Raw genomic sequence first — 72,089 nt, 5'->3', positions numbered from 1 at the left:
TTCCCTAATGGATACTTCGGTATCTGACGGGTGTTTACCTCCTGAAACAAGCCATACTTTCACGAGCTATGGCAACGTTACATGTATCTGTCCACAGTCGCCCGGCGCCGTGTCATGACATCGAGTTAGAATTGACAGCAAAATGCAAACAGTCACACAGGGCGTGAGTGATAGCTTGCTAGCAGGGCTTAGACAAGTGATATATCATATTATCTACTACGGTTGACTCCCAACATAACCTTGTACTCATTCACCCTAACGTACAGAATTATAAGTATTGTACATGATGATGACTCTTCCTTAGATTGTTAGGTGTTTAGCCCGCGATAGATATGTGTACATACGCGATTCTAAAAACAACTTCTAAAAATGCTCTGTGCCTGTGTGTGTGAGTATATATATATATACATGTGTGTGTTGTTACGACCCAAACTATCTGTATTATAAAGAGATGGCTTGTTCCAAATACACGACAGTTTAGCCGCACAAAAAAGTAACCAAAACCAGCAGATTTTATTTTACAACAATTGATTAGCTTTAACAAGAACAGATAACAAGACTTTTAAAAATGCTAAAGTACTTAAGTTTAACAAGAAAGTATAGCAGTATCTATACAAATACTAAAGTGCTTACATGTACTACGGTGTCAAGTCCAAACGGACGCATATACTCCACAATGCTTAAAAATTGCACAGAGGTAATATTCATATATCCACAGTATAACTGAGTGTATGACGAAATATACACAAAATTCCACAGACAGGGTCCATGTACTAATAAGCACTGTGTACACAAAAGCACAGATTAAATATACAAGTTCAGACTGAACAACTGCTCGGTGGAGATATGATATAACAAAGCCAGAGGCTATAAAGACACCAAAATGCAGCACAAAAGGCCTACTAAAGTAACACACAGCGGAAGCATCCAAAACTCTCAATAATTCTCCTTTCTCCCCTTTTGACCTGCTTTCATAGGTCCTATATAAACTGGTGGAATTTTCTAAAATAAGAAAATTCTTGAACACTTGTTGTAAACAAACAGGCCCCGAACTGAGGGTATTCTGGAACATTCTAAGGCAGACGCAGACAGCAGGCCCTGAACTCAGCATATGTAAAGAGTGGCAAGCTAAATTTAGAAGCTGACGGCAGTTTTGCACATAACACACCCACCCTTCAAGAAAAAAAGTTTTCTTAACTTTTTTTTTCTACTTACAATATATGTTAAACAATATATGTTAAACATTGTAAAACCACATGCAATTAAACATTTTATACACAACTTATACACGAGACAAGCAATCTGCAATAACATTATCTTTTCCCTTAGCGTGTTTGATTTTCAATATTGTATTCTTGCAACTCCACCATAACAATCTCTGATTCTTTCCCTTAACTTTCTGTAGATATAAGCGTCAAGTCCAACATTCATATACCATTCGTAGTCCGTAAAAGGCGTTCCAAGTCGATAATCGCAAGATCCATTTCCAAAACAACGTTTAACACGACCTCCCAAAGACAAAGGTATGTAAGAAATTATACAAATACGAAATAAAGTCGGTAACACACAAGAGAGAAGCGGTCATCAGTTTTCAATGATGCCGGGCAGAAAATGAATATTCCAGGCATGAATTCCATATCAAAGTTCAACAAGTGGATTGTGATCAGTATATACAATCACAGGTTGTCTCGAAGTTGTTTAATAAACTTCAAAATACTGCAGAGCTAAAATAACACACAAACATTCTTTTTCAACTGTTGAATAACTTCTCTGAAACTTGTTAAGTTTACGGGAAAAGAAACAAACTGGATGATCAACACCAAGATTGTCTTCCTGAAGCAAAACAGCACCTACAGCAACATCGTGAAATATGACATCAGTTCTTGATGTTACATCCGGAAACAAATGTGAAAACGCATAAACAAGTTCAGACAGTTGCTGTTGCTGAATGGGTTCCAGATGTTGCAGTTTAGAATCAAGTTGTTTTAAGACATCCGAATTCTGAAGCTTTGAGCTTAGAGTCAACCAACTGTTCGCCAATATCATATGTATTACAGCAACTCTGGTCAGTGTCAGCAGCAACAACATTAACAGAATGTACAGCAGTGTTGTTAGTGTCATTTCTGCTTACATAGGGTTTCAACATGTTAATTTGACATAACTGACTTGATTTGCGTCGATCAGGTGTCTTAACAACATAGTTAAGCTCACTCAGCTTTTTGTCAACAACGTATGGACCAAAATATCTGACATCAAAGCATTTACCAGGTACAGGTAACAATACTAAAACTTTCTGACCAGGTTGATATGACCGAACAACAGATTTCTCATCATATCTATTCATCATTTCATATTCTTCTAAGTTCATTCAAGATTGGCTTTAGCCAATTCACAAGCTCTGACAAGCTTAGCACGAAATCAGATACATAATCCTAAAGATTTTACATTACTTGTGCCATCACTGAGAAACTGTTCCTTATAAATTAACAATGGTCTCTAACAGTATGTCCAAATACTAAATCAAATGGACTGAAACCCAATGATTCTTGTACTGACTCTCGAACAGCAAACATAAGAAATGGAATACCTTCATCCCAGTCTTTCACTGTGTCATAACAATAAGTCTTAATCATGTTCTTTAATGTTTGGTGAAATCTTTCAATTGCACCTTGACTTTCTGGGTGGTAGACAGAAGACTTGTATTGTTTAATGCCTAACTGGTACATAACTTGCTGAAAAATACCAGACGTAAAGTTTGAACCTTGATCAGACTGTATGGATTTGGGTAAACCAAACAGAGTAAAAAACTTTGTTAAAGCTTTGACAACAGACTTGGTGTTTATATTCCTTAAAGGAACAGCCTCGGGAAATCTGGTTGCTGTACACATAATAGACGGCCTTAGGTACAACAATCTGATGTTTAACATCAGAGATGGCTTGTTCCAAATACACGACAGTTTAGCCGCACAAAAAGTAACCAAAACCAGCAGATTTTATTTTACAACAATTTATTAGCTTTAACAAGAATAGATAACAAGACTTTTAAAAATACTAAAGTACTTACATGTACTACGGTGTCAAGTCCAAACGGACGCATATACTCCACAATGCTTAAAAATTGCAAAGAGGTAATATTCATAAATCCACAGTATAACTGAGTGTATGACAAAATATACACAAAATTCCACAGACAGGGTCCGTGTACTAATAAGCATTGTGTACACAAGAGCACAAATTAAATATACAAATTCAGACTGAACAACTGCTCGGTGGAGATATGATATAACAAAGCCAGAGGCTATAAAGACGCCAAAATTCAGCACAAAAGGCCTTCTAAAGTAACACACAGCGAAAGCATCCAAAACTCTCAATAATTCTCCTTTCTCCCCTTTTGACCTGCTTTCATAGGTCCTATATAAACTGGTGGAATTTTCTAAAATAAGAAAATTCTTGAACACTTGTTGTAAACAAACAGGCCCCGAACTGAGGGTATTCTGGAACATTCTAAGGCAGAGGCAGACAGCAGGCCCTGAACTCAGCATATGTAAACAGTGACAAGCTAAATGTAGAAGCTGACGGCAGTTGTGCACATAACAATGTATAGATCGGTATCGCAAAAAAGTAACATTTTAGTTAGTTTCTCCTCTGTATATCATTGCACTTTGTAAACTCTGCCAAGCTAAGAGGACTCAACAAAGAAAGCGGTTTTTTTATCATTATTATGCTTTAGATACGGGAGGGCGGGTACAAGTTGGTAATGGATGAGGTTGTTGTTGTCATTGCCATAGTTAGGCCACCATGCTGTGTAGCACTACACCTGCCAACGCTTTAGAATTGGGTCACTGTATCGCTGGCAAACATCATCATCTTGCGCAGAGATCAGAATAGCATAATTACATGTGTTAAGCAGAAATAGTGAAGGAGTTGATGTAAACGAAGACTGAAATAACTAAATACTTCAGAGCACAGAGCATTTCAGTGTAATAAAATATATCAAAGGCAGAACATGACTAAGTAAGCAGCACAAACCTGTATTAGAGATTCGTGACGTTATTCGAGGTAAGAGCTGCAAAATGATAATATAGCGAGTGAACAACCTCATATAAAATGCCTAGCTGCTAACGCAGCCGTTGTGGGCTGTAGCATATACAAATCAGGACATGCTTTGAAGCAGTCAGCAACGTGAAGGAAATCAGGGTACTGACAGTTTCGCCACACATGTTAATGTGTTACCCAATAAAACAAGATTTGCTTTATTGCAAACCCACACAGCGGTACCGTATTCAGGTAATGCGAGTATGTTTTAGGTATTTAATAAGCTAACCTGGTCATTTTGTTACCTATACTGCGAAAACCAGATATACATGCGTCTAGAAAACCTGAGTGCCCAAAAAGAAAACCAACAATTTATTTTTAATATTTTGGTAAAACTGCACAGGAAATGGCATGTGAATGGCACTCCGAAGCCTGTAGAATGGAAACAGAAGAATATTAATAAGTACGTCAAGATCAAATGTACAATCTAATGTTGACCCAAGACCATATTTATTGTCTTCTCATAGGGGTAGCACTAAAAAGTATCGATTAAAGTTACTATATCACCAGTCCAAAATCTTTGACAAAGTGTAGTGTAAAGATAAAAATATGTTTCACAGATCGAGCAAAACACAGAGATAATGTATTTTATGTACATCGGAAGTTTAGCAAAAGTCTGCGCATTTTTTGTGTCCTTTTTGATTTACCCTGTTGTTCATTCTTCATTCCGAAGGTCTTCCAGCAACCTGCGGATGGTTGTAGGTTTCCCCCGGGCTCTGCTCGGTTTCCTCCCACCATAATGCTGACCCGCGTCATATAGGTGAAATATTCTTGTGCACGGCGTAAAACACCAATCAAATAAATAAATTCTTATCCAGATTATTATTTAGTTGTTTATAACAACACCCTCATCGATTGGCATACTTAATGGTATGTAAACCCCTTGAGTTGCCCCTATGGAGCCTCGCCTGCTTTACAGAATAAGCTGTCGAGATGGTGTGGACACCCCATGGGGTTCCCAAGGTCATCTGACCTTGTTTCCTGCCTTTGGATCGGTTGATTGTACATTATGCCCACCGGTAGCTTTTCTCTACACGTGTGACATCCAAGACATTGCGTTAAGTGATATATTCGCGGGAGTCACACACACCTGGAGAGGACAATCTCACCGCACTCAATGTCAGTTCTATTCTCTGATACTGTTCTCTTTGCATTCTAATAAATCTTTCTTTCCATTATCTCCATTATGCCAAGTACACCGTGAAACAGTTTCAACTGACATTAGAGCCAAGTACAGGCCCGACTTACAGAGACATCACCTTAAAATCATACTGGACGAGTTATGGGTGTATCAAACACACACACACATATACGTTTATTTCCATATGTGCACCGTGTCGATTGTTTGTCCTCAAACTCACATTCTGTAACGTTGAACCACTAAGATTGTTGATGCGAAGGTTTGACGATTACTGATCCAACGGGAACCATTGTATGAAGACATGATGGGTCTAAAAGAAGAAGATGGCATAGCAGAAGTAAGGTTAGGTTCCTTTATCTTAAAACACGCGCTCAACAACGCAGTCATCCATCACCATGTCTATTCGACACATTTCCATAGGTGGGGAATTTTTTACCGAAACGTCATAATTTTCTCACCGTCTCTATCATCGACAAATTCTTTAGCGGGTAAAGCCGATGTTTTCAAAGCCTACCTCGGGCTTTCCAATTACAAAGCCGATACCGAGAATTTAATTTATCCTTTTACGCATAAATTTGCAGGGCATAGACAAGTGATTCATCACAGTAATTAAAATGGGTTAGTGTGATTGTACTTTTACAGATATCCGACAATGCTTTCTTTAGCTATTTGTTTATTTATTTGAATGGTTTTTTTTTATGCCGCCCTTAAGAATATTTCACTTACACGATAGCGGCCAGTACTATAGCCGGAAGAAACGCACAAAGCCACGGGAAACCCACAACCTTCGCAGGTTGCTGACAGAAACACTCGAGTAATGTAGCCTACCATCATTTTCCTCTCAGCAAGGTTGCTACCACGATATAAAGGAATAGAATATGCAAATTAATGAGTTTATGTATTCCATGCTAATACATTCAGTGGTGTGAGCTCTTGAAGTTGAATCAAATCATTTGTTTCGTTTCCATGCTTTTAGTTAGATTTAATCACCCTGGTGTGAGCTCTGCGAGGAAGAAGATCAGTTGTTCCTTCGTGTTGAACGCACAGCCAATTAGCTTGCCGGAGACAATTCAAAGAACACAACGATGTTGCTGGATACACAACCTGGATATCAAGAACCTTACTAGAGAAGTGGTAAAGGTGTAAAAAACAGTTTTATCACCAACAAATAGAGATAATAAATAACACTGCCATTCACAACAACATCTCCAACACCATGTTATACAGGCTGATATACGTGGATTATGTGGTGTGGTCAAATTCCATTACTGGCCCATGACTACGTCAGAATTAGAGGCTTTGTCTGCGGTAAATAAGACACCTAGCCACCTAATTTACAGTTGAAGGCCTAGACGTCAGTGATGGTCAGTGCTGCTAACAAAAGGTCACGACGAATACGTTTAACGAGATTGTAAACCTAGGTAAATATACATGTACCGAAAGTCTTCATTAAATTATTGTCACGTCTTTAATGACAGATGGGGATTTGCATGGGATTATTGCATTTTTGTATGAACTCCACATACGCACACTGGGGGAACCTGTTCCTTCCAAAGTAATTTCAGCCATCGTTATACGATGCCGTGGCGTGACAGTGGTATGACCTGCATGGTTAAAAAGCAACATAAATGTCCTTAGGAGTCTGTACGTTTCATCTATGATGACAATGTACATGGGATATATTTTCGACTCATTTTTACCACAGGACATTGCACATTAGTTTTACCAGTTGATTACCAGCAACGTGAGGAAATCAGGGTACTGACTGTTTCGCCACCTGCTATGTACATTTAGTTGTGCATACTTCAAAGTATACAGCCTGAAGGTAAGTATGTGTATACGTATCTCACACATAGCATCCATTTATTGGTTGATTGGTACATTAAGGCATGACAATTGATCGCAGAAATTTTACGAGTTATATCCTTTATTTATTTATTTCTTTATTTATTTTATTTCATTGTTTAACATCATACTGAAGAATGTTTCACACCTAAGATAGAGGACTGTTTTGTCCATTGGTGGAGAAACCACTTTGTTCATAGAAAAACCACCGACTTTTATAAGTCACATATGAACTTTCAGGACCACGTGTGACATACGGACTTGCATGTTTTATTGGTGGAAGACAAGGGATTTTGATTGAACCTCACTGCGCAAGACAGTAAGCGAATTAATGCTGTCTTTACCGCTGACTGCCGTCAAGACTACATGAAAGTGAGAACCCGGGAGAATCTGCAAGTGCACTGTCCAAAGCAATATCGATTGATCAATTATTTGTGCAAGTCATACTCGAGCAAATGGAAGAGATACCTAAATGAGAAATGTCAATTCTTTACCCTAGTCTACAGAAATCGCATCTCGGCCTATACTTAACACACAACACAGTTATATTCGTCTCCTATTCCACACAGCGGGGGAATATAAAGGTGTGCCCGACACAATTGTTCTTGTACGCATGGGAGAACTCTCCGGACACCTCATTCAAGACTGCATCGATCTTGTTTCAAAACTGTAATGAAATCATCAAACAAAACGGCGAAAAATAATGGTGTTCTATGGATGTTGTACGATTCTTGGCGTCAAATTCATTTGAACGTCTCCCAGCGGCCCACCCAGTAGTGGTTTTATGTAACTTTATGTTCACTTTGTCTTGTCCTGCTGGGGTCGAAAGTGATCGCTTTTCGAATATGACCATTCAAGACAAGAAAGATATTTGTTAAAAGCTTTCTCTTTGTATTACGTTTACTCTGTAATGTTTTTCATTAAGGTTTCACTGAAATGGGATAAAACAGACTCATGAATGGTTCTGTGTGTTCCATGCTTTATATAATTTGGTCCTGGTTTGGTTTTGAGCTCTGCGAGGAAGAAGACTGGTAGTTCATCGTTTTTGACTGCGCAAATCATTCCTGTTCCAGAGACATTTTTATCAATCCAAAGGCTTAACGATCTCGTCGGCTACACAGCCGGGTATCAAGAACCTAACAAGAGAACCGGTAAATGGCTTGGCAAATTGCCGTTTTTCTCAGCAGTTTTTGTCTCCCACGAACAGAAATCATAAATAACAACGCCGTTGAACAACTTTTTTTTATCTCCAACACACTGTTAATAGGCCTACAGGTTTGATATACCTAGATTATCTGGTGTGACCAAATTGCATTACTGGCCAAGGACTCCGTCATAATGAGAGGCTTTTTCGGCGGGAAACAACATTCCCAGTCGCCTAATTTGACAAGCGAAGGTCTAGAAGTGATCGTGCACTTGTCAGTGCTGCCAACGAAATGTCAGGAAGAATAAACCTAACGAGCCTGTAAAGTTAGTTAAGTATACATGTACCAAAAATCTTCATTAATGACGGGCCCTTCTTTAATAACAGATTTGGATTTGCATGAGATTACTGCATTTTTTTACACTCGGGGGAACCTGTTCCTCCCAAAGTAAGTTCCGCCATCGTGCTATGATGTCGTGGCGTGACAGTGGTATGACCTGCATTCTTAAAAAGAGACATAAGCCGATAGATCATTATTTGGTGCAATTTCCATAGGAGTCTGTACGTTTCATCCATGATGACAATGTACATGTAATATTTCTTCGACTCATTTTCACCACAGACATTGCATATTAATTTTACCAGTTGATAACTCATCTGCTATGTACATTTAGTTGTGCATACTTCAAAGTACACAGCCTGAAAGTCGTAAGTATGTGTATACGTATCTCACACACAGCATCCATTTATTGGTTGATGGATCTATTTAGACATGAAAACTGACCACAGAAATCTTACGAGTTATATCCTTTATTTTTTTTATTAATTTATTTTATTTCATTGTTTAACATCATACTGAAGAATCACACCTAAGATAGGGAACTGTTTTGTCCATTGGTGGAGGAAACCACTTTGTCCATAGAAAAACCACCGACTTTTCACAAGTCACATATGAACTTTCAGGATCACGTGTGACGTACAGACTTGCATGTTTTACTGCTGGAAGACAAGTGGTTTTGTATAATTTCTTACATACCTTTGTCTTTGGGAGTTAGTGTTAAACGTTGTTTTGGAAATGGATCTTGCGATTATCGACTTGGAACGCCCTTTACGGACTACGAATGGTATAGGAATGTCGGACTTGACGCTTATATTTGAATGAGGCCCACACTGCGCCAAACAACAAAATGAATTAACACTGTCTATACCGCGAATTTGCAAGTGCCCTGTCCAGAGCGATATCGACTGATCAATTACCTCTGCAAGTCATCCTCGAGCAAATGGAAGAGATACGTAAGTGGGAAATGTCAATTCTTTACCCATTCCACAAAAACCGCATCTCGGCCTGTTACTTAACACCAAACCCCGTTATATTCCACCTCAGCAGCAGGGGATTATAAAGGTGTTAAACGCGTGGCACAACTCTCCGGACACATCAGTCAAGAATGCATCTATCTTGTTCCAAAACTGTGGTCAAATCATCTTATAAAACCGCGAAAAATAATGGTGTTCTATGGATGGTAAACGATTCTTGGCGTCAAATTCATTTGAAATCCTCCCAGCGGTCCACACAGTAGTGGTTTTATGTAACATAACGTTCACTTTGTCCTATCCTGCTGGGGTCGAAAGTAATGGCTTTTCGAATTGATCTTTCAAGGCAACAAAGATATTTGTTAAAAACTTTCTCTTTGTATTACGTTTACTCTGTAATGTTTTCATTAAGGTGTCACAGAAATGGGACAAAATACACTCATGAATGATTCTATTTATTCCATGCGTATATATTCAGTCTGGCTTGTATCCTCTTAAGTTAAAAAAATTAAATTTAGAAAAACAACAATCAAATTATTTTTTCCTTTTCCTTGGGTTTAGTTAGATTCATAGTCTCGTTTTGAGCTCTGTGAGGAAGAAGACTGGTAGTTCATCGCTTTGACTGCGCAGCTCATTCCTGTGCCTGAGACATTTTTATCAATCCAAGGGATTTAACGATCTTGCCCGCTACACGGCCCAGATATCAGGAACCTAACAAAAGATCGGTAAATGGGTCAGCAAATTGCCGTTTTCTCAACAGTTTTTTGTCTGCAACGAACAAAGATGACAAATAACTTTGACAGATAACAAATTCACCGTACACTTGTCAATATACAGCCTGAAAGTCGTAAGTACGTGTATACGTATCTCACACAAAGCATTCATTTATTGGTTGATCGGCCGATTAAGGCATGAACATTGATCGCAGAAATCTGGCGAGTTTTACTTATTTATTTATTTATTTATTTATTTATTCATTCATTCATTTATTTAATAATGTTATTTTTTATTGTGTAACATCATACTGAAGAATTTTTCACTCCTAAGATGGAGGACTGTTTCGTCCATTGGTGGAGAAAACCGTTTTGTCGATATAAAACCACCGACTTTTGGTAAGCCACATATGAACTTTTAGGACTACGTGTGATGTACAGACGTCCATGTTTTACTGCCGGAATACAAGTGATTTTGAATAAGCCTCACTATGCGCCAAACGGCAAATGAATTAACGATGTCTTTACCGCTGACTGCTGTTACGACTTCACACGAAAAGTGAGAACCCGGGAGAATCTGCAAGTGTCCTGTCCAAAGCAATAATAAACAATAAAATAAAATAACATATGAACTTTTTAAGACTATGCGTGACGTACAGGCTTGAATGTTTTACTGCTTTAAAACAAGGGATTTTGAATGAACCTCACTCAGCAAACAGCAAAATTAATTAACGCTGTCTATACTGCTGACTGTCATTAAGACCTCACACGACCAGTGAGAACGCGGGAGAACCTGCAAGTGCCCTCCCCAAAGCGATATCGACTGATCAATTACTTCAGCAAATCAACCTTGAGCGAATTGAAGAGATACGTAAGTGAGAAATGTCAATTCTTTACCCTAGTCTACAAAAATCGCATCTCGGCCTATTACTTAACACACAACACAGTTATATTCATCTCCTATTCCATACAACAGCGGGGGAATATAAAGGTGTGCCCGACACAATTGTTCTTGTACGCATGGGAGAACTCTCCAGACACCTCATTCAAGACTGCATCGATCTTGTTTCAAAACTGTGATCAAATCATCATATAAAACTGAGAAAAAAGTATTTTTTATACATGTTATATGATTCTTGGCGTCAGATTAATTTGAACGTCTCTCAACGGCACATACAGTAGTGGTTTTATATAACAGAACGTTCACTTTGTCCTGTCCTGCTGGGACGAAAGAGATGGTTTTGGAATTGGCCATTCAAGACAACAAAGATATTTCTTGAGATTTCGCTTTAAATTACCTTTACTCAGCATTGTTTTCATTAAGGTTTCATTGTAATGGGATAGAATAGTCTATTAAATGGTTTTATGTAGTACGTGCTTATATATTCAGTCTGACTTGCATCTCATTGAGTTAAAAAAAAATGAAAGTTAAAAAATAAAAAGAATCAACTCATTTTGTTTGGCTTTCCTTGTTTTTAGTCAGATTAATCGTTGTAACATAACGTTCACTTTGTCCTGTCCTGCTGGGGGGCGAAAGTGACTGGAATTTGGGATTCATCGGTCAAGACAACAAAGATATTGTTAAAGGCTTTCTCTTGGTATATTAGGTTTACTCTGTAATATTTTGTGGTGGATGAAGAGGGTTAACAGACAAAAAACCAGGTGTCGTAAAAGGATTTAAGGAGGTTTAAACCGTTTATAACACTTCTTCAATGACACTTGCAATTTTTATTTGTTGGAGTTTGACCGTTCACTGAACACGTTGCATCAACTGGGATTTGAGGTACATGAGTATTAAATTTTATACCATGCCAGTATAATTTGCTTACAATGTACTACATTTCATTTTCTGGTGACACACTGTAACAGCGGCCATGTGCGTTAGATTACAATACACATGTACGAGCCAAGCATAAGCCAATAATTCGTATCTGAACTTTTTAATACCAGTAACCTTGGTGCGGTATGGATAAAGGCTGCCTTTCGTGAAGTTCAGTTATCAGTTGGTTAACTTTATTTATTATTGATTTATTTGGTGTTTTACGCCGTACTCAACAATATTTCACTTATACGACGGCGGCCAGTATTGTGGTGGGAGGAAATTGCTTACCTTTACTACTTTGCCGATGGACACCACTGATTGTCACCCTCAGATGTTACTTACTTATTCCTTTATCTAATTATTGTTTACTGACATCCTCAAAAAAATTGTCACTTCTGCGATAGCGGTCAGTTTTATGTATGGAGGAAACAGGAGCGCCGGGGATACACCGACAGGAGCGCTGGGGATACACCAACCACAGTAGCTCTGAGGATACACCAACCACAGGAGCGCTGGGGATACACCAACGACAGGAGCGCTGGGAATACACCAACGCCAGGAGCGCCGAGGGAAACACCAACGACAGGAGCGCCGAGGGAAACACCAGCTACTTCGTGGCAAATTACTAACCAATTAGCTGTCTCACGTGAGACGTACAGATGTGCACGTTATGTTGGCGGAAGCCTAGTCATCTATAACGAACCTTAGACTGCGCCCATGGTCATACCGATGTGTTCGACCGCTCATTGTTACCAAGTCCACGCGAACAATGGATCTGGTACATCCACCAATTCCGTGTTTTGGGCCAGGTTTAAACCCACACCTCCTGGATTATAGCTACTCAGACAGGCACTTTAACAACTTGGCCACGACCCAATCCCGGATTTAAAAAATTAGGACACGGCGGAACCAGCGGGAGCTCAATCTCAGCATACCATAAGTCGTCTTGAGTGAGAATTCATTAGTACGGCTGAGCAATAGGTGTTTTAAGCTGCACTCAAGATATTTCACTCATGCGACTGCGGCTAACATTAAGTTGAAAGGATCGGGACTTATACCTTCCATCATCCGCAAGCTTAGCCGTTGACCTATCCAAGTACGACAGGAGAGGAAGTCAGCATGACCTGGACTTGAACTCACAACGACTGCACTGGTATGAAGGTTCTGAGTTCTGCGCCAGCACGCTAACCACTCGGATCCAACATTATTTGGACACTAGTACAAACAGCGGGGATTTAACTCCGACTCAAATAAAAGGTTAACGCAGGTTAAATACAGTCATTTGACCTTTTCATCGGGGTTTTATTCAATCTGTTCCAGACAATGCTACAACCACTGAGCATTGATTGATTTTCTGCCTTAATCACCATGTCCTGGGTGGGGCTGAATATGAAGTAGGAATGGCACGCGTCCACGAAAGATCTCATAACTTAACCACCTAAAGCGAGTGCAGGTAGCTGTCAACAAGCTAAACCTTTCGACAAATCGAAATCAATTTCTGCCATTTCTATACTGTATAAATCTTTATGGACATCAGTGATAGTTACAATGTAAAAGACTTGTAAAAGCATAGTGAGTAAAACCAGAGGATCCTCGACAGTGTGTTAGCTGTCAAATGGTCACACGTACCCGCAGAAATACGGCTCATGTACGGTACATGTATCTGTGTGAGTGAGTGATTGAGTGCTTGCATGGGGTTAACGTCGTACAAGTTTTTTAGTCATACGACGATGAAGGAATACATGTAATGTGCCTTCTTGTTGCTGGACGGATTTCCACCACTCTCTTATCTTGTGCTGCTTCTCTGAAACGATTTACCGAAGGCAAGTAAGCTGCTCCACCCGAGCCATTATACTGATACGGGTCAACCACTCGTTGCACTATCCCCTTAATGCTGAACGCCAAGCGAGGTAGCTACAACTTCCTCTTTTAAGGACTTAGGTGTGACCCGACCCACCATTGACCCTGGATCTACCGCCCGGCGAAGCGGACGCTCTACCAACTGAGCGATCGGGGCTTGTCAATGTATGTGAGAAAGCTGCTGAAACAAACCCACAACTGAGGCAAAAGGAGCACGAATGAAAAAATAGTTCGCCTGTAGGAGTCACATGACTGCAAAACTTCAGCTCAAAAGTCTTGCATTTGGTAATTTGCGGCACCGGTAATAAATATGCACACAGAGCATCAGCGATGGAACAACACCTTCATGCCATTGTGCTCTGCATGCCTGTAAAACTTCAGGCCATTACATGTAGTATAGTAATTTATGAAATACCACCCCTAATAGCCCATTTACTTTAACATTGATTGTAAAACACAATAAGTCGAGAGTTTTGTACTTTACGGTACTTAATATGCACAAAGCGAGTCAACGATGGGACATTCTCCTCGCGTTGTTGTGCTCGAAATTATGTGCAAAACTCGAGTTCAATATATGCAGTACTTCTTATGATAGAACCACTAATATTTTGTTTAGCATTGCTTTCCGTTATTGTACGCCGCCGTCGAAGCCGATGCTCGGGATATTACATAAGCTACAAAAACAAGCTATAAGACACAGCTAAAAGGCATCAGCTAAAAAGTGGATTATATTTACCCATCTTCGTCAGCACCAAAATGTCGGGTCCCGATCTCACTATAAGGAAGCTATTTACAATTGGAGTACACTGTGTAGTACATTTTCACACCTTCTAAACAGCTCTCCATTGAGACTTCACACACTTCACGGGAGAAATGTTGTAGCTATGCATAAGTCTTGATTTGTTTCTAAATGGCTGATGATACATGTATAATTTATCATGTGTAGTGTGAAGGAAGTCTAAAACTCCACATCGACAAAGCACAAAATTACAGGGAGACAACTCTGCAGTACCCAAAAGTGAGTTGCTTCCAAAGTTTTCTCCCTTAGACTGTAAAGACAGTAGCAGTATGTTAATCTCGTACCAGGCAAGGCGTGCTGACTTCATAAACAACTTTCCTGCACATAAATGAGATAGTTACTTCTAATCTGACTAAAAATGAACAATTTGCATAATTCATAACAAAGCCAGAAAAAATGTTGAATGAAACAATTTATTTGTCATCATAACTTCACCACCATTATGTGAGGTCAGAAACTCTCAACTGTGTAACATATCTGAATGTGCTATTCCGGGTGATACACTAACCACATTCACTATCTTCTACTGCCACTTCAAGCTAATTTTTTATAACACGTATCAAAATATTCAATCATCCATCTGTAGCACTGTTAAACTCAAAAGAAAGAAAGTTCACTTTGTAATTTTCAATGAAGTCCTTATCACTCTACAAGCAATTCTTGGTTTCTGTGCTTGAGTCTCTTGGCCCTTTCTTTCAGTCTCTTCTCTCTTTCATACTCCTTCATTCGCAAAATATAGCTGAAAAGAAAAAAAAATTCACATGAATGAAAAGACAGTACCAGTTATAGGGCAGTTTTGAGTTCAAACTCTTACACTGGTGCCTCTGGAAAACAGTGAAAAATGTGATTGGTAAATGAATGCCTAGCAAAGATTTTTCACACGTCACATGATGCAAGAGGGCTGTTTTCACCTACTACGAAAGTTCGAACTCGAAACTCCACTATTTAAAAATATACTGAGAAGCTTCATGTACATGTGTACTGTGTGTAAAGTACACAGTACTTTAAAAGTAAAGTCACTAGGTTTGTCAGATACTAGATGAATAACAGTACAGCCCATCTGTTTCATCCACCCATACACCTGATTGCTCTCTTGTAAAAGGGTACATGTAACTTGAGTAATCTTTCAAATCAATGAAAAAAATATATATATGTAAATCTGTCGCATCTATTGGGTATGTAGATAAAACAGTCTGGCCATCTAGAAAACAACATGTAAGTGTGATATGATGGAGAGACAACCTTGTTTGGAGTCATCAACCCCTCAACAAAAGACAGTGAAACTGGCGTTACACAAATGAAGTTAGCAAATAGCTGCATGTTTAACTTATTGAAGAGGAAACCTTGTCAGCCTCTGTGAATAAGTGGTTAGCAAGTTAGTGCGAGTCTCCCACCAATGTGGTGGCTGTGAGTTCAAGCCCAGCTCAAGCTGGCTTCTTCTCCGGTAACACGCTAGAAAATCCACAATGCAGGCTATGTTCGTATATTTAAGATATTTTTGACCACGGCCAAAACGCCAACCAAATAAATATATTATTAACACAACACTGGAAAAAAAAAAGGATAAAGAAAGATACTATGGAACAGTGAAGACACTGAAATGACTTACTCATTGTATTGGCAGTTATCATAGTCATGCTGTTCATGTTTGCATCCAGCTATCCAGGGGAACTTCTTTTGACGACACCTCATGAACTCCAGATAGTGGTGAGCGCAGTAGTCCCTTCTCTCCAGAGGCACACTAGCTGCCTCAAGCTCTTCCTGCGTAGCTACCATCACTGTGCCAAAGAAACATAACATTGTAAACATACATGTGTTAGTTGTTTGTCACTTATACATGTATCCCAGCTGTAGGCTAAAGGGTGGAACGAGCTGAGCAAAGCCAAGAGGAAATCTATCGAAACAGAGCTAAAGCAGGAGGAAACCACTGGGAACTAAGCTAAACCAGGAGGAAACTACCAATAACTGAGGTGAGACAGGAGAAAATCACTAGGAACTGATCTGAACCAGGAGGAAACCATGTGGATCTGAGCTAAGTCAGGAGGAAACACCAGAAACTGAGCTGAACCATGAGGAAACCACATGGATCTGAGCTAAGTCAGGAGAAAACTACCAGGAACTAAGCTGAACCAGGAGGAAACCACTTGGACCTGAGCTAAGTCAGGAGAAAACTACCAGGAACTGAGCTAAGCCAGGAGGAAACCATCAGCATGTAGATCAGTGATCAATCTCGACACAGCACGATTCTTTTCTCTCTACTGTATCCCATAATATCATGTTACATAATGGGATATATTAGACAAGATAATGGTGCTGTGTCCTGATAAATCACTAATCTACATGTATATGCTGATGTTCTGAAAGATTGTTCACACTGTGGATAATACTGGGGTGTACAACTCACAGTACAACACGAAGTAGACATGTGGGTAAAACTAAGGAGAAATGTTTTATTTCTAAAATCAGTTGAACTTTGTTTCTGATCTTGTCCTTCTTTACATATACTGTACGTATATTTAGCAGAATGACTGGGCCTGTTGAAACGAGACAAGGGTCTGTGATGTGAGCAAGCCATGACAAAGCCAGCATTAGTGATTCAGGGCTAATTTGCTCTAAGATCTGGTCAGAAAATCAGACTATTACTCCATACTACAAGTATGCCGGTGTGGTCTGAATTATAGCCCGAAATTGCTCTGACGTTAGGTTTGACAAAATCTGTTCAGCCAAAGTTGGCCCCAAACCAACATCAGAGCTCACCTCAGTTAAAAACAGTAGAGCAGGTCTTTTGCGCACTTCCACGGAATCCTGGCCTGACACGGCCTTGGATGTTGTACATGCAATAAATCGACAGACCAAAAGGTAAGGAACATGTGTGACTACAAACTTAAGGTCGCTAAACCATGTTTAATGCACAATTTTTGCCACAAGCTCTGTGACACACTGCCACTGCATCAGCGTTTTAATTGGAGGGCATTCAGAATTTGGCATGGTGCTATGCTTGATCGAACTAAATTTCTCCAAACCAAACAGCCATCTTGAACTATCTGGATTATAGCTGCACATGTGGCTTAACTGATCTGATGATGTACTATAACACACCAAGCAGTGCAGAGCCACACTCAAACCTGGCAGAAATCAGATGGGACTAGGTAGCTCGTTCTCGCGGTTTGATTTGGGGATGGCGGTGAGATACGTCATCAACCTGTTAGTCTGAGTAGGTGACTCATACATATTCAGATAACACAACACAGACTGTAAATACACTCTCAAGTGGGAAAGATTTTGTGGATAACAGCTTTGAAGAGCATCGCGAACATGATAACATGTTGATACCAGATGAAGTGACTCGGTTAGAAGTGACTCGGTTAGAAGTGTCAGCAGTACAACTTTACAACCTCTATCATATGCGGACATCTTCTTCCCTGGGTGAGTATTGCAAGCAAAATTAGGCTTCCGCTGCATAGGGATAAACTGAGATTATGTCACGTGACAATACAGGAGATTGTGCGATTATGTCGAACAAAAACAAGGCATTCCCCCTAGGTGAACACCTGGCAGTGAAAACACATGGATTTACTGTACATATTGACCAGAACATACAAACAAAAACGCAGAAACGCTCAGACAGACTTGATCCGGACGTTGACATACAAATATACCAGTTCAGTGCTTGTTACAATGCAATGCCGCAACTTTCTGTCAGAAAGCAAGTTTTTCTACTTCCAACACCGTTTCATCTGAGGAGTGGGTGGAGCTGATCTGCTCGGTACGTTGATATAATAGTAAGTACATTGACAAATCAGGTGTCTGCTTTACTCGTGGAGCTACATGTACCTTCACAGAGTTGTTTACTGCGTTCAACTGTGAACACATGATTTATGTGAACATTGGGGAAAATACAGCACAGGACTACACTTGGTTTTAGCTGATATGATTCCATGTAGTGCTCTTTCTCAAAGTCAAACTCAAAAATATCCATCACAAAATTAGTACGGTACCGGCCTTACTTCCTCGAAAACTGGCGCACTGATAATCTGGGCCATATAGGCTATAACGTAACCACAACATTGTTTACCTCTTTCCTTCCTTCCATTAGGAAAACCATACAAGGGGTCGAATGTTGGCGGTTCAAAATTATTCGGTGCCGTGTCTCGATGTGTAATGTGGGCGTAAATCGTGTTCCCCATCTCAAAAACCTCTTCGTGACATTCGCAGCCTTGCCAACCTCGAAGTCTCGGGGATCTCAAAAACCGAAATTGCAAAGGTCAATGCGAGAAAGATTAAAATGTGGACAAGGATGTGCTGGATGTGCTGAAAAATCTGTTCTGGCTAACTGAAGCAACAAGTACAATTTACAGCCCCTGACATCGACATTCTTCATTCGGCTTGTAGTTCCTCCAGTAAAATATGTACAAAAAAAAAAATTAAAAAAAAACCGCTTCCAAGCGGTTTCTACATACGGTATGTTCAGCATCTGGGTGCTGCAACAAGGACGCACATTGCACGTAGGCCTACATGCACTCTAAGGACTCCTGTGTCGCCATATATGACTGAACAACTGTTAAGTATGACGTTAAACCCTAAGCACTCACTCAAAATGTGAAAAATCGTACTTTTTCGGGATTTAATTGCAATTCAGGAAAACTATACATGACAGAAAAAAAATAAAACCCGATTCGAGTTCAGGGAGTAACTTTAAAATTCAAAATCGGGTAGATACGTGACGTCACATAACATTGACGAGGTTCTACAGTATATGTTCACTGAAAATTCATTCAATACCTTTTGCTATACTTGTTGCTCCGTAAATACTGCAATAGTATAACAACTTTTAGCTTGATACGTGCAGTCGTTATGGAGAATTTATTTATTTATTTATTTGATTGGTGTTTTACGCCGTACTCAAGGATATTTCACTTATACGACGGCGGCCAGCATTATAGTGGGAGGAAATCGGGCCGAGCCCGGGGGAAACCATCCGCAGGTTGCTGGCAGAACTCGCTATGGAGAATAAGATTGTTAAAGGAGTCGAAAATGTATATATCAAGTCTTTGCATATCCGAGAAAGTAACTATTAGTTTTAATAAGAGTCTCAAACCAGATACCTTGTGTTTTATAGCAGAACTGCATGTTGTGCATGCAGTAATAATTTGTACGGAGTATTTCAGTTTGTAGACACATCATACAGGCAACAGTTACATGTATACCGCCGTCTGTTTTAACATACAGAAAAGGATGCGATGATTAACAACTATTACAAACATGGTAAAATTCTGAAACAGATTTGTTCTAAATCAAAAGCTGAAAGCCATATTTGAAGATAGCTTGGAAACCGCAAAACTTCATGCACTTCTACTTCTCACTGAAAACGTAGGCTACAGTTTTATAAATAACTCCGTGCAACAAAAATGAAGGACACCTCTGTTTCAGTTGTCCCAGTATGAACACGATGCCATGTCCACGTATATAGATATGCGTATATTGATATACGTGGTATCTCTGAAATGTGAAAGGGCTAAGCCTTTAGAACAGCACGCTATAAAGACTTGCAATAATTAACAATGACGACAACAACGGAAGTTGTCATTTGGCATTAACACCCACAGAAAACTCAAATCTTTGTTAACATTTGTCAAACCTGAGAATATCTAAGGCAAAAATCTTGTTACTGAATAGTGAGACATAATGGTATTCCTGTCATTTTCCGAAATCACGCATGTGGACGGAGAGCTTCAGGTTTGATTTAAACCGCGGTAATTTGTCTCAAGCTTACAGCAGTCTGTCAGAAATTTCATTTGATCAGGGCTGTTTTCGAAACACACATTTGCCCATTTCATGTGATACATATAATATATTATTTTGCCCTATCGCCAAGTTTTAGCATTCCATAACAATCACTTTCGCCTTTGGTCGAACGTGCCGGATTTGTAGCTGTAGTATTCTTATGATAATCGACAGGCTCTCAGTTTGCTACTCAGCTGACCAGTTGTGCCAGATGAGGAACATCAGCTCACAATGTCTTCTACTCTCGGATTCTCCGTGAACGTCGTCATGACATTGAGGCTGATTTTGGCCGGCGCGGAAGATGCGTAGGGTTCGGATACGCACCTTCCTCGGGGTTGCGGAGGTCGCTAAGGTAGCAGTTTAATAAAAACGCCAATCTGCGCCCTTAACGTGTTTCGGATCTTCCGGAGGGGCACAAAGGTCGCGGAGAGCGCGGTACGGCGTTAGATCGCCGTCTAGATGGCTACTATAAGTTGATTTCAAGCGTACGACGTCTTTGTTGTTCAGGTATCTTAATGCACTCCCTCATCCCCCATCCCCCACCACTTCACCACCACTTTATTTATCTTCAGAAATCTATAGATTTCAAACGTTGCGCCTGTTTTTTCATAGTCAAATATGTCGCAATTTTGAAACAAAAGTCAGATAACCTGTAACTAACCTGCTAGGCCCTTGACCAATGAGTTGGCATGTTCGAATCTAGCTCCTGCTTTTTCCAATATATCAACAGTTTTGCACTGTTTTCATGTTATTGTTTAGTAAATAAGATGACAACACAATCGTTTTAGTAGTTCTATACCATTAACGTATAAAAATTGCAATAAATATTAACGAATTTTTATACCTGATTCATTTGTGCCCTGGTGCTATGGAACGGATATAATCTTGAACGTTGCTACTATACAAGCATTTACATGAACAGCTAGAATAACACTTAGTGTTAAATTGAAGAGAGGCCAGAGTATACCGGTTTCGTGCGATCATTTGCCAAATATCACACTGCTGAAGATACTCTCTTTTTTTCTTCTACACTGTGGTCTTTTATATAATATTTAAGCCAAGAGGTTTGTCAGGTACCAGGTGAAGGTGCATTACTCCGGCAACTCCTGTTTCCTTGATCCATGCACCCGTAAAGCTGACCGCCGTCATACATAGGTAAGTGAAAAATGTTTCAGAACGACGTTAAACACAAATTAACTAAATAATAAAGGAAACTAAAACAACAAAGTCATCCTCATATATATGTATATAAATTTACCTATTATTAAATGCAATTAATATTAAAATTATAAAGTTGATGGGCTGTATGGAATATATACTCTCCCAAAAAAGAAACGCAACATCCGATTCGTTTTATCCAAATATGAATTTTTCAACATCATCTTAAATACAAAAATAAGCATCACATCACACTAAAATTTTCCACACTGGTTGTTCAGATTTTTAAGTTAATTACAATGTCAAAATTTATCACATTAAAGTCCATAGCACTCAGATGACGTCACTGCAAAGTCAATATCTGCTATGCCCACCATTAACCCGTAACACAGCGCGAATCCGTCTCGGCATAGACATGATCAATCGGCGAATACGGTTTTGCGGAATTCTTCTCCATTCTTGGTCAAGAGCCTGCAACACTTCTTGCTGAGTTTGGGGCGCTGGATGACGACTGCGCAAGCGTTTTACCAAGTCATCCCACAAATGTTCTATTGGGTTCAAATCTGGTGATTTGGACGGCCAGGGCAGCACTGTTACGTTCTGGTTCTCCACAAAGTCAACTGTAGCACGAGCTGTATGCGGCCGAGCGTTGTCGTGCTGAAAAACTTCCCTACGAAGGTCCATTATGGGCAGCATGTGTGGCGTCAAAACCTCATCTCTGTATCGAGCGGCGTTAAGGTTGCCTGGGATGTGCACCAGTCGAGATTTTCGGGCGTATGATATGGCACTCCACACCATCACACTTCCTCCACCGAAATTGTCGACTTCAAGGACGCAGTTCCTTGCGAACCTCTCATTTCGGCGTCTGTAGACGCGTGTACGGCCATCTCTTTTCTCCAGCATGAATCTGGATTCATCGCTGAACCAGACTCGCCTCCAATTTCGCAGATTCCAGGACCTTAATCTGTTGCACCATCGTACCCTTGCGCGTCGATGCTGTTGTCTCAGTACTACGCCAAAGTAAGGACGTCTGGGACGTAAGCCGTTTTCACGGAGATGGTTCCTGACTGTCTGTGCCGATATTCGTCGGAGACCTGGGACATTTGATGCTGTTTCTGTTGCTGTTACGGTTCGGTTTCTGAGATGAAGTAACCGGATGTAACGGTCTGGGCTGCTGTTGTGACCCTAGGTCGGCCATAACGTTGACGGTCAGCTGTTGAACCGGATTGCTGGTACCGTTGCCAGAGCCGGGAAATCGTGCTCCGGTGAACATGATAAAGTCTAGCGACTGCATTCTGTGATTCACCAGCGAGGAGTCGACCAATGACGATGTTCCGGGTAGCGGTGTCTAGTCTTGGCATATCTTGGCAGGTTGGAGAAGCAACTTAGTGACTGAATTCAACGGAACGGTTATGTGTCTTTTATACCCATTAAATCCGCTTAAAAATACGGCATGATTCGCAGGTGCAACTGTCCTAAGTTTTTCTCTACGAATCCCTCGCGCAGCGTTACACAAAGGCCGACCCTTAAGTCACGTGTGACCAACAGACACTATCTGGTGTTTAAATTCAATTATCGTACATTTACATTATAATATGGTCATGTTGTCATGTCTCAATCACGCCAATTTTTTGAAGAATTTATGATTGATCTTTTGGGGGGGGGGGGATGTTGCGTTTCTTTTTTGGGAGAGTATATTTACCCCATTTTAGTCAGTGGCACAAATGGTGAAAGAAATGTAATATAAACTAACGTGAAGTGCATATAGTATAACGTAAATAACGCAAATCGACCTCACAAAACTCCTCATTTGAAGCCTCAGCTCATGAAGCGAGAGCTGGGTTCGAACCTGTGGCATCCTTTGTCAATGCATGTTGCAGCATGTATTTGTTTGGGCGCGACGAATGTAAACTCGATGAACCAGCAAATATATATATATATATATATATATATATATATATATATATATATATATATATATATATATATATATATATATATATTTGCTGGTTCATCGAGTTTATTTATTTATTTATTTATTTATTTGATTGTGGGGCCTCCGTGGCTCAGTCGGTTAAAGCGCTAGCGCAGCGTAAGACCCAGGAGTCTCTCACCAATGCGGTCGCTGTGAGTTCAAGTCCAGCTCATGCTGGCTTCCTCTCCGGCCGTACGTGAGAAGGTCTGTCAGCAACCTGCGGATAGTCGTGGGTTTCCCCCGGGCTCTGCCCGGTTTCCACCCACCATAATGCTGGCCGCCGTCGTATAAGTGAAATATTCTTGAGTACGGCGTAAAACACCAATCAAAAAAAAAAAAAAAAAAAAATTTATTCGATTGTTGTTTTACGCCGTACTCAAGAACATTTCAATTATGTAACGGCGGCCAGCATTATGGTGGTAGAAACAGGGCAGGGCCCAGGGGAAATCCGCGACCATCCGCAAGTTGCTTGAAGAAACAGCGAGAACTGGATTCGAACACGCGAACTCATTGGCAAAGGGTCTGGTTGTCGCATCAAACAAGATTTCACTTTCACAAAACTTCATAAATCAGATTTCTTGCAAACATTTTATAGTCCCACAGGGTGATGTCATTACACGAAACTGAGTCACACAAAAAATTTTGTTTTAGTGGGCTAGTGCTTTAACCATCTGAATCAGCACGTGCTCAATGGATTCGATTGGTGTTTAGGCATACCTCTATGTGTATCTTACACTTCATGCACCCATAAAGCAGGATTAAGTGTAAGGATATAAATGAAGTGTATAAATTGGAATCAGAATTTATACGATGCACAGCCGTGTAGCACGACCATATTTGATATACCTGCCTTTGCCCCTAGATGTAAATATAGACTTTGTCACTCTATATGTATGCTATGTGCGGTTTGAGTCCACTCATGTTATACATACATGTAGCAAACTCTGCCAGTATACCAGCGTGTTTTATGACTGCTAAGGATTGTCTCTCGCTGACCCATTAAATGACGTGCTCAGAAATTTACGATACTCTAAACAAACAGTGGTCGGTTCAGGTTTTGTCTTGCTTCTATGTATTAATAAACACATACGTGGAAATTGAACAGCCTTAGTAACAACGACGAGTTTAAATAGACCTATTGATACATACAATGTATGTATGTAAGCATTAACGTGAACAGAGCTGAACCTGCCAAGGTTACAGTTTGACCCGTGTGTGTTAACAATAACGTTTATAATATCAGGTATTCTCCGTTTTCTTCAATTTAACGGCTGATCGCTTCTTTACGAGGTCAATTGCCGATGATCTGCATGGGTGGGCATGTGGGGTAAACGGGAATTGCTATACATGTTCTAAGACGTGCCAAGGTACTCATCAGGCTGAATGAGTGCATGGCGGTAATGAAGTAAGCTGACTCTACGACTTTAATACCCCACGATTATCGCCTTTAATCCATGGGGATTATGACGTCAAATATAAGGATTACAGATGGATTACAAGGTATGAACGTAGTGCTATACAACAAAGCCTGAAAAATATACTATAGGCAAGTCAGGACAACCGTGTGAACGTATATCCGGTATAACGGATTGACATTCTCTGTTTCGCTTGCAGGGTGACTAGATGTGACCTCGTGGGCTATCTGGGCATGTACACACAGAAACCGTATCGCCACACTATTCCGACTGGGTGCAACACGATAAAATTGAGACGTAATTGTAGTTCCGTGCTTCGATCGGCGTAAGACACGCTGTTAAAAATGGATAGAGTAAAGGGTCATCCCAAACCTTTGTATTTGAGGTAACCTGAGTTCATGAATTAACTCGAACAGTATCCACGAATCATTGTACTATAACAATTCCAGATCACGATATCATGATAGGAACAGAACTATTAGAGAACATGACGCCATTCGTGTCCCGACCGGTCAGTCGTGTACCCCGGGCAAAGTCAGCACCAGTGAGGACACCAGAAATGTTTCCGATGGACATGGACATCACCCAAGTAAGAAGATTCATCCGCCAGAAACAAGCTGAGTACAGCCAAGCCAAAGCTGATGCTACAATGGCCGGTGGCGACAGTAAGGATCTGCGACAATACGGTAAATGTTTGTTCGAATACGCCGTGTCCAAAGCGGCCACCAGGCCAACCCATGCATCGGGCACGACAACCTCACGGCGCCCAGCGACTTGTGGAGGTTACAGCACTGGAAGGGTGGTGGTGCCTACTCGCCAGGGATCTCAGCACAGTCACCGAAATGGCACAGGTCCGTCCTCCCATGGTAGTCTTATTTACAACAAAAAAGTCATGGTTTTGAACTCTATCAGAACCAGACCTTCCTCCGTACCAGTCAATGAGTACAGCTTCGACAGGTCAAAGCGTTTCTTGAACCTTCGCAAGACGGTGGACTCACCACAGTACCCCCTTCGTGTGATCACCGCAAACAACGAATCACCACGCCAACTGACCTCAACTGACCATTACGGTTGCTACGATCACGTGCTTCTGATTGCAGAGAACGATTCCGTTGTCAGTGAGTATGCAAAACCAGTTGTGGAGAAAACTGACGAACCTGACAACACTATACAAAATACTGAACACAGCCCTCCAAGATGTTGGTACCGGAAGCCGTCCATACCAATACTGGTGCAAATCGACAGCCCTGATAGCGATAGTGACATGAGCTTGGAAATAATACCCGAGAATAAACTGTCCGACAGGAGACCAAGTTCCCGGGGATCCATGGAAAAGGGAGTGATCTCGCCTAAACCTGGGTCGGCCGGTAGCAGAGGAAGCCTGAAAACTCGCAAAAAGTCCCCAGCAGGCGCCAGGGACGGTGTTAAATTGGGGAAGTCCGATGGGGCCAGGTACGTTGTGACATGAATCTGTATGGTTTGGCATTCTGTTAACAGGCTAGTGTTCATTTGTCTCCCTTTTCGTCGATTATCTGGTAATCACACGGTCTGCGAGGATGGTGGCACAACTACATGTATATGTTAATGATAACGTCGTTAAATCAATGAGCACATACGTATGCTTTTATGATATCAACGTTATATTATTACTAATTACTAATACCTGTTTTGCAACACGTGCAATGCCACAGGCGTGCAGGCTGTTGAATACACTTTAAGAAAACATGAGGTTATTCAAAGATTACGGTTCCTCAAGGAGCCTTGTGCGGTAGTCGCTTAGTAAAATCAATGCGGTTGAGACTCTGTTGCCTTAAAGAGTTATTTTAGTGTTAAAACATATATGTCTTAAAGGCAAGGTTAAATGATAAGGATCGAGATAGTCAGAAATGCTTTCTTAAATTGTAGAAAAAAATGCATTGTATTAAGGCTGTTGTTGTTAGTTCGGAAGGATAATACAGAAACACAAGTTTTCTGCCGTTTCCACTTTTCCCTGGTGTGACGTCATGCAATAGCACTTGAGGTCACCCATCACCCTTGACGTTATAGCAACAATGACGTCGTCCTTTCAAACGCGCATGACGTCATTCCAGCATAACTGCCCTACGCGACGTCATATCAGCCTGATTCATCGTCACGTAAGGAATAGTACTACGTCACATCAGGAAAATTTTATGGAAACTGTGGAAGATATTGTTTCTGAGGACTCTTCACTGATAGGTGTTTATTAGCGTTATTCAGCGTAAATTGTTTTGAACCGTGGTGCTAGCTACCTCCCATAGGGTATTCTTCATATCACTTTAATATTTCAACCTGGCGCGACTGAAGTAGCACTTTAACGTCATTATAAATAGTTATAAACAGGATATTCTTCGACAGTGAGACAACTGTACTACACTATATGACTATATGGCACACCAAAGATGGTAGATTCGTGACAGAATAATTTCTTGTGTGCTTGGAATGCAGAATACTTTGCCTGTCGTTATAGGATCGGTGGTAATTTACTGTTAAACTGGAACGGTATGGATCTCACATGTTTACCACATTCCAGTAAAGCACCAATTGTGTAATGTCTTGCACACTGCCTTACAGTGGTAAACTACATATATTATGAAATCTCATACAACCATTTCTCGATATAGGTCTTCTAGTCCCAGTTCGCAAAATCTAAGACCGACCAGTGCAACTCGGGGGAAGACGAAAGATAAAGCCGGGGGAATGAATAGTCGAAGAGGCAGTTTGAGGGGTCAGAAAGCGTCACCAGAGGACCTTATGCTGAAGATACCCCTTCCCGGCCCGCACTGCTGGGTAGATGACGTCACCGTTTCTAGCGATCCAATGGGAGGCGAAGAGGGCATGTCTGAGCCAGCAAATAGTGTAACAGACGAACCCAAAAGCGCCAAGTGGACCAAAGAGAAAACGACAACAGGAACTGAAGAACACGTGCTCCCTGGATTTGTGTGCCCAAGCTCCGAATTGAAGTCCCGAAGTGCTGCAACAAAACAATGGCTGATCAAATCTGCCTTTTTGAACGCTAGCAGAGCGGTTCCGTTGTTGTGAGTGCAAGTTGATACATGTATCTACGGAAGCCTATTGGTGTCACTGTGAAAAAAATATGGGGAAGAAAGTCGAAACTTTGACATTTTTCTTATAATTTTCACTTCTTTAAAAATTTCGACATTCTTATTTCGGAATTGCGATAGGTCTGTATTACTCTGTATTTACTGTATTCGTTAATGACAACGTTTTTTTTTTTCATCTTTATCTGGGGTTGTGCTATCCAAATGGTCCTTTTCTGCCGTAGGAATATGGCGTTACCATATCAGTGAGTAGGCGTGCACCATTCAAGTATTAAAATTCTAACACCGATTTCTTGGTTGTTGCACTTAATTTTTCGGAACAATACTTTAACGAGGATACAGATAAAGTGAAGGATTTCTCCGGAAAAAAAGTAGAAATTTAAACACAGGAAAGTGAATATTTCGAGATGAAAGAAGTTGGAACGTCCACATAACATATGGTAGCATTACACCAATGCATGGGCTTCCGTATTCATATACATTTGTATGTCCATAAAGCCTTCATTTTTCATCAGAAAAAACATGTGTACATCGAAAATGGCACATCCTAATAAACAGGTCTGATTTGAAAGCGCCATCTTTTAGAATGCCACAAAGTAGATGTATGTGCGTGGCTTCAGAAATGACAAAAACAAATCTTGGGGAAAAAACAAGTGATGTCAGAGTAGGTATATATTCCAACCACCTATTGGCAATTCGCTTGTGATTTTTGGTATGGCCATTCGGTCAATGGGCTCACCAAAAAACAAGTGCAATAGCACCCTCCGTTTTGATTTCGTGCCGTCTTGTACTCAGGCCCCGTGTTAAATGAATTGGATAGCTTAATGAAATAGGAGGCCCATTTCAAAAGATAGGTATAGGTTATCAAATATTGCCCCACCGGTCGACCGAAGGACGGGTGGGGCAATACAACAGACGGATCGCTGATTGGTGACTTAACAATGAGCATGCATTACTCGTGCTAAACATGTATAGCCAGAACAAAACCTGCATGCGTACATACATCCTAAGGTATTGTCGGTTGACATTTATTTATTCATCCTCAACTCCACGGTTGACATTTAGATACAGTTTCTGACTCGAACTTTCGAAATCCGTAGAGATGTCATCACATTTTCACCACTAAAATTTGTGTTCTGTGTTGTAATTCCAAATACTGAGCAATAAAGATGAAATGTGTACAACTCGGAGCCATAAGGTGTGTAGAGATTATCATGCATATCCAGGTTCTCCCAAATATTGTGTCAGCTGCTGTGTGCTTATGATAGCTGTGTGCTTTTGTGAATAGATGGACCGACTCTACTCGATTTTCCTATATGGCACAGGGAAGGTCCGGCCCATTTCATGCGTCAGCTTTCACGACAGCAAATCGGCTGTATTTCTTTCGATATGTGTTTATTTAGTTGTACATCATCCTTAATTACTTTATGCATGAGTCATTCCTGTATATAAATAGCTCTCACTGTATGTTATTCTTCATCTTCAGATATTCTAAATCACATGGAATAAAAATTACCCAGGTGAAATTTTACACTCAGAATTAATACAGTTTTCTTTCATTATTTGTGTTTAAGACGTGCATTACAGGAAAGGCACAGGAGAGGAAATAAATTCTCTATGATACACAGATGTTGATCCAATACAATAACGTGCCTTTCTTTCTGATATGCTGATGAACCGTCACGGCACTACATAATCTAAAGACAACTCACATCCGAAAAATGACAACGAATTTTCCAGTCGAGAACACGCAGTTACTAAAGGTTCACTAAACTGTTGTGGTTTCCTCAGGGCTGTTGTTTATACCCATAAATCCCACATATACTCTTTATACAGACGTAAAAGGATAGAAAACGCAAATCATATATATATATATATATATATATATATATATATATATATATATATATATGAAAATTCCATATTCCGATAACGCCGGCGAGAGACGTCTATCTTAATATCAGATGTAATTCAATCATGATTGAGTTCATTTATTTCATTGGTATTTTACCCCGTACTCAAGTACATTTCACTAATATACAACGGCGACCAGCATTATGGTGTGAGGAAATTGGACAGTATCCCGGCTAATCCCACGGCCATTTGAAGATTGCAGGCAGTTCTCCCCAGACCTGTACGACCGGAGAGGAACCTGACTGATACATTCTTTAGCAATACTAAGGTGATATAACAAACCTCCGGCATAAAAATAAAGAGGTATATGTCATTCACACATTGTTGGGTATACTTTGTGTGATACTTGTATGCACTGCCTAATGTTAAAAGTCAAAATTTAAAACCACAATGGTGTGCAAGGCCAAAATTTTTGTACATTTATTGCTTGTTTCCAGTTTTAGCTCATTGGGTCCAAAAACGTATGCCAAGCCTTTGAATCAAATTTTACATTTTCGCTTATATCAGAACTGGTTTTCTGGAATCCACCCAGATTATTCGTTGGTTAAAGTTGAAAGTACCACAGAACTACTAAGGGTTTTTAAGGTTACTGTAACAAGCGTTGGTACAGAACCCCATTACATCATAGGCCTCGAAGGCAACTCCACAATCCTTAAGATATACCAGAGTATATTATACATGCTCCTATGCCCATTCTCACTAGCGGGTTGAAATATCACACATTATTTGAAACTTTATTCAGTGTGACTTAGTCCATTTGCAACCCAAAGTCTGTTAAACTGGCAGAAAACTACGATTTCTGAGGCAGGCAAGATTTTGTTATTACTACATGTACAACCAGTTCTGTTATATACGGCAGGTTTGTTTTGTCATTCTAGCAGAACACATGATACTCTATTCTGTTCACTCATTTATTAAATAGATTAGTTTTTAGAATATAAGGCTGTATGTTTTTCAAACTCATAAGAAATAGTTTCAAGTGGCAGTTTACATGGTCTTGCACGAAGTTAGTGGGAGATCACTTGCCTTTCGCCATAACAGAACACACGTTGTACTAGATCTCTTGAGCTGTCTTCAGCGAGCTTCATGCATTACTACACAAGAGTCTATGATAAATCTTTGCCATGAGAGGGCCAAGAAAAATTGAAGCAGAGGAACTGGAAAATCCCTGTTTAACAGTGGAATAAAACGCATGTCTTTGATGACATAACCATTAAAGGCAATCATGCTAACCGTTCTGCCACAATTCACCTGCTCACAAATGGATTAATCCAAAGCTCATAAAAATATATCTAAATTTTCTACAGGTATACAGGACCTCTATGAAAATATTTGTCTGATTATACTTTTATTAGGTGGTTAGCTTGCCAGTACGGCGCAATAACCCAAGAGGCTCTCACCAATGCGGTCCCTGTGAGTTAAAGTCCAGCTCATGCTGTCTTCCTCTCCGGCCATACGTGGCAACCTGCACTTGGTCATGGGTTCCCATTGGTTTTGCCTGGCTTCACTCCACCATAACTCTGGATGATATTGTATAAGTGAAATATTCTTGATTCCGGCGTAAAACACCAATCAAATCAAATAATTTTATCAAACTGCATTACATAATTGTACAACCATTTTGCACCCACACAGCGGCTGCGCATGCACTCCTTCCCCATTTTCTACATGTATACGACAAGTTACTTTGCTGTTTGGATAGCTCACATTTGTTATCTACACAAAATAAAAGCCGAAGAATCAAATGGTTAAGCATTCATTTAATCATTCCCTTCTGCCTCACTGCCACACGTGATTTGTTCCAAATATATTAAATACATGTACTCTCCTATTAAACATCAAATACCACAAATGTCATGACTAAAGGCGTTCTTGTTGGTTGTCAAACTTTATACTTGTGCCAAATCTCCACAGACACACTTGAAACTTGATAAGTGTATGTTCATTTTAACTTATTCATTAGAAAGGTTGGAATTGTGCATTATTTCCCCTATGTAAGATTCATTTGTGACCTCTACTGTTACTGAATTTAAGGGAAAAGGATAAAAAACCAAACAAAACAAAACTTTTAACAAGAAGAGTTAATCTTTCTATATGCAATTTCACAATCATACAGTATTTACACGTATGTATCATCATAATGGAAATGGATAGAATGGCTGAAGTACAGTACTAAATCCGCAAAGAGGCAAATTCAGTTTTCCTACTGTCTCTATTTTTTGTTTTTTCACGTCATAGTACTGGAATGTTGTACAGTCTGTACCTCCCACACAATAAAGCCTTCCTCTGTGTAGAACCAGCTGTCCATTTGGTGTCCCCAAAAACTCTGCCACTGTTTCAGCTGACAATGGGCTGCTGTCTGTCTCCAGTCTCACCAGACGTCCATCATACTGACATTTCATGAAGACTGTACTCCCGAGGGATACAGCACTGTGATAACCAAGGTTAAACGGAAGGTCAACTGTCACCAGTGTCCATTGGTCCCTGAAAGGGCTGTATTTTTGCAGACTGTTTTTTATGACATACAGATCACCTTGACACACTGTCACAGCAGCCAGAACTCTGGCTTAAGTAGAGGTGAAAGGGAATTCCATTCATCTGAAAGTACATGCACAATGAACATTCATCTGAAAGGCACAATGGACATTAATCTGAAAGTATAATGAACATTAATCAAAAGTACATTGAACATTCATCTGAAAGTACAATGAACATTCATGTGAAAGACACCATGAATGTTCATCTGATGAAAGGCACAATGAACATTAATCTGAAAGTACAATGAACATACATCCGAAAGTATGATAAACATTCATCTGAAAGCACAATAAAGATTCACTTGAAATGCACAGTGAACATTAATCTGAAAGTACAATGAACATTCATGTGAAAGACACCATGAATGTTCATCTGAAAGGCACAATGAACATTAATCTGAAAGTACAATGAACATTCATCTGAAAGTACAATAAACATTCATCTGAAAGCACAACAAATATTCATTTGAAATGCTCAATGGACATTAATCTAAAAGTCGATGAACATTTCATCTGAAAGGCATAAAGAACATTAATCTGAAATTACAATGAATATTCAACTGAGAGAAACAATGGACATTAATCTGAAAGTCGATGAGCATTCATGTGAAAGGCACAATGAACATTCATCTGAAAGTTAATGATTTAAAACACCAATCATATAAATTAATGAATTCTAAGGCATGAATTCTAAGGCATGAATTCATGCCATCCAGGCTAATTAGTACTTATTGAGCACTAGCAATATCCAGTAAGTCATGCACACACAATAACCTTAAATACTTGACTATTCAACCTGTTATAAACGTAAGACATTGACACACACAGCATGTGATGAATCTTAGACAGCTTTCATGACTGTTTGCAACTACAATGTGAAACTGTTTCCACTTAGCTCTACGTGCCAATCCAGTAATGCTAGTTTAAACCTGGATTTTCAGTTTGTCATGTTAGCTAATTAAATATATGAGAGACTCAGGGTATTAAAATACACTGTACATGTTTGCATGTTGGAAATGCTTCTAATGGCAAGAGAATATTATCAAAGCAGAGTACAATGTTGGGCAGATTTACCATCAGCATCTGTACTAGTAACATGCCCTTGGGTGCTGCCATTTTACAACTACTGTACATGTATGTAAAACTATACTTCCATAGCAAATAAAGGCCCTAAAATGATACTTTTAATGCCAACACTTAAGTTTTTCATCAGAATTAATAAAACTTCTCACAAAAAAAAAAACTCTTATGTGGAATGTGTGTCAAATAAGTCAGAATCAAAAAAGTGTTACTTGAAAAATTTTAAAATTTAGGTAAATTACAGTACTTCTAAAAAATTACATACCAATACACTTTCCTTCAGTCACAAAATTTTCAATTCTGTCCCAGTTGCAATTCTAAGAATACTCTGAAGATGGGATTGTAAATCTTGCAGCAACGGTATGTTTGTTGTGAAAATTTCTGCAGGAATGGCTTGTAATTACAGGCCAGAGTAACATGTATACCTTAGTCTCATATATAACAATTCTCACCAGGATATAACTGAGCTGCCAGAGTGAGGTCACAACTTTATCTGAACGGCTTTATTCTAAATTAGAGAAGATGTCTCGGGTACCAGTTTTATAATGTTACTATGGAAACTAGAAATATTATATGCATGACCATAACCTTATTTCAAATAGGTTCAAGTCAGCTCATTCAAACTACCTCCTGGTTCCATGTGGGAAGTTCTGTCAGCAACCTGCGCATGGTTGTGGGTTTCCCCGGGCCTTTGTCTGGTTCCCTCCCACCATAATGCTGGATGTCGTTTTATGTAAGTGAAATATTCCTCAGTACGACAGAAGACACCAATCAAGGACATAAATATTTCAATCCGGGATGGAGTTCAGTACAACCAACACCTCCCTATCATAAATACGTATCTGTTTGATGATTTTTCTATGACATGACTTGGTGTTGAACCCAAGTCTCTCACCATACCTGTTTGAGGATTATACTTCTCCACGCTGTTTAACACCTGTCTGAAGCGACCTATCCCACCTATCAGGTAGATTTCTCCGCCCAGTGTACAGATACCATGGTGACGCCGAGGCTGTTGGAGCTGGGTGGCTAACGACCAGGTGCTAGAGAAGCTGGAATACTTCCAGATGTCTGTCTGCCAGGTGTTCCTCCCTAACACAGTCTCCCCTCCTATCACATAAAGGTCAGTGTCTGCACAAACACAAGCAAGAGGCAGTCGTTTAAGCCCCATGGTCTCACTTCAGAAGTGCAACAAACGTACATGTAATGATTTTTTTCTGTGATTGGGGTGTAGCACAATGCTCAACAACACTTCTCTACAATGCACTGGCGATAATATTGAATATTTCAAAACAACCTACTTATATGAAGCAAGTCCCAAAGATCAGGACTGTCAATAAACGCCCATTTATCAAATATCCACCCATATGTTGCTTTTTCATTATAATTCAGTGACATATACTTCCAATTTTATGGCCTAATGGTTAGAGTATAGCTCGCGCATCAGCACAAGAGTTTGGAGCCAGGAAACATGACTGGTTGCCTCGTGTACAATAAAACTGGGTGGGGTATCAGTATAATGTGACTCCTGTCTCGTTTCTTTGGCATGATACTTCAGAGGCAGCAGCACTTTGGCGGCATATGACTGAAAAATTGTTAAGTACGGTGTGAAAAAACCCAAAGCATACATACAAACAGATAGACATCTTAACTCACCAACACATACTGCCCTGTAACCCATGTTAGTTCTCTGTGTTGGGAAAACCTGGTGCAGGTCAGCATGTTCTGTAGCTTCACCACTGGTCATGTCTATCTTGTATATACATTTGGATGGCACAGTTGTTCTCCCCCAGGTTCAAGTCCCCACCAACACACAACAACACCAGGGGGCCTGCCCTGGTTTTCTTACAAACTGGTTTGGACTGTGACGATGCCTGCAAACAGACAAAGGATAAAGCCTACATTTTATTTATAAATTTATTTATTTATTTATCTGATTGTCATTTAACACCATGCTGTGGACTTTTTTACTAATATAATGGAAATGGTGGTGAGATTAACTGATTGGGGGAAAATGAAGCACAGAAATGGGAAACCACAATTTCTGATGAAGTACCCCAAATGTGGGAAGTACAGACTTATATTTCAGTTTCAGTTTCTAAGTACAAATCTAAAACCTCTGCAATGTTATTTTTAGGTTACAATCACAAACAATCTATTGGTTTACTTATGTCTACAAACTAACCATCCCACAATGAAATATACTGCTTTCTGCAACTCATTGTTCATTGTTATTAGAAATGTTTAGTTTAAAGTTACAAGTTCAACTTGTAACTTTCAACCAGAATTAGTTTACCTATTCTACTTTGAAGTGACAAGCTGCAAGTGAATTTATAACTTTTAAGTATTTAATTTATTTCCTTATTTATTTAATTGGTGTTTTATGCCATACTCAAGAATATTTCACTTAAACAACTGTGGCCAGCATTATGGTGGGAGGAAAGCAGGCAGAGACGATCTGCAGGTTGCTGACAGACCACCCCCATGTACAACTGGAGTCAGGAAGCAACCGTATTGGTGAGAAGCTCCTGGGTCAATGCGCCGCGCTAACAGGCTAACCCTCTCTGCCCCTCTAACTTTTTATGGTATCTAATAATGTCTTTGCCTGGGTTACAGTGTCTCTGTTAACATTATTATTCTGGTCATTTTATGAGTGTGATCCATTACACATTTAATGTTGTCCCACCGAAACTATATCAAAAATACCAGTACACATAAAAACATGAATTCGTATTGACAGATCAGGTAAAACAATACATGGCCTTATACCAATCACTTTTAATTGTGATGTAATAAATCAAAGAAAAAAAAAGGGTTGTCCCATAGGACTGGTTTGTTACAGGAGGGAATGAGTTTTACGACTTCTCATGGTAAAATCTAAGGTATGGCCACACTCCTGTCTCCTGCTGACGCGATGTTTGGCTTAACCACTCACACAACACATTGATTTCTGCACATATGTACATGTACGCATATATGTTCAGATAAAATACCATAATATTGTGATTCAACATGACTTTACAAAATATTGAATTGGAATACAATCTGTTCATGGTAAAATCACGCTTACATTTGCTGAGATTTCATTCACAGCTGTCTCCTCAACAAATTTCTTGACTGCTGAGTTGTTCTGGACCCACTTTAAATTCAGAATGGCATCTAGCTCTTCAGCTGTGAGTTCATTCAAATACACAGTAGAAAAGAACACATCAGCGAAAACCTCCTGGGTCCGCTTCTCATCATAATCACACCAGGCAGACAAAACCTGAACAACTTCCGATTCAGACGTGCAGTTCAAAAGCGGATGTCCCAACAGTTTCTCAAGTGAAGTCTTCGATAGCACTTGAAAGTTTTCAATTTCTGATTTTACCTCTTTCGAAAAATTCCAAAGCACATATCGAAATGCAACATAGTGTACATCCTTCAAGTCATGCAATTCTGAGAACTGCAGTATTTCGCGCCACGTTTCTGATGCCACCTGTGACACCAGGAATTTCTGTGCAAATTTCAGTGCAGAATTGAACTGATACATGTTTGCCAGTGCAGTGACAGAGAACACTGTTTCTTTAGAAATGTCCAACTGACCTGTGTATGCAAATTTCATTAAGGACATAAAATCATGCACGTGAGTATCTATCAGCTTTACTCGATTGTTCTCACATTCCTTCATTTGGCTGGAGAACAGGGCTTCGAAATAAGAACTCGCTTTCCGCAAAATGCTTTTGTGACAAGGAATATTGTTCTTTTCCAGCTCAATCACAAAATCTGGAGCTTCCCCTATATGTTGCTGGTGCCAGAACTCCTGGATGACTTTTTCAGGAGGTTGTCTATCATCAGTGGAACCTTCCATGTCTTGCTCACTCTTATGGCCACATACACAAGTGCCACATGTACCATTAACAGCACACCTGGACCTGAAATGCATAAAACACATTGCAGTAACAGACATACAATATTTATTCTCTTGCTGCTTTTTTTTTTCTCTCAGGAATATTTGACTTAACCTATACGATGGTTAATGTGTTTAATACATAACTTCTGCACATGTAGTATATGTCAGTGAACACGCAACAACAATGTATCAAGAAGAAAATAGTATTGTGGGTCTGGAAATGGATTTAAAAGCTCTAGCTGACAAGTCTACACTTATTTCGTTGTTATTCAAGATGAAAACATCATACAACTATGTAATGAAACATTATGTTCTGTGCTAAAACATGAGAACTGAGAGGTTTGTGATAACAATATACTCATTCATTTTTAGATGGATGGAAGGAGGAAACCAAGGATCTCCCAATTTTCCAATATCTTCTAGAATAATCTCAAACTGAGACATGCCCCTGACTAAACCTGACGGATAGCAATGTCAGTAGTGGAAAGGGTGAATGTACATGTAGATATAAATGACCTGATTGAAGACTGAGACTTGAATTTGTTTGGTGTTCAATGCCTTATGAAGAATTGTTCACTTACATGTATATCATCCCAGCAATCACTTTTTACAGGTGGAAGAAACTAGAATGCCCAGAGTAAACCACTAACGTTTGGCAAGATCTTATCAGATTGAACATGATATCAGACTGGCACTCCATAGCAGTGGTGAAAGGTATCTCCAGGTGCCATTAAGCACCTTTGCTAAGACTACAGGGTAAAGCTACACAATGTTCTATTTGATTTTCTTGGACTAGTGAGTTCTGCACAACTTGCACCTCGGAAGCTTCTCGTGTCTTCTGCGAAAGTACAGGCCAACACAAATATGCACGTTACAATTTCGGCAGTCCCACCTTCACTCCGTGGGAGATTGCCGGCCTCGAAGATCATCACCCCATGTTAAAACCAAACCTATCTGCCATGATGGCTGTGGAGAGTTTTCACAATGTAGCCTCTCGTGTGTGAATCCTTCAACTGCTGCAACATTTAACTGACACAGATTATGAGATGAGAACTACTAGTCAAAAAGCTGGTCCACCTGTGTGGTCAAAAGTCACTATTTCAATTCTGCAAAATTTTAAATGAACCAAATGATATGAAAGTCACTAGTCATTGCTTTGATATGAGACACAGTTGCCCCTACATGTTGGTATAGTTTTAACATAGGGCGATGATCTTTGAGGCCGGCAATCTCCTAGGGAGTGAAGGTGAGGCCGCGAAAATTTAGGACTGTATGCACACCATTAGCTGGTTCACCAAAGTCAGCTGCTCCATTGCTATTTGTCGTCCATACATCTAAATCCGGCGCAAGATAAAGCCAAGCAGACAGCTGCCATGCTTAGCAAATATTAGAAGTTCACAGCAGATTTCCTGGCAGAGCATTAAATTTCAACGCTATTATCAATATTAATAGCATGGACTATAAGTATCAGTGTAACAGCACACCAGTCCCACAATAAGAACGGGAAACAGATATTTAGCATATAATTTTCACCGTTTAAAATATACAATTTACATTTACGTGAGACTGAGTGATCCATGTTTGCTTGCTTGGATGTATGATGTTTGCTTGCTTGGATGTATGATGTTTGTAAGTTATTTTTGCATCAGGGTATTTCACAACGGTGTCAACAAAGTACTATTTACCACTGCTCTTCAGTTTTTACCCTAATCTAATGAAATGCATACTCACATAGACCCAAAATTTATTGCGCCTGTAAGTAAACACTACCCTTCCTTTAGTATGATATTTTAATTCCTTGATTTCTCACACGGGATATCCTGATGTTACGTGTTGTCGTTGTTGTGTGAATTTTAACACCAGCAGCAAACGGCGGGAATTTTTCTTACCCATTTGAGGCCATGCTTTGCTGACGGGACAGAATTAACCAATAAAAGCCTTCATCATCGAAATCATGTATGTCGTTGACCAATGACTGCCTCGTATCTAAATTAGACGCCAGACCCATGCAAACCACAAATGTTTACTTTAACTGCGAGAGAGTCTAGTTTACACAGTTGCGCCCCCTTATAACTAAACGACCAATCAGATGTTTTCAATTTCATTCCCTCGCTTTTTGAAAGTTTACGTGCAACAGGAAAAGAAAGCTGGATGTGCACGGAGTTTTTGCAAGTAGCTAGTTAGCTTTAGCTAGTGGATAGGGTCACAATGGATAAACCTACAAGCAGCAATGCTGCAAACTATAAGAGAAAATCCTCTACAATAGATAAGAGGAATCTTAGAGTGCACCGTCGCTCTTTAGACTGGAAACAACAACGCAGTGAAGAAGTGAATCGAAGGAGAAATTGCGATGATATGTCACCTGTGGTAGAAGAGACGGACAGTGCCCAGCACTCATTCGCTGACCGCACCGTGGCTGATCACACGGACGAGAACAGTACCCCTACTAAAAGGAGGGCGGGTAGAATTGGCACACCCAGATCACAGAAGAAACCCTCGAGTTAGTGATCAAACAGTTCATATGAAATGTCATTCATTGTAGTTTTATTTTATATATTTATTTGATTGACGTTTTAAGTCGTACTCAAGAATATTTCATGACTTATACGACGACTGCAGCCAGCATTATGGTGGGATGAAACTGGACAGAGCCAGGGCAAACCAACAACCATCTGTAGGTTGCTGGAAAAGAGGCTCCTCTTTCATTGCGCTGCGCTAGCACACTGCAACCACCTCAGCCACGGCTACTCCATTGTACTTTTATTATAGGCAACATATTTTGTTTGACAGCTAAATTCTAGGCTGTTAAGGCTTAGAATAAGCCGAGTCAGCATTTCAGGAGTCTTGCGCCTTAAGTTAGACCTGGATGAGACAGGGTGGGGGCTGTGCGTTAGTATGACAAACGCACAGCTAAAAGGTGAGATTTTTCGGTACTTGCTAGGCTGAAAACACTTCTTGCATAGCCAGGTCTTTCGGGCCAATGGCGCCATCAGAGTTGCAGTAAAGTCATGCCTTTCAGGCATTTTAGTTTGCGAGAGCCCCCACCCAGTCTCATCTTAAACTGCATGAACTCGTGAGATTCCTGAAATGCTGACTCGGTTTATTTGTGCCGGGTTTGAATTTGCACAATTCAAGGAGTAGCCTTCACAGCCTAGCCCTACCACATCACTGTTTTAACCTGGCGGTAGTTGAGATCGCAATGGAGTGCTGGAAGTGCTCCATTAACATTATGCTCTGTGTGTTCCAATATATATTCTAAATAAAGCATAGCATTGTTTGGTTGTTAGCGATGTTAAAACATGGCGGTGGAGGCGAAATTGGAACCAAAGACGAAAGTTTTCATGTTTATCGTCAGGATTCTTTCTAACATGTAGGTCAACGACCAAACAATATGTGGCTTTTACTAAGAATACATCTCTGAACACTCGGAGCATATTGTTAATGGAGTGCTACTAGTGCTTCAGTGAGATTTCACCTTCTGCCAGGTTAAAGCATGACGATGTGGTAGTGCTGGATGTTTGCAAACAAGGTCTGCTATATGGTAGTGCCGTCACAAGTCCTGACCAGTGGCCTCTTGCACAAAGCGATCGAAGGTTAAGTCGACTGTAACTACCATGGCGACACATGTTGAAAATATATGTTGCCACAGTAATTACAGTCAACTTAACCAATCATCGCTTTGTGCAAGATGCCCAAGTCAGATAGCAGAGAAACTGCACTGTAAGTATCTTACATGTGCATATGTAGTTCTGATTTGACACTGTCATGTCTCCTGCACTTCGCAACTGTGAAGGAACTATCTTCTCTTTTTAAATCAAAGTTAGCAGTGACTCAAATTTAAATGTATATATAAATTTTGCAGCACATAACGTCTGTGTGCATAATTTAATTATATTATGGGAAATGTGTTGTAGACAAAAAAGGCTTTGCGAGACTACATCAACTGAAAAAGTGGCAGGAGGAGCGACTGTTAAAGAAGAAACTTGAGAGTGAAAGTAAAAAGCCGTTGTTTAAGGTGGGAAAGGTTAATCATAAGGACCTTCAAACTGCCTACCCAAAACCAGCCAATCAAACTCAGAAAAAAACAAAGAAAGCTCCAGCAGCCCAAGCAACAGCAGCACCACCAGTTCCCAAGGTGAGTTTGTAATGATTTATTTATCATTAGATATCAGCATTTACAGCCCGGCAATTTCTGACCCTTTTTCCAGCCCACCAGTGTTGATTATCTCCCTTGAAGAGATGATGGCCTCAGACCTCCATTAATTTTCCTTAGGTGACAATGTTAACGATAACGCTGCAGCTCAGTCACAAACATTCCATGGCCAATAAGCTTTGGTGCATACTGTGAGAAAGAAGCCAGAAAAATCTTGACATTGGTTGACTGTTAAATCTGGACCTTTCTATGCCAGCAGCTGGGAGGGGTCCCTAGCAGCGCCAAAGGGACGTCACTCGCAGCCTCATCAACACTGTTTCCATGTGTCCTGTTGCCCAGAATTTCAAGCTTTTATCCTTAAAACTCATACCTACTTAAATCCTAGATAATTTCCATCATTTTGATGCCAAGCATGCATCTGTACGCCAAAAATGGCAAGCTGGCTGCACAAAAAAGACTTTACATCCTAAAATACACAAAATTACATTTGTCCCTCCCAAGAAATGGAGGTACTAATAGGGTCTTGCTTCCTAATTGAGTCAGTAGCCAATGCAGCATATGCCAGCCCATTAAATTTACTAAACTTTGTGGCACTGTAAGGGCATTTTTGAAAATGCTTAAAACACCAAATAAAAGTAGTCCATTTGCTCTGCACAGCCTACAGTAGAGTCTTATTACATCGCCATTTTTGTCTACATCATATCCGATTACAGTGTCCAGATTACATCCATCAACAGTTTTTTGTTTAACCATTATCAAGCCACAAAAAAAACAGAGAATTGCGTAACTGAACATGACCGGCTCCGATGATGTGGTGCGTTACCCAACAAATCAGGACTCGAATTGATATACATTGTTGGCGCACTAAAGAAAGAACTGGAATGAATGTTACAACATTTTCCGTAAAAATCCACACCCATACAGACATACACTACAGCTAAGTTTACCTTATGTAGCAATTTTTTTAGTTTTGTAAATGAGGACTCCAGATCGTAAGAGGTATGTTTTGCCGCGACATCATTTACTGACCAGACAAGAAGCGAGGAGGCGTTTGTACCTTTATGTACATAAATCCCTGCCGTGATGAGCACACCTCATGTTGGTATGTTACACCACTTGAAGCATTGGTAAATATTTAATTGTTTGGGATTTTCGATTTTTACAGGCATATACGATAAAAATTAAATATGAATACAAAGTTCATGTGAGCAAAAGCGTAATCTTGGCTGGTTTAAGAATTAGTGACAAACTTGGATAAATAGGTGAGTGCATGATGATCTAAAACCCGCTGTTTTATTGGTAGTTGTATGTTAAGTGAAAGATGTCCGTCTTTCTGGGACTGGCCGTGCACGTTGAACTGAATGGGGTTTTTTTGTTTCCATTTTCCCTAATTTACATATTCATGTCATTGCCGCGTAACTTGCACCTGTCAAACTGTGACGGCAAATAGTTGCCATCACAAGTTCAGTGCAGGCCATTTTTCACGACAGCATTGCCAAATATTGCCACCAATTCCGATGACTGACAGGCTGTTACATCGTATTATAGTTGAAAATTAATATTGCACTGATCGTAATGACCAGTGTCATGAGTTATCGTGTCTTTTGTCAGAAGATGGTACTCCATGCATGTGGCTGTTAATATCAGTACTTGATATTTAATTTGCATTGTATTTAAAAAAGATTGATACTCACATCTAGATAGGGATTCTCATTACTATATGTAAGCATAGGAATGTATTGGTGGGTATTCTATTTGTCATACTGGAAAATTAGCACCATATCTCATCTGGAGACTTTTTAAATTTTTTTTTTTATTTCCTGGCCCTTGCCGTACTGGCTCCATATTAATGAACAAAACTTTCAGTAGTGGGAACTTCGTACCAGTTTATAAAAAGTGCTGGACAATGCCCAATATAATGTGTAAATCATAGCCCAAGTAGGAGGGTCAATAAAACTTTTGGTCTTGAAATAAAAGAAGTAAGACAATTTGTTGTTATTGTATATATTGTGTACTCTTGAAGAGTATTGGAATTTTGTTGCTTTGTTCTTGGTACCGTGATAAGGTGTAGTTTTCATTGTTAATGGGCTAACTAAATTTTATCTTGTTTAATTCCATGGAGCACCTAAATTAAACTGAATTGTGCGGGAACTAGGTATAAAATAATCATGAATTTCATTTTTCCTGTTAACAGACTGAGCCAGCAAGTGCTGTATCTCAGAGAGTGACTAGGTCGACTGTATCCAGAATTGCTCCCCAGAAAGCAGTCCCTGCTCCCAAATCAAAGGCACCTGCTGCTAAAACAGAAATGGTCACCAACCAGCGGTCAGCAAGAACAGCTACACAAGCGCAGTCTGAAAAACAGCATCCGGTAAGATTGCAGCCTTATGGATGGGCATTCTGCTGGTCATATGGTCTGTTGGACTATTGTTGCGAATTGCTTATTCTCTCCAAATTACTGTTGTTAACTTTTGTCAAAAATGTGTATTCTGAAGTTTCTCTAAGGCGAATAAATGTTTCTCTCATATTATTAAGTTCTGTAAAAAATACTTGTCTTTTTCATTAACAAGAAGAAAAAAAAGAAACACCCAACCTGCCTATTTTTTCTAATCAGGTTATGCCTAACAAATAATTTTTCAAGTATTGCCTGTAATGTTGCAAACCACTCTTAACTTTCTAGTTGTTAATCTCAAAGGCAAGAGACATGCTACCACTGAAAGGTTAGATCAGGGGAACAGGATTGGTAGACCTGGTGTCAGTATGATGTGACTTGGTAGGGTGTCATGTCTAGTGTCTTCAGCATGATACCTTAGTGGCAGCAGCACTTTGGCGGCACATACCTAATGACTCCTCGTCGCCATGTGGATAAACCCTTAGGCATACATACATTACTTTCTAGTCTTACGATACAAAACAAGTACACATTTAATTATGTATTTGTGCAATTGGTGTAGGGGCATTCTGTCTTCAGTTTTCAACTACATTATTGTTTAAACCCACAGGCAGCAACAGAGGTTAGAACAACGCGATCAAGAACTTCAAAAGCTGCCGTCTCCCAAGCCAAACAACCAGCCAGAGCTGCAGCAGCTTCCAAGAAAGCCCCAGGTTTGTTATCGCCTTATAATACATATACCATGGTGGTCACTTTGAGTTCCAAGTTCAGCTCAGACTGGCTTTTCTCTGGTTGTAGATCACTTCGGTGGCATAATGGTTAGAGTATCGCCTTTAGGTCAGGAGACCTGGGATCGGGCCTGGGTCAAGTCATACCTTAGGCTTTAATGTGACTGGCTGGGGGTATCATATCTGGTATCTTCAGTATGATACTTCAGTGGTGTCAGCACTTTGGCTTTTCACAGCCACAAGAAGACACAGTACACGTATATGTACACACAAATGTGAAAAGTATGTCACTGATTTGACTGATTTTGCCCAGTACAGGTGTTGATGTGGGAAGTAAAATGTTTTTTTTTTTACTTATGTAATGGAAGTAATAAGTAGGTGGAAGTGAAATTTCATCATCCGAAACTTTTGTGTTTTAACCACGTGCTTTGGACACAAGTAAAGCCACATCATGTTTCTGGTTGCTCTAACATGGCTCATCCAATGGCAACGTAAGAACCTGAATAAAAGATGAGTTACCAAGCGTCATGAAACACATGCCTGTTCATGTCTTTTTTTTTTTCCACCCCTTTTCCTAAATAACACAGGTTATATTATTTGTTTTTTCTTTTAACTTGCATTTTTAAGTGGGCAAATCAAAGGTATCGGAACAAAAAGGGGATCCTGCCTTGAAGCCAACTGAGCCACAGACCGCTGATGTATTCACAGAGCCTACGGCTAACACAGTGTTTAACTTCAACGCCCAAACGGTCTCGACAAGGCGCGGAGTGTCAGAGTCCTCATGGGAGTTCAGCTTCACTGCACCAGCCAATCTCAGTTCCTTCAGTTTCACTCCACTGAGTCCGTCAGCAGTGGCCAAGTTTCTGGGTTCCAGTTCTCTGATACACAGCCCTGTGCCCAGACGGTAAGAATGCTGCTGACTTTTCTGTAACACAGATTTAGAGTGCAAGTTAAATATGGGTGCTTAATGAATTTGATGTTTTTTGGGTCACACAAAATAGCACTGATACAAGTCCAGACTGATATTTATTGAAAGCAGTAGTTTGAGCTTTTCTTGGTAAAATGTGAATACTTTGATTTGATTAGCGAATACAGATTTTTTTTGCCAAAATTTTCTGCTGTATCTTCTTTGAAATGACAAAGAGTTATCAGCTGTGAAGAAAATTATGTAAAATCTTTAGTTTGGCGAAGTCTTAAAATAACCTATGTCACAACACCCTGTCTCATGACAACGCTACATTTCTTTCCCGTCTCAGTCATGGTGACATCACAAGGAGACTGAAAGTAAAGGCCTTCAACTGGATCAATGAATCCATCGGAATCAAGTAAAATCACAGAATGAAATACAGCATAGGCTTGATTGATTGTTTGTTTCAGTTGCTCCACGCCAAAGTTTCCAGGGCTTCATTCTGAAAAGGAGAAATTGTCGAGGACACCTGTGGATAAAAATGCAGATGACAAACTGAAAGAATCTGCCCATACTGGTATAGTATATAATCAACGTGTACAGTTCAATGGTAGAGAGGTTTGGGGTTATGTGGTTTGATGACTATTGTGCTAGTGCAGCACAGTGACTTGTTAGCCTCTCTCCAGTCATTAGAGGGAAGGTCTGTCAGCAACCTGCAGATGGTTGTTCGTTTCTCCCAGTTTGAGATGTATCTTCGGTGGTCTGATGGTTAGTGTTCACCTCTAGGCCGGAGATCCGGAGTCAAACAGGGGTCTGTTCATACCAAAGACTTTAAAAGTGGTGCTTGTTCCTGCTTTACTAGGCACAAAGCACTATTAAAGAGGTTAAAGCAAGGAACCAAAAAATTAAGTACAACATGTCAAAGTATTCTAAGTGTTTTAAGAAAAATGTTTTTGTTTAATTTACTCTTGGGCCTGAGCTCGAGTGCTGTTATATTAGTAATACATGCACATTATTATTTATTGTTATACCAGACAAATGGTACTTGGCTCACTTGGCGGTCAGCACTGAGAAGGTAGATGGAGGTAACTTGATTGGTTGGTCCGGTGTCAGTGTAATGTAACTGGTTGGGGTGTCATGTCTGGTGTCTTCGGCATGATACTTTCGTGGCAGCAGCATTTGGGCGGCATGGACTCGCCTGACCACAAGAAGACACTGTATGTGTACACGCACGTAATTCTCAACATCATTTATGACTGAAAAATTGTTCAGTGCGACCTTAAACCCCAAGCATACAGTCATTCATTATAGTGTATTGTTTACAGGGGCTGAATCTAGTGATAAGGAAGTTAACTCGGGCAGTGATGGTTTTAAGAGCCGCAGAAGTGTGCGAAGATCCATACGCTTACAGCATGCTGAGAAACTGGATGTAGTCAGCGAGGAGAGGCTTGGGTCATCTGTCAGTGCTGAGACTGAAGGTGCAGCAGACCAGGGGTCAGGTAGTGACGACGAACAGGGCAAGGCCAGCCTACCAGTCACGCCCAGTGAAGGTCAAGAGATCAATTCTGTGGCCAGTAATAACGCACAAAATCACAAGACCAACATGGCAGAAGAAGACTCTGATAGCGGGCAGGAAATCTCAAATGAAGAAAGGGCAAAGAATGATGGAAAAAAGTGTGACACTGATTGGGAAGTTGTGAAGGGGGAGAAGACAGTGATTGATCAGGAGGATGTGATAGAACAAGCACCCGCCCACGCTGTGGAAAACCTCAAGAAATCTGCACAGCGTGTTCGACGCAGTACCAGACGATCACTGCGCCTCGCTTCTGCTGAGGACACACAAAGTCTCACCACCAGTGAGGGTAAAGATAGTTCTGTGGAAACCCAAACAAAGGACACAAAGGAACCTACTGTTCTGAAATCGACCTCACCTTCGGAAACGGATAATGAAGACAAAATTGATGTTCATGAAAATAGCAAGGCACTGAATGGTTCAGCTGCCCCTGACCCAACCACACCTGTATCCACTTCAAGGCGTAATAGTCGCATCAGACGATCCCTGACTGAGACAATAACTTCACCTGAGGCTCAAGAGACTGCTGTAGCAGAGACCACTAAAGCAGAGAAGCCCACAGGGAAGGAGACTTCAGAGGACACAGCTGTAACACAGATCACAGAGGAGGAGACTGCTAGACCAGGCAAGTTTAGGCCATAAATATATGTTGTTGGGCGTGACTGACCCCTCTCCCTCCCCACCCCCCCACCCCCACCCCCACCCCCCACCCCCCCCCCCCCCCCCCCCCCCCCCCCGAAAAAAAGGGCCTTACTCTAATGTTTTTATAGGGCTTTTGATGGCATTTATTTTTATACGTGTTAAAAGTTTGTCATTTGCATAGGAAAGGTCAGTTGTTTTTTTATTTCATTGGATTCAGGTTTAATGTCATACTTAAAATGCAGCTTAAAATATCAACAATTCATTTGTGCTTCCAATATACATGTACATGTCTGTGTTACCCTGAACGAGAAGCCAAGCGCCTTAAAATGAGAAGCCAAATGTGTTACTTTATCTCTATTCTATCTGTTTTGTCTGTGTACTAATTTATCCCATTCCATATTTGTGTTTTTTTGGCCAGTTTGTTGCACACAAACATGTATAAAGGATCTTTTACATAAAAATGAACATTGGACATGTTATACAGTACAGCTCAGGCTAAAAGTCAAAACCAGGCAGGAGATTAGCATGATCCTAGAGGTCTTGTAGAGAGTTTGTAGAGGGCCTGTAGACAGATAGTTACAAGCAGAGACAGTGATCTGTCCACTGTGACTGATCACACACACAAGGCTGAGCATTGTTATGCCTACGCGCTGGCTGTGGGAAGTTGACGGCGGAAATTATAGTTCTCTGTTAGAATGATTTCAGAGATTTTTGAAAGACTAACACAATACATGAAACTGAAGTAAAACATCTGATGAGTGTGTGATTTTGATCGCAAAGTGGCAGTCTTCTTTTAAGTAGTGATTTACAAGACGTTATTACAATATGAGGTTCATGTACAGAAGTGGTAAAAAAAAGCACCCATATTGTAAATGCATGTAGGAAAAAAAAAGATTAGTTCGAACGGTTTTTCTCACACAAACAGAAATCATAGTTTCCCATTTGCCAAAGTACACTTAATTAGAATTTTTGGTTTATCAGGCACAGTGTACCTTAAATATTTTCTTTTTTGACTCTGTTACTACAAAACCCCTGCATGGAATTCACTCCAGTTTGTTGATTTATGCTTTATAATAGTACATTTGCGCCAACAACCAGATGAATTCAGATATCAAATTTTATTTGTGAACTTGCATAAAAGTTGAGGCAAAATGTATGTGAATAACTTAGAAGTAAACGTGTCAATAAACATATGATTATGGGGGTTTTTTTTTCAGTTGGACAGTAATGTCCTGGTGTTTACTAGACTTGTGTGAAAAAATATCATGGGTGTTTAATAAGCAACAGCAGCAAATCATATTATTATAGGCTTAATCTGGGATTAAGATATAGACAACTGTCTTAATCCCAGGCTTAATTAAAATATTCGTAAGTGTCCTGCAGAAGAAGAACTCAAGCAGGCTTAGTGTCCAGCAATGACACTTTGCCGAAATTGAAGACCAATAGGCATGTTGTATTGAACTAAGTAAATAGTACTCACAAGTGTCAAACTTTAGTAACTGACACACACTATATGGTTTTGAAAATCGTGAACAATAGGAATAAATGAATCTCTCAGTACTGGCTGCTGGGGCTGAATTCACTGCTTCTGCGTAAATCCCCTTCTATACAACTTCCAGGGTGGCAAAATCGGTCAGCAACTGAGCATGTCCGTATAGACAATCAGTGATGTAGTCTAATCTTGGAAACTTCGTAAAAACACACCAGTCAGATGAAAACAAATACGCCAGCCATTTCAGGTCACTTGTTGAAAACACCAGTTGCTGTGACTATGCCTACATGTCGATCAACTGGAAGTAGCGTACAGTGAAAGGTCTGCAGTCTGGTGATGCCCGATTCTGACATGAACATATGTGTTTTGGGTGATTGTCTTTTTTTTTTTTTTTTAGTTCTTCTGACATGAAGCTAACGCGATCTTGGCAGCAATATGAATACATGACGTTATTTAGATGTCACCTTTACACAAATGCGACAAATGATAAGATATAGCAAAGGATTATATAGAGGCACGGTCACACGAGACTGCTATATGCCTGTGTTGTGGCCATGTCCTATGCAAGAAGCATGCACTGTTGCACATGGTTTATTCACAAGAATGTTGCATTGGTGATCGACATGATGTGATCACATATTTATTCCCTATCATCAAGTTGATTTTGTTGTGCAGAGGTAGGTTACACATTGCAAGATAAACCTTCTGCTTTTCACGGCTAGAATATGTTCAGATAGCTGAAACACAGGCTGCACCTTCGCTTGCAAACAAGGATGTAGACGCCTCAGAAGATCTCCGACACAGCCCAATAGAGGGTTGTAACGCGCCAGCAGAGCGTCATTCAGCATCTCGGAGCGCGATACGAGTGGTAAACAATTGACTTTTAGTCTGAGCTCTACTGTAGGTACCCTAGTTCTACAAACTGTTCACTCACCATGGGGACCAATATTTTTAAACATTCTGAGAGAATTGCCGGGTGTAGAGAAATAATCTGCACAGTTTTATGAAATTTGCATCTTTAGTGACGCAAAACAAATCATTATCATAATAATCATATGCATACATGTACATTTCACTGGACAATTTACATTAGTTACTACAAGAACAGTGATTGAAATCTAACAAGATTAACAATCTTGTTAGATTTCTGTTGTTTCAGGAACAATTTATAATTACATGTACAATGTACATGTTATCTATTTTCAGAACCATCCACAAGTGACCTGACCAAAGACAATCACAAGGAAATTGAAGATGTTTTCAGCAATGTTGAGAACATGGTCACCCCTAAGCCTACGACCAGACGCTTGAGAAAGTCCACGTCTTGTGTGGAAGAATTCCTCTACCCCTCCCCAGAATTAACGGCTAAAATCTCCGCCAAGAAATCAGCTCGTAAGAAGAGGTCAATGTCTGCAAGGCGTGCGGACAAGAAGGTGAACAGAAGTCCGGAGGAATGGTGGGTAGTCAGATATTGTTGTTCCTATGTCTAGGCAGTAAATCAGGCATGGGAAGTTTTCCTCACATTGGCTGATTTCAGACTTTTTTCTTTAAAACTCACAACAACAGAAGCAGCTGATTTTGTTGGAACAGGTGATTGCTAATGTGATTTGGAGGTAGGGTAGGGTATTTTCAGACTTTCTTTAGAATTTTGAGACTTTTGAGGCCTTCAGTTCCCGTGCCTGTTAAATAGTTTCAATGTATGAATTATGAGTGCATACTGTGCAGATCACGCTGATAATATTTTTCAATAAATGGGGGTAAAATTTTCGAGAACCAGTCAATCATGTGAATAATTCTAGCGATTGATCGGTTTAATGCAAGCAAATCTTTGATCTCCTGAAATTCAGCAGAAAAATTTCCAAGCATATTTACAATAGCTATATATGTCAGGGTCCACTTTCACATAACTTTGTAAGCCAGCTACACTTGTAAATGGCATCGCCTTATGGTGCTATGACCTAAACAATGTCTTTTACCAAACAAGCTATGAGAAATCTAACTTACCATGTTTCATTAAAGTGGCCCCAAGTGCTGAAGCTGGAACCTTTTCAAACTTGTTCCCACACATTCCTGTGTCAGGTTGACCATTTTAAAATTATAATAGAATGATAGAAAAACAGGTTCTTGATTATGGTGTTAAACATCTGTCAAATAAATGAATATCTTACATACTTCAGGGGCCTCCATGGCTCAGTTGGTTAGCGCACTAGCACAGCGTAATGACCCAGGAGCATCTCACCAATGCGGTTGCTGTGAGTTTTAAGTCCAGCTCATGCTGACTTCCTCTCCGGCCTGTACGTGGAAAGGTCTACCAGCAACGTGTGGACGGTCGTGGGTTTCCCCCGGGCTTTGCCCGGTTTCCTCCCACCATAATGCTTACGTATTTTTGGGTACGGTGTGAAACACCAGTCAGATAAATACTTATTAATGTAGATGAACCAAGATAAATTCTTCAAGGCTTAGGATTTCCTGATATCACTTACAAAGCAGTGTAAGTCTAGTAATCTAGCAACAAACAAAAGCCAGCTGTTGCCATCAATCATGAATGTTTGATTATTGTGTTATTCTATTCATTCCATTTCATTGTTTTAGGATAAAAATCTTGGAGGCCAGTCCAATGATAGAGATGACAAGAAGATCCCGCAAGAAAAAGTCGCCAGGTCAGTCCATTGTTGTTAATCTAAATATACATATGTAATATTTTGGGTTGTTTTAAAGCTTGATCATTCAAGAGTTCCTGAAGTAGGGTTTCCTCACCCTAATTTCCCACCATAATGCATGATGCTGTTGTATAAATGAGTTTGGCGTAAAACAAATTCAAATCAATAAATTCTCACCCTAATCTGGTGTATCAAGTGGAAGGATTTGTTTCATTTACCGATTTCAAGTTATAAACCGGCTGTCCCGTAAATACCACAAGCACCTGTGTGTGTCCTTCTCTTGCATACTGGATAAGCAATGTATAAATAAATGTACATGTAACAGACTTGTCAGAACTGAAGAATACTGCATTTGGTTGACTGATCGAAGATTTACTTATTCATGAATATGCATAATTATTATATTTATAGAGAATCGTCCTCTGCCAATCGACTTTGATGACATTGATTCTTTGATCGGTGCTGGCCCTGCCACTACATCAGAGGAGCAGGATGTGGAATTCTCGGCGTCAGATAGCTTTATCCAGCTTCAGGGCAGCAACTCCGCCAAGGACACCGCAGCAGATGATATACATGGTAACGGTGAAGAGATAAAGGGTAAGACAGGGGTAGTTTTGTCTCGCAAAGTCTCGCACTGTCTGGCGTGACCAAGGGTCCAGCGGGATGGTCTGTAACAGGTCAGTCAAAATATTCTGAATACAACAGCAACACTCAGATGAGTTCCTGTTATCAAGTACGTGTATGAAAACGAGCTGCTCATGTGAGGAAACCATTCAACCAATCAGAATTTACTTAGCTCATCTTTTTGAGCAGCTAGCCTGAAAATATTAATAAGTGTGTGTCACTTTTGAAAAAACTTGGAAATAACTTTATATTATATAACATTAGGGGATTTACCACTTTCTCTGATAGTGTTTTCAGAAAAGAAAAAAAAAAAATGCCAAAGACCTGTTTTCAGACGAAGAAGAGTCAGTCGTCATCTTTGTTTCTGTAGCTATTTAACAGTTCCATTAGCAGACTGTCCACTTAACACTGGATACGCAAGACAGACAAGGGTTTGTGACACTAGATTGGTTTGATGACTTTATTACAGCATCGTGAAAAATAGACATTTCATTCCACTGACACTGAGCAAATTATATTATTTTGTTGAACATATATCTTTATTTGGTTGGCGATAGATTTTCCATTGTATGGAAACCATTTTCATAACTGTCAGTATCGACATATTCTCTAGACTGATATGTGCCGAAGGTTCATTTACATTTTATTATCATTGAAAGAAAGAATGTAGGCAGAATAGGTCAGATAGATGTCGGTATCATACATATCGGTACATATCACTTGGCTAGGAATTTGCAGAAGCTAATGGTATAAGTATATGCATTTTATTTGCTCCTTTTGTCTCTATATTCCATGATTGACAAGTTTTCTTATACAGAATAGTAATGATGAATTAATGATCTTAATTGTGTACAAGTTTGACCTTTAAAATTTGTCTTCCTTAAGAATGATTGGAGGGCTTTTGACTGCTCGATGTTGCGAGTTTCATGACATGACTTTTCATGTTTTGTTTTCCTCAGCAAATGATGATAAAGAGAACAGTGCTCCAGTGACGACAACTGACATGACATCTGCGATAAAAGGAGCCTCACATCCCGCTGCTGATGTCAAATCAGTCTCTGACTCGCCGCAGGAGGAGCGAAAAGAGCATGACGTGAAGTATTTCCGTGACTTGATGGACTCAGAGCGTTGTCGACTGAACGGCCTCTGTACCACCTGGGAAGCCAACAATGAGTCTGAGGCTGGTCTGAGTGAGGATGGTAAGGCAAACAAAATAGATTCGGCACTGTAAGTACTGGATTTCACCTGAAGGCGGGTTGGTAAAAATGAGCCTTCAGAAGCACATGAAAACCTTAAAACCATACTTTTGATGCCAACACATAAGGTTTTCTGATAAAAAATTAATAAAACTTTACAAAAAAACACTTGTGGGTCTTCTAGATGAATGAATCAAGGAAAATGTGCCACTGGAAAATGCTAATCTTCAGGTGAAATGTGGAAAAAAACAGAAACTCTACATCCATAAAAAAAGGACTTTTCCAGATACAAGTATGTAATTTTGAATTTCGTAAATGCCACAGCATGAAAGAGTTAAATACCGTAAAATCTTTTAAAAATCCTTGAAAGTAAAATTTGGAAAAACTATATTCATTGTGGAATGTAATATTGCATTATGTCTGAAACAGAGAAATAAGCTGTAGATAAATGTATAAATAAGATAGTTGTATTTTAATGGAATGTTCTTCAAAGTGCTGGAAAGCCTTTTCTTTCACTCTGAAAATATTTGATTTGTTGTACAATAATCTAAAATAATTAAACAGTTCCTAAATCACTAATTTATGAATTAAAGAAAAGAAATAGTTTTTGTATTGCAGAGTATAATGCAACATAAACATTTTTCCAGCTACTGAAGAACAAGCTTGTGCATGAAATAGAGTATGTGTTGCTTTTGCCAGTTAAGGGACAGATCCGTACCACTGTGGGGCAGGCCCAGCTCTTAATGGACCAGAGGTTTAAACAGTTCACAGGGCTGGTGGACGACTGTGAGTTCAAGACTGGCGAGAAGGAGACCACATGTTCTGATCTTCAGGGATTCTGGGATATGATTTATTTCCAGGTAACTTCACAGCAAGGGATTCTGGGATATGATTTATTTCCAGGTAACTTCACAGTAAGGGATTCTGGGAGATGATTTACTTCCAGGTGATGTAACAACAAAGGTCAAACATTTCTAAAACTACTTCTTTGTAGCCAAAGTAAATCCTTATATTCATTAGTCATGCCCTTAGAAGTAAAATTAGATTCAGATTAGGAGATTCATTAGAAGTCTAAGCCTGCTACTTTTGTGAAAAACTGAACAGGTAGCTTCCAAACTTGACCAAAGCTACTATGGTACTTTTAAATACTTTTACATTTAATTCAGTCAGGTAACTGCTATACGTTGGCACTCTACTCACAAAGATATACTTTGAATTGTTTTTTTCTTCTTGTGTCCATATTCAGTTTTTCAAATATCCTTCATAATACTGTTTAACAGGTGTACTGGTTCTCATAAAAAAATTGGATGTTTCTCAGATTTGGATGTGTTTTATTTATTTTTTTTTTTTCTCCTTTAAACCTCTTGACAGGTAGACGATGTGGACAAAAAGTTTAGGGAGTTGGAAAAGCTTAAGGCTGGAAACTGGGTTAAGGAAGAAAGTGTCCAACCTACGAAATTGAAGACTAAGGTAAAAACCATACTAAAATTCCTCAGCCTTTTTACATGTTTGCAGGGTGTTCAATCAAGCATATTCTGAAGGCATTATTCTGTGTTGACTGATAAAATTATACTGATATTGAAGCCCTGGCCTGTGTTCAGCCAGTGTAGTTTTGTTTCGAAAAACAAACTAATAATGTGCGCAGATTGCACTGAAAGTTTTCTTTGCAAAAAGGTTGATGAATTAGTGTAACACTTAACTTCTACACAAACAGTCAGCCACATTGGTGGAAAATACTGCACCTTTTGTGGTAACCGAGGAAACAGCTTGGTGAAAAAGCTGGTAATGATACACAGAGAAGTGGATCCAAACACATGAAATAGGATTTATGGTATCCTAGGTGTATCTCAATAGTTGGTGTTTAGTGATCAAAAGCAAAAGTTGCTTCTGAGTTTTGTCATTTACATACACCATGTTTGCATAACATTTAGCAGATCAGAGAAGTTATTTAAAAAGTAGCCATTTTCACCAAGATGATGATAGTCAGAAATTGGAAATTGTCAACATGTGCATTGTAGAAAAAAACTGTATCCAAGCCAGCTCAGAAGCCTGCAGGAAAGTCCAAGTTTGCAGCGTTCCGGGCCCAGATGAAGAAAAAGAACCAAGGGGGAGATACCTCCTGTTCCAGTGACACTTTACCTGCTGTGAAAGTATTTGATGCTGGTTTTTTCAAAGTCAGTAGTCCACAGAAAACACCCCCTGCCCACTGTGCAGGTAAGGCAGATAAAATACTATATATATGGGGACAAGGAATTTGTAGGTTATTCCTGTGTCATTGTTGATGGTGACAATAATGGTTGAAAATAATTCGCATCTTTTGTCCCATGTGCGAAAGTTTGATTTGATGCAGTGGAAACAAGATGTGCAAACATACAGTGTATTGTTCATGTTTGCGTGATCGGTGCCCAACAAACTTAGTCTTAGTTGGCATCATGGACTACTTTTATCTTGAATTCAAACCCAGCAGGGGAGTGGGTCCTGGCAGAGTTGTGAAGGTGCTTGCCTTTCAAGTGCTAAGTCACCGAAAAAACATTGGATCAATCCCATTAGCATTCATGGACTTTTCAAACATGGCGACAATGTCTTGTGTGATCTTCCATGAAATTGTCACTTTCCTTCCAACAGTGCATGTCCATTTCTCACACTGTCAGTGGTCAGTGTCAGTGGTTTACTCATGGCACTGCTGTCAGATGTCAGTGGTTGGCTCATGGCACTCCCATCCAATGTCAGTGGCTTGCTCATGGCACTGCTGTCAAATGTCAGTGGTTTGCTCATGGCACTGCTGTCAAATGTCAGTGGTTTACTCATGGCACTCCTGTCAAATGCCAGTGGCTGGCTAATGGCACTCCCATCAAAGGTCATTAATTTACTCATGGCACTCTCGTCAAATGTCAGTGGTTTGCTCATTGCACTCTCATCAAAGGTCGGTTGTGGCAAATGTCAGTGATTTACTCCTGGACCTTTCTTAAAAGGCCTGTAGTTTAGTCATGGAACTCCGTCAAATGTCAGTGGTTTATACTCATGGCGATCGTCTTAAATGTCAGCGGTTTGCTCATGGAACTTTCATACAAGCTCTGTGGTTTATTCCTGGCACACCTGTCAAATGTCAGTGGTTAAATCATGGCACTGCAGTCAAATGCCAGTGGTTTACTCATGGCACTCCCGTCAAAGGTCAGCGGTTTGCTCATGGCACTCCCGCCAAAGGTCAGTGGTTTGCTCATGGCACTCCCATCAAAGGTCAGTGGTTTGCTAATGGCACTCCTATCAAAGATGGGGTTTGCTCATGGCACTCCCATCAAAGGTTCGTGGTGTACTCATGGCACTCAGTTTGCTCGAGCCATTCCCATTCCTTCCACCCATAAAACTGGCTGCCATTGTATAACTAAAAAATATGCAAGTTCCATTAAACCGTCATTCAAATAAGTGGATCTGTCCAATCAAACACTGCAGTGAATGTTTTAATCCAGGTTTTTTTTTAAATTGTGTGTAAACATGCATGGCATTCAGGACTGAGCAGGATGCCAAGTTTGGAGTAAAGATAACCCAGCAACCTGCGGATGGTCATATGTTTCCCCCTGGCTCTACCCATTTTCCTCCCACCATGAAGTTGGCTGTCATCATACAAGTGAAATATTCTGAGTATGGTGTAATACACTGGTCAATCAGTAAAATAAATAATTTAAAACAAGACAAGATTTTTTTTTCCCAGGTGGGACTCCATCTAAACCTCAATCTAAGCCACAACAGGTACAGTTTGCACCGGAAGAGACAGAATCATCGCCTAAGAAAGAGATTCCCCGCTTCTCTCTCTCTGGTCCCAGTACCCCTATACCCCCGGTAATTAACAGAACCCCCAGGCGTCGGAGTTATGTCCCTGCCGTGCCCAGTCCCTTACTGTGTGACATCACTCCGAGCGGAGCAAAGAAGAGGCGCTCCTACAGGAACACTCCAGTACCGGTCAAGCTGCTAAAGCGACACGCTGAGAGCACTGGAAGAAGTGACGATGAAGAGCAGGATAAAGTTGTCTCCCCTGTCAAAACACGAAGGTTAGTTTAACATTTTGAAGTTATTATCCAATCCCATATTGACTGCTTTGATGGTCTAATGGTTTTAAAGTGTCTACCTCGAAGTTGAGGGACTTGAGATCAATCCCAGGTTGGGTTATGCCAAGGAAATAGGCCTGGTTGAGGCGGTGTCAATATAATGTGACTGGGTGGGGTGTCGTGTCTGATATCTGACATGAGCCAACACTGGTGGTGTTGCCACAAGGAGCCACAATATATCTACACACTCTTCTTGTCATTGTCATATGAGTGAAAAATTGTTCACTACACTGTGTGAGGTAAAACCTCAAGCATACATGCATACAGTGGTACATTTGTTATCCTGGGGGTCAAAGAGTTAAATTTTTACAAAGTGAATTGCATTTGTATCACTAAATTGAACGGTAGCTTTACTGACTAATTCTCAAAAAGCTAGCTTAAAACGCATTTTATGCAGCTGCAAAATTTCTAAAATGAATAAATCAGACTATTTTCCTGGACAGTGATAAATGGTCGTCTGTCTGAAATACAGTGTACTGTACTGGTGTGATATGGTAGGAGATTGCCATGACCATGCAAATCACTGTACCAGTACCCTAATTCCTCCATCTTTTCACATATCAAATGGCAACATTTTTAATTTGAGTTTAGAGACAAAACCACATCGATTGAGTTGGCCAGTTTCAAGGCTTTAAAAACAGTATGATTTTATAAGTGTACATAGAATAATGCCTTCAAAATATGCTGGAATAAACATCTTGCAAAACGATAGAAGAATTACATCTATTATTAACACTTCACTCAGTGAGTTTCTGCCAGACATACCCAGTTTTTTTTAATGAAAAAAGACTAATAAGGCATGATATAAACCTAGACAACATAATTTTGGAAGTTTGGAAAAATTAAAGTACTGTGAAAGTAGCTCTTGGTTTCAGCTGCAGATGTATTATGACGTCATACCGCTGAGCTCAGATTGGAACGTCTTGAAACAAATGTTTTTTTTTTGACGTCATGGCGTCTGGGTGTAAAATATATAAAATCAAATAATAAGACGGATATCTATAAACTGTGCGAAATAACACTTTTATCACTGAAGGAAATTCTGCTAGTTCGCCTTTATATAAATCACGAAGCAAACTCAAATTCTTTTATTTCTAGACATAAACAACATGAAATGATATTACTTGGGGAGGTAAACGTACTGGCCGATGTGTTGCGTGACTTACTTGATGTTGTTTGACAGGTCATCTCTATTTAATATCTATATTTGCACACAGCCTGCAACTAACAGCGGAGTAGAATAGGACACCATCTAGGCCCAGTTACCCAGGATCCTCTCACCAATGTGGTCCATGTGAGTTCAAGTTCAGGTCATGCTGGCTTCCTCTCCAGCCATACATAGGAAGGCCTGTGAGCAACCTGCGGATGGCTGTGGGTTTGCTCCGGGCTGTGCCCGGTTGCCTCCCACAATAATGCTGATCTCTGGTCATATAAGTGAAATATTCCTTAGTACGGCGTAAAATGCCAATCAGATAAATAAATGATAGAATTAATAATCTGAGTTGTGATTTTCGTTGACAGGCGTTCGCGTTCCAGTAGTAAAAACGTGTCCCACTTAAACCCTGCCCCAGAGCCATCCACACCTGGAGAATCTGACCTCAGTAATGTGCAGATGTACACACAGCCTCTGACTGTGCTGGAAAACAAGCAGGGTGAGTCTGAGGAATGGTATCTGTACATGGACACAGAGTGAGTGTGAGGAGTGGTATCTGTACATGTACATAAACAGGGTGAGTCAGAGGAATGGTATCTGTACATGGACACAGTGAGTCTGAGGAGTGGTATCTGTACATGGACACAGTGAGTGTGTAGAGTGGTATGTGTACATGTTCACAAACAGGATGAGTGTGAAAGGTGAGTGCAAGGAGTGCTATCTGTACATGTACACAAACAGGGTGAATGTGGGGAGTGGTATCTGTCCATGTACACAAACAGGGTGAGTGTGATGAGTGGTATCTCTACATGTATTCAAACAGGGTGAGTCTGAGGAGTATCTGTACGTGTAAACTCAGCCTCTCTTGTTAAACTGTTCAAAGGTATGGCTGCTTGCAAATGTAATGCCCTCCTGCACAAGTGCTGTCATGCCATTGCTGAGAGGCAACACTTTATTAGTATCGAGAGTTTAAGAGTGACATGGTATAAGTATAAGCTGATATGCATGTATGTGACTGAAATCTTGCTTAAAGCCATTATTAGCAAACAAGGAGGAATGAAGTTTGATGTCTGTTCCATTAACTTAAGACTGATACTGATTTTTTAAATGGGACTTTAATACACTAGTACATGAATATTTTTTAAAAACCAGTTTGGAAAAATTTTTAATAGTTGTCATTACATGAGTATTATACATGAACATGATTTACTGGGTTTGTTTTTTGTTTTTGTTTTTTTGGTTTAGAAAATGGCTTTGAGACAAAACCTAAATCAGCTATGAAGAAATCTAGACGGTCCAAATCTGCAACACGGAAGTCTGTACGGCTAAGTGTCCATTTTGATGCATCTTTTAAGGAAGAGGAGAAATCTGGAAAAAATATGCCTCAAACCCCTGTCAATAGGAATTCAAGAGGTTTGTGTTGTACTTACTTCAAGTATTTCAAGAAATAAATTTAGAGCTAATTTTCCCCATTCCATAAGAATGGGGCAGTAAGGGAATGACAGGCATCAGTCATTCCATCTTGAGTAAATATTTTGTGTAATCAACTCATCCTACAGCAAGCAGGGTAAGCTTTTGGTAAGGCTCAGGTGCTGCTCACCAATGCGGTCGCTGTGAATTCAAGTCCAGCTCATGCTGGCTTCCTCTCTGACCATAAGGGGGAATGTCTACCAGCAACCTGCGGATGGTTGTGGGTTTCCTTGGGCTCTGCCGGTTTCCTCCCACCATGTTGCTGACTGCCGTCATACGAGTGAAATATTCGTGAGTATGGCGTAAAACACCAATCAAATAAGCAAGACACCAAATAAATAAATAATGAGAGGTTGCTGTGGTGAAAACTACATGATGTATATGGAATAAATTTATTTCATAGTTTCATCACAGTTTCATCACAAGAAATAACTGTCTGCCGTTCGACCTCTTTCCCAGGCATCGGTATTGACTGACAGCACAATGACTTGTCAACCATTTTACATATAAAAGTTCATTTTTCAATTCAATTTATACACATTTTAAAGTTCATTTTGGGGACAAAACTACATTGGTTGGATTGATCATTTTGCAGGGCTTCACAAAAAGTGAAATTTACCTGTCCACACAGAATAATTTATTTATTTATTTGATTGGTGTTTTACCCCATACTCAAGAATATTTCACTTATACGATGGCAGCCAGCATTATGGTGGGTGGAAACCGTTCAGAGCCCTGGGGACACACAGGATAATGCTTTCAGAATATCCTTGAATAAGCACTGCGCAAACAGGCGAAAAGGTTGAAGAATTACAGCATTGCTGTTGTATAATATTCTCAGGGAAGGAATTGGATCCAAAGGTACATGTATTTGGCTCAAAACGAGTAAATACACACTTACAAAGGGAAAATCGGTGATTGACTGAATGCCCCCGACAGAAGTATGTGGGCTGCAACATCATTGGCAATGAAAAGAGTAGGTTTCTGATCACTTTCATATGTAAAGTAAAGCAAGGGCGATTGTGAAGCTTATAGCACAGTATCAACCTTGCTTGTAGGAAGATGAACTTCTGCATTGTACCACAGATTTAGAACTAACTTCCTGTTGATTTGAAATGTTATCTCTGTCACCAGTGGCGCAAACACGAGTGAGATCGAACAGTTTCAGCATGCCGTGCTGGGATGACGAGGAGACGGACCTCTTCAAAGACTCTCCACGAGCCAGTACCGGCAAGGAGAACGATCCGCTTCTGATGTCACCATTCACAAAGGTAAACACTGAGTTATCTCCCCTGGATGTACATGTTGTGCAAAGTATATTTAACGTTATTAGCCATGAGCATTTGCAGTGGTTAACTTCTTAGGATATATCTTTTATAGTACATAGCAAACATTTTTCGTCATGGTATTTCTGTTTTGAGCCAGAAACCAGCCACAATGGGACAGAAACATATTCATTGTTGTAAATTGAGATTTTCCATTAGACAGCCGCACCACCCTAACTAAAGGCATGTACACTTACTATGCGAAACACCTTGAACAGAAATGTTGAACATAGTCTTAGTACCTTTCTTGTCAGTGAACGTTGATGGTATATACATGTAGTGACCAGGGGCCCGTTAAAAGCTCGCAATACTGCATCAAGCGCATTTACAGTGGTGAAATATCTCTTCACTGTATGTTGTCATGGAACTTATTCCAGGCGCACTTTGCAACTGCTTCGTGGAAGAGGCTCCAGAGGTCATTTCACAAAACTTCATAGATCAGTATTTCATAACTTTTCTTATAAATGACCTGACGTTATGGCGCTGTAACTAGGACAATGTCTTTTATGAAAAAAGTTACAAGAAATATGACTGATGAAGTTTTGTGAAAGTGGTCCCAGGATTGGTGGGATGTGGCGCGATCTGTGTTATTGGAGTACAAGCAGTAGAGTACATTAATTTTATTGTTACAAAGTATATAGGTCATGTCTTGAATAAAGATTACAGCAATCAGATAAATATTGATATTGATGTCAGTTTCACATTTGTCTGTTCTATTTTCCCCTCAGGATGTTGCTTCACTAGCCAGCCCTAAGGCAACCAACAAAAGACGAAGTCGAATAACAGTACAAGAGGACTTGATTTCATTCTCACCTGGTCCACTTTAAATTTTTCAACAGATACCAGAACTTTTTTAAATGAAAATGGGTGTTGAGGCATGCACTTGTGTAATTTTTTCACAGCCTGTGAAAGTATTTCAGACTTGACGGTTGGTGTTGCATATTATGCCTTCTTCATGTAGTCATGCTTAGTGAAGAGCTGTCCACATTGCCTGGTTGGGAAATTGCACAGGTTATGTGTATGATGATCATTATCACCATACATTTTCTGATGCTTTCTCAAAACGTTTAATACTAGTATAATCCTCTGCACATGTAGGTTATTAACTTTTCGTTTTTCTATTCCCTGCCTTTGCTTTTGTTTTTCTCCTTTGATCTGTCTTCTCAATTCTCAAAGTACTCTGACATTTTATTATAATTGCATGTATTTTTAATCAACAAAAATATCATAATTAAAAAAAAAAAAAAAAAAAGCTGTCAATTCGTCTGGCCTTCGTACTATATAGCATTGTATGTAAGAGGTTGTAAAGTGGCACATTTACAACGTACACTGTTATAGGCATTTTCTCTCAAATACATTTCATATATGCACAAAAATAGTTTAGAAGGAAGTATCTAATACTTTGTGGAAGATTATTAAGAAGACATTTACCTATGTGTTTGTCTACACGTACTTTTGATTTCATACGTTTAGAAGCAACAGGAAAATAGACTTAACATATGGTACTGGTACTGGTACTGGTGCAAGATTTATTCGACTGTATGTGCGGTAGTAAAAAATGAATACTCTTCTGTAGTATTCCAGTGAGATTCAGCCTTGAGTATATTTTATGTTTTGTTGGGAGAAAAAGAAAAATTACCTGATATGTCAGTCAGTTCTGATGATATTACCTCACCCTGGTTGTTCCATGTGCTTGTAGAGTTACATGTAGAACTACTCGTACATGTATATAGGTATACCTGACGTGTCGCTCAGCTCTGACAGTATATTACATCACCCTGGCAGTTACACGTACACGTAGGGTTACTTGACAGGTCACTCCGTTCTGACGGTATTACCATTCTCTGGTAGTTACACGTACACGTAGGGTAACTTGACATGTCACTCAGTTCTGATGGTAGTGCATCACCCTGATAGTTACACCTACACGTAGGGTTAGTTAGTTTCACTATCCTCTTGTTCGTCAAATATCCTTGAATACTGTTTTACATGTAAGCGTCAGTCTAATAATTCAGGAGTGACATTTTCTGTACTTATGTTTGAGCTACATGTAATTTACAAGAATAGCTACAGAGTTTAAATAAAGGTTTAATTATAAAATGTCAATCAAATACATGTACTTTATTGATTTTTTTTTATGGCAGACGTCTTTCTGTTGGTGTAAAGAAAAAGGTGTTGCTCTTTTTTTAAATATAATAGTGCTGAACAATTAAGATTGTTTTCTTTTTAACTTATACTCGAGCAATGTACGTCTGTACCACTTTTAACCCCTAAAATTTTCATCATTTTACCAGGGTAGAGTTGAGCCGAGACATTTTATAGTCAATAGCTTATTCTAATTGTAACAAAAAAAAATTTTTAGCATATACTTTCAAAAGAGCAGTTCTTTTCTTTTATTATAGGTGCAAGGAATTGACATAATGATGAATTATCATAGGATTATCGTAACGTACATCTGTTTGAGCCCCATAGTATCTGGCTTCGTGATCCAGGGGCCTGATCACGTTTGAAAAATTGGTAAAGATGATATTGTTGAGGAATCTCTACCTTCGCACCAAGCACTTTTGTCAGAATGGACTGTGTGCTTGGAATCCACTAGGCACATGTATGTATTTGTACTCGTGTGTATATGCTGTATTTCGTTGTTATGCGTTAAACACAGGAACCAGTTGAAGGCAGTTTGTTTGCTACTTGCGATGGCAGATTGTGCTACACACATGTACATGTGCGATATATTATTGTCTGTAGTCTTGTCAGCATGTCTTAATAACGTTTTAAGACAGTTGTGTTCCTTGTCTGTATTTGTGCAGGATTCGTATAGTTACAGTGTCATTTCCACAGGTTAATCACAGTTCGTTGTATATCTACACCAGGTGATGCTACGTTTGTATTGCAGTTGTATAAAACTTCACTGATTTGAAACACTGTCGATGTTTTCTCTAGTGTTGTTTTTTTTTTGTCCACTTACCAATGTTTGAATAGACATCATTGTGTTAATAAGTATACTTACTTTCTTTTTGTGTCTTAAAGGCGTTATACCGCAGATTCCGCGGCAAAACAGTTCACATTCGCCAATGCAATAAAATTTTCGGTATTTACCAAGAATGTCTCTCAGTGTATATCAGACTCCTACAGGTGCCTGTACTAATTTTGATGCTAAACATTTCACAGAGCTAGAATATAACCCGCTTTCATAAATCGTCTTATTAACAATTTTGAATGGTGACAAGTGCACAGACTAGGCTGATAGTTTTTTTTAACTTAAATATTTGTGCTATTCTGGAATAATAGAAACTCGACTCGACTCGACTAATAAATGTTTTGCCAAAAATGTCCAGTATAGCCTATTACCCTATATAATTTGATCCGTAAAGCCTGCAGTTGTGCTATACCTCAATCGAAGGACTGTCATTATGGCATTGCTTGGTGTCTCCCTGGGTTCACATGTATATATTTATGATGAAGTTTTTTGTCCTGGACAAAGATGGCACAGACTTTTCCAAACATGAAGATGTTATGTTGCGTATTGAAAGACATTAGTATACGGTTGTCTGAGAATTTGACGAGCCTTTGGCCAAGTACCCTATTCTTCCAAGTTTTCAACCACCTTTGCAACCAATTATTTTGAAACATTTTGAGAGAACTATGGCGTAGAGAAATAATTTGCACAGTACTATGAAGCTTTAATCGTTAATGACACAAACCAGATCATTTTTAGTGTCATTTTCCATAATGATCTGCATAAATTCCTCTGGAAAAAGTGTTTTAGTGTTGAACTGCTTGAAGGTTTACAGTAGGCAGCGTGTGAGTCACTTCCGCTAAGGAATTTTAGTATGGTAGACTTGGCGGTCGTTTCCAGCGAGTTCTGTTTGATTTGCATACGCCACACATTGTATACGTGGCCGCCGAGAGCTCAACCATAACGGACCTTCTGGGTCGTAAGACCAATTTCTGAGGACAAACGTTCAACTCTAAACATTAAAAGACTATGAAAGTACATAAAACGGACTGGTGCAAAAAAAAAAGTCAGCAGTTTATAACGATGGTGAAGGACACCTTTACCTGCAAAGGGGCCTCCGTGACCTAGGGCAGCACAATAACCAAGGAGCCTCTCACAAATGTGGTCGCGGTGAGTTGGAAGTCCTTTTCGCCGGTTTCTCGCGGCTCTGACAGGAATCTGTGGTGAGAGGCTGCCGTGGTTTTAGTGAATTATTCTAAGAGTACGATGTGAAACTCCGAATCAGATAAATAAATAAACATACCTACAATAGCTGACCTGATTGTATGTATTATGTGGGTTTAGATAGACGTAATTGAAGTCATGATTGTAGCGAATTTTGCGTGAACATATATTTATATATAAGAAGAAAATTAGACAACACGCGAGGCGACAAAATAACTAAAAATTTGTGTATGTTGAATTATATTTTCCTATATCTTCAGATTTTTCTCGGGAGTGCCCGAAATGAAACTGCACTATATATACCTTTTTGCAAGCTACTTTCATGCCATGTGGTGGAGGACAATTGGTCCCAAGACCATTTGCACAAAGAATAACATCTGAGGAACTGTTTGAACACTTATCTCCAGATTTAACTTTAAGCCAAGACTTTAATTTTGTACTTAGCCCAAAATTAATTCCATGACTGTATTAAATAGGAACTAAATGTTATATTTTTGCCTTTGGACAACTGTATTGTCTGCTGAAATTGGCTTAAATCTTAACTATAAAATATGACTTAATAAAGTATTAGCTAATACACTTTCAAACAACTGGGCCTTGGTTGACTTTTTGCTTTTTTCCCCTAGCCTGTTAACTGCTTAACGTGATTCTAGGTTTGTTGGCTGACAGAGGAGTCGCGGCATCAGGTGTGAAGCGAGCTGCCGAACGTGTGCGGAAGACGGGCTGAGCTAGGTCGACCCTTCATATATCATTCCCAGAAAGACCCATTAAATTGACGAAAATGAAAATATAATGAGGAGTGGAGAGATGAGATGCGCATCAAACCCGCCTTTGTTGGAATTTAATTTACGTGTAAGGACGCGGGGCAGGCATTACGGGCTATCATGTTACCAGAGACCTCCGAGACACCGTCTGAATTACAGCGGGTCGGTCAGGCGTTTTTCTCCTATCATCTCACCCGAACGGGGCCATCGTTTGCTTTATTTAAACTTCATCACTTGATGAATGTCGGTACAAATGCTTTTCATTGGAAATATGATCCATTGAATAAATATTAGTTGACATGTTGCTCGAACTGTGGCTGGTAGCTAGCGCTGAAGTCAGGCACGGGTACGTATAGCAGCGTTATGAAGACCTGGAGCGGAGAGAACTCTTCTTTTCTGCAGATGAGTCATAATACATTCATTACATTACATAATACATTTATTTATTTATTTGTTTTACGCTGTACTCAAAAATATTTCATTTATACGATGGCTGCTAGCATTGTGGTGGAACGAAACCGTGCAGAGCAGGTTGCGGCCGGAGAGGACGCCAGTATGAGCTGGACTTGAACTCACCATAAGTATAGTCGGGCCATTCAGTCGCAGCACATGTACTAGTACTTAAACGTAAATCACCATAAGTATAGTCGGGCCATTCAGTCGCAGCACATGTACTACTACTTAAACGTAAATCACCATAAGTATAGTTGGGCCATTCAGTCGCAGCACATGTACTAGTACTTAAACGTAAATCACCATAAGTATAGTTGGGCCATTCAGTCGCAGTACATGTACTAGTAATTAAACGTAAATCACCACAAGTATAGTTGGGCCATTCAGTCGCAGTACATGTACTAGTAATTAAACGTAAATCACAATAAGTATAGTTTGGCCATTCAGTCGCAGTACATGCGCTAGCACTTAAACGTAAATCACCATAAGTATAGTCGGGCCATTCAGTCGCAGCACATGTACTACTACTTAAACGTAAATCACCACAAGTATAGTTTGGCCATTCAGTCGCAGTACATGTACTAGCACTTAAGCGTAAATCACCATAAGTATAGTCGGGCCATTCAGTCGCAGCACATGTACTACTACTTAAACGTAAATCACCACAAGTATAGTTTGGCCATTCAGTCGCCGTACATGCACTAGCACTTAAACGTAAATCACCATAAGTATAGTTGGGCCATTCAGTCGCAGCACATGTACTACTACTTAAACGTAAATCACCATAAGTATAGTCGGGCCATTCAGTCGCAGCACATGTACTACTAATTAAACGTAAATCACCACAAGTATAGTTTGGCCATTCAGTCGCAGTACATGTACTAGCACTTAAACGTAAATCACCACAAGTATAGTCGGGCCATTCAGCACATGTACTACTACTTAAACGTAAATCACAATAAGTATAGTTTGGCCATTCAGTCGCAGTACATGTACTAGTATTTAAACGTAAATCACAATAAGTATAGTTGGGCCATTCGGTCGCAGTACATGTACTAGTACTTAAACGTGTGGTTAAGGACAAGCCATTATTGATTCGACGCCGGACGGGTAAGGTTTTTGCTTTTAATTATACACACTGGAAAAAGCTGCTCCTAATGATTATTACATTGCGTTATAGTGGTTTTACAATAACGATGTCTGGTCATACAATTCGTGAATCAGTCATTATGAGTAATATAGTGTTGTTGACAGTTAGCTTCCATATCAGTTCATACCGTCGTTATTTAAAGTTGGACAAATACAGCTATATGTAGGTATAGTTTTTCCATAGATGTGTTTCAATTTGTTTTTTTATACGGCCAGTATATGATCTGACCAATGCCTCCTCGCTAGATTAAAAGTAGGACCATGCATGTTTATACACGTATAATGTGCATGATGGCCATGACACACCAACGGCCTATGTCTTTCGGTTTATATTCATGACTGTCGAATATATAGGGTTAGTATGTGGTATCCATTCTTTTTATTGTTTTAGGATTCCTAAATACATGTATAAACCTGTACTCTGAACAACCGCCACATGTTTGGATTTGATTGTTTTTTGCTACGTTCATACACTATATTTAGCACATACCTATAATCTCGACATTGTACGGTATGTAAAATATTTATTTATTTGATTGATTATTGTTTTACGCCGCACTGAAGAATACTTCACTTATACGACATATTACTTCACTTTTTCGAGTATATTGGGAGGAAACCGTGCAAAGTCCGGTGGAACTCACGACCGTCTGCAGATTGCCAACAGACAGTTCCACGTAGGGCCGGGGAGGAAGCCGCCATGAGCTGGACAACTCCGAAAGATCACATTGATGAGAGGCTCCTGGGTCATTGTGCCGCGCTGGCACGCTAACCATGTAAAATATGGCTTTAGTATATAAACCAATGTAATTTAAAGAAGAATACTTACAACTGCTCTTACTTTTGTCTTTCAGGGCAGAAAATTAGATATATTAGATTTATCTGATTGGAGTTTTACGCCTTATTCAATAATATTTCACTTATGTGACGACGGCCACAACGATGGGAAAAACAGCCGGGCACAACTCACGGCCATCCGCAGGTTGCTGACAGACCTTCCAACGTACAGACGACCGAAGAGGAAGCCAGCATGACCACAGCGGTCGCATTGGTGAGCGGCTTGTTTCTATAGCACACTGTACCTTACAGAATAAAGTGAAAGTCTAAATTTGATTTGAACACTCGATTTCACTTTCATGCAAGGTGTGTAGTAAGCCTAAATTTATCAAGCTCGGTAAGCCTTTACTTAGTCTGGTATGTTTTGAGGGAAAGTGACACCATCTATCTCCTATCGCCTTCACTCTAAAACCTGTTTCTGACACTGCCATATTTAAAATTGTCTACACGTTGAGTGTAATAGAACCTTACTAAATGAATTTTATTTTATCTCTTGTAGTATAAGATCTCACGGCAGAATGGTTTTAGAGTTGCATAATAGGGTTTGTTTATTTATTTATTTGATTGGTGTTTTATGGCGCACTCAAGAATATTTCACTTATACGATGACGGCATTATGGTGGGAGTCCGGGGAATCGCAGGATGTTGACTGCATAATAGGAAATTCTGTTACAAAAAACATTGCATTCTTTTCGCGGAGACAGTATAGCTCGAGTTTTGTTTGCTGTGTGCAGTTTGCTCTATTCACATATCCGTGCAGCTATTGTAAAACAAATTACTCCCCAGGCTCATTGTATACCACTTGTTTCTGAATAATTATGACGCCAACCGAGACTATGAGTCCTTAGTGTCGAAAAATAAAGTGGTAAATTAGAATAATTGCTATCTCTCCATTTTCGTTGCAAGAATATGGACTTCCAACACATCCATGTCTAGAGTTTGTGTTGTTACATGTAACAAACTAAAGTCAATTTTGATAGCGAGTATGACTGATTTTACAGATACCTCAATATAGTCGACTGGTTAAAAGAAAGAGACTTTACCATGTCAACTAAAATTTCGTGCATTACGCCGTAGTACTTGGCTCGCCATAGCTATGTGTCTCACCACAAGATAGAGTTTTTCAAGTAAGGCACAAGACTTTTGTTCGAAAATCATACAACAGAAACATTTGATGTGTTCTCATTGTTGTGATAGTTAGAACATTTTTCTTGCAAAACGTTTTTCTTTGGAACTTCTTTGGAACATGTCAGATGTGAGTGTTGTATTTTCTCCCGTTGATATTGGTCGTCCGAGGTCCCGAAATTCACTTTGGCATTTAAGATGCATATACGAAGAGATATGAACGCAATGGACCTTGAACTGCTTCGAGCGAAAAATACGGGTGTGACGTGACTGGGGGTCTAGATATAAATAGATATGTTTTCTATTTTTGGTTATAGTCCTTCATATGATATGTATTTCCTAGCTTTTAGTGTTTTCTTTGCCTTTATACTATCGGAGAGTTCATGCGACTGATCTGACCGTTGGTGAAGAGCCAAAAATTACTATTTTACTATTACTGTGTAATTACCATTTATTAAATTATGCTGTCTATTAGGGAAAGAAGAAGAATCCAGATTTGGGTTTATTCTTGATTTTTACACTATTAAAGACAAAGACCAGTCTATAATGAGGTATACATCAGATGAAAGACCATTAAAAGCTGTCCAGTAAACAGTTGGATTTATTTTTTTAGAACTTTTCTAAAATAAAAAGTAAAAGTAAAATTGTGCGAATGCATTCATAGATCTATTTGTATATGCAGTGAGTTAAGTAGCAAAAACCTCATGTGACGTCACTGGTCCCATTGGGGTCAGAAAAGGCCAACATAGAATAAAATATCCAAATGCATTGAACTAGATTAAACAAGTTAATAAAATCAATCCACCTATTTTCCTGGATAGTTTTTAATTCTGTCATCTGATACATACATCGCTTTAGTGTTTTTTTGCCTTTAGTCCCCTATTGTCTTCAGTTGTTCTCTTGAAATATTCATCGTGTAAGTAACGAGGTGAGTTCCCCTACAGAAGGCGTGTAGAGGTTTATATCGAAACAAATCCCTTTGTCCCCTGGGCTCCGCCCAATTGCCTTCCAGCATAATGTTGACCGCCGTCGTATAAGTGAAATATCCTTGAGTACGGCGCAAAACACCAATCAAACCAAATACATCAAATTCCTCTGAATGAAAAAGTTAAATATGCATGTTTTTGTGTAGAAACTTGTGCATGAAACGACTAGGATGTTTATAATATACTATACACAAACACATAAATCATAACCCAGATAAACGCCATCAATTACACCCCATGTTCTGTAAAGTTGCGACACGTCTTTGTGAATAAGTGGGTTGTCGTCGCTGCTCAGGGGAAATCAAATAGACTCGTCACACAAACAGAAAGCAGCCGTTTTAATCTAAGTGTGAGGAACATCAGAAGTTACAGCAATATGACTGATCTAAAATGTAACATCAACTGGGTAATGGCTGTCCGTTTCGATTACTCATATATACTATTTTATTTTATACCATTTGAAGTAGAAAAAATTAGAAAGACTTTATCAATGGCCTAAAAACAAGATACAAAGAAAGTGATAGACATGAATTTGTTTAGTGCGTATGCGGCATTTTCTTGTTTCACTTTTCTAAACTATTTCGTGGAAAATAAAAATGAAATAGAACA

General features: G+C 39.7%; 4 protein-coding genes across 4 annotated transcripts; 2 read left to right on the top strand and 2 right to left on the bottom strand.

Annotated features, from left to right (window-relative positions):
• Nucleotides 1–15,124: 15,124 nt before the first annotated feature.
• On the bottom strand, nucleotides 15,125–18,964 carry LOC135471733 (NADH dehydrogenase [ubiquinone] 1 beta subcomplex subunit 7-like). The gene is made up of 3 exons (XM_064751056.1): nucleotides 18,806–18,964; nucleotides 16,340–16,508; nucleotides 15,125–15,469 (listed from the first exon to the last, which is right to left on the bottom strand). The coding sequence occupies exons 1-3, from the start codon at nucleotides 18,915–18,917 to the stop codon at nucleotides 15,373–15,375; spliced, it is 378 nt and encodes a 125-aa protein (XP_064607126.1). The 5' UTR covers nucleotides 18,918–18,964; the 3' UTR covers nucleotides 15,125–15,372.
• Nucleotides 18,965–24,988: 6,024 nt separating this feature from the next.
• On the top strand, nucleotides 24,989–28,177 carry LOC135471730 (uncharacterized). Its single transcript, XM_064751054.1, has 3 exons — nucleotides 24,989–25,147; nucleotides 25,512–26,514; nucleotides 27,705–28,177. The coding sequence occupies exons 1-3, from the start codon at nucleotides 25,102–25,104 to the stop codon at nucleotides 28,120–28,122; spliced, it is 1,467 nt and encodes a 488-aa protein (XP_064607124.1). The 5' UTR covers nucleotides 24,989–25,101; the 3' UTR covers nucleotides 28,123–28,177.
• A 4,906-nt stretch (nucleotides 28,178–33,083) lies between these two features.
• LOC135470653 (kelch-like protein 1) lies at nucleotides 33,084–39,584 on the bottom strand. Its single transcript, XM_064749688.1, has 5 exons — nucleotides 39,455–39,584; nucleotides 36,744–37,587; nucleotides 35,411–35,547; nucleotides 34,574–34,851; nucleotides 33,084–33,106 (listed from the first exon to the last, which is right to left on the bottom strand). The coding sequence occupies exons 1-5, from the start codon at nucleotides 39,571–39,573 to the stop codon at nucleotides 33,084–33,086; spliced, it is 1,401 nt and encodes a 466-aa protein (XP_064605758.1). The 5' UTR covers nucleotides 39,574–39,584.
• Nucleotides 39,585–39,707: 123 nt separating this feature from the next.
• LOC135470652 (titin homolog) lies at nucleotides 39,708–66,747 on the top strand. The gene is made up of 19 exons (XM_064749687.1): nucleotides 39,708–40,065; nucleotides 41,480–41,700; nucleotides 43,913–44,089; nucleotides 44,721–44,823; nucleotides 45,466–45,742; nucleotides 46,216–46,322; nucleotides 47,071–47,943; nucleotides 50,659–50,908; nucleotides 52,045–52,112; nucleotides 52,524–52,709; nucleotides 53,696–53,935; nucleotides 54,632–54,792; nucleotides 55,304–55,402; nucleotides 55,951–56,146; nucleotides 57,642–57,978; nucleotides 59,557–59,687; nucleotides 60,434–60,601; nucleotides 61,793–61,929; nucleotides 62,712–66,747. The coding sequence occupies exons 1-19, from the start codon at nucleotides 39,774–39,776 to the stop codon at nucleotides 62,808–62,810; spliced, it is 4,122 nt and encodes a 1,373-aa protein (XP_064605757.1). The 5' UTR covers nucleotides 39,708–39,773; the 3' UTR covers nucleotides 62,811–66,747.
• Nucleotides 66,748–72,089: the final 5,342 nt, after the last annotated feature.

The sequence above is a fragment of the Liolophura sinensis genome, chromosome 7 (assembly GCF_032854445.1).
Source record: "Liolophura sinensis isolate JHLJ2023 chromosome 7, CUHK_Ljap_v2, whole genome shotgun sequence".
Lineage (NCBI taxonomy): Eukaryota > Metazoa > Mollusca > Polyplacophora > Chitonida > Chitonidae > Liolophura > Liolophura sinensis.
This window is presented reverse-complemented; position numbering and strand designations above follow the sequence as displayed.

Coding starts and splice junctions, on each gene's coding strand:
- LOC135471730 (XM_064751054.1), top strand. CDS start 25,102: ATGGGGATTATGACGTCAAATATAAGGATTACAGATGGATTACAAG. Junction 25,148..25,511: donor GATTACAGATGGATTACAAG/GTATGAACGTAG, acceptor TAACAATTCCAG/ATCACGATATCATGATAGGA. Junction 26,515..27,704: donor GGGAAGTCCGATGGGGCCAG/GTACGTTGTGAC, acceptor TTCTCGATATAG/GTCTTCTAGTCCCAGTTCGC.
- LOC135471733 (XM_064751056.1), bottom strand. CDS start 18,917: ATGGGGAACACGATTTACGCCCACATTACACATCGAGACACGGCACCG. Junction 16,509..18,805: donor TAATGGAAGGAAGGAAAGAG/GTAAACAATGTT, acceptor TCTTTGGCACAG/TGATGGTAGCTACGCAGGAA. Junction 15,470..16,339: donor GATAACTGCCAATACAATGA/GTAAGTCATTTC, acceptor TTTTCTTTTCAG/CTATATTTTGCGAATGAAGG.
- LOC135470653 (XM_064749688.1), bottom strand. CDS start 39,573: ATGGGTCTGGCGTCTAATTTAGATACGAGGCAGTCATTGGTCAACGAC. Junction 37,588..39,454: donor CAAAGCATGGCCTCAAATGG/GTAAGAAAAATT, acceptor TATGCATTTCAG/GTCCAGGTGTGCTGTTAATG. Junction 33,107..34,573: donor GAAGTATAATCCTCAAACAG/GTATGGTGAGAG, acceptor TATGCCTTTCAG/ATGAAATGTTCATCGACTTT.
- LOC135470652 (XM_064749687.1), top strand. CDS start 39,774: ATGGATAAACCTACAAGCAGCAATGCTGCAAACTATAAGAGAAAATCC. Junction 40,066..41,479: donor ATCACAGAAGAAACCCTCGA/GTTAGTGATCAA, acceptor AATGTGTTGTAG/ACAAAAAAGGCTTTGCGAGA. Junction 44,824..45,465: donor AGCTTCCAAGAAAGCCCCAG/GTTTGTTATCGC, acceptor TGCATTTTTAAG/TGGGCAAATCAAAGGTATCG.